The sequence below is a fragment of the Triticum urartu genome, chromosome 3, assembly GCF_003073215.2.
Source record: "Triticum urartu cultivar G1812 chromosome 3, Tu2.1, whole genome shotgun sequence".
Classification (NCBI taxonomy): domain Eukaryota; kingdom Viridiplantae; phylum Streptophyta; class Magnoliopsida; order Poales; family Poaceae; genus Triticum; species Triticum urartu.
Window position 1 is genome coordinate 594869105 of NC_053024.1, and position 72089 is coordinate 594941193.

The window sequence follows — 72089 nt, forward strand, 5'->3', positions numbered from 1 at the left end:
TACTCTCCCTTAGGAATGATATAATGAATTTTAAGCAACTTGATCATTAACATGTTGCACAATCTTGGGAGAGGATGAAATTGATGATAAGAAATTGCCCTAGTCATGGTTTAAGTTTATGGATGATCATACAAATTTTTTATGCCAGATTGAATTTTGCATCTAGAAATCTTTTAGATTCTGCCATGGGAGGTACTTTTATGGAAATAACTTTAGCAGAAGCTACTAAACTCCTAGGTAATATTATGTCTAATTACTCTCAATGGCATACCGAAAGATCTTCTACTAATAAAAAAGTGCATGCGACTGAAGAAATTAATACTTTGAGTGGAAGATGGATGAACTTATGAAATTGTTTTCTATCAAGAGTGCTCCTATTGATCCTAATGATATGCCTTTGTCTACTTTGATTGAGAATAATAATGAATCTATGGATGTGAATTTTTTTGGTAGGAACAATTTTGGTAATAACGTGTATAGAGGTAATTTCAACCCTAGGCCGTTTCCTAGTAATTCCTCTAATAATTATGGTAATTCCTACAATAATTCTTATGGAATTATAATAAAATACCCTCTGATCTTGAGAACAATATTAAAGATTTCATTATTTCTCAAAAGAATTTTAGTGCTATGGTTGAAGAAAAAATGCTCAAGATTGATGATTTGGCTAGGAACATTGATAGAATTTCTCTTGAGATTGATTCTTTAAAATTAGATCTATTCCACCCAAGCATGTTATTATTGAATCTCTAAAATCTATTAAAATTTCTATTGACGAGTGTAAAGAAAGAACCGCTAGGATGCGTGCTAAGTGAGATTGATTTGTAAAAGCGTGTCCTTCTGCTTTTTGTGAAAATAATGATGAAGATCTTAAAGTGATTGGTGTGACTCCTATTGAATCTTTGTTTTCTAATATAAATCTTGATAAATATGGGACTGGAGATGAGTCAACTTTAGCTAGAAGGCGTCCCAATGATTTGGAGTTTAAAGATCTTAATGCAAAAATTGATAAAAGTGGGATTGGAGAGGTCAAAACTTTAAGTAGCGATGAACCCACTCTTTTGGATTTCAAGGACTTTAATTATGATAATTGTTCTTTGATAGATTGTATTTCCTTGCTACAATCCATGTTAAATTCTCCTCAAGCTTATAATCAAAATAAAGCTTTTACTAAACATATCGTTGATGCTATGATGCAATCCTTTGAAGAAAAACTTGAGTTGGAAGTTTCTATCCCTAGAAAGCTTTATGATGAGTGGGAACCTACTATTAAGATTAAAATAAAGATTATGAGTGCCATGCTTTGTGTGATTTGGATGCTAGCGTTTCCACGATTTCAAAAACTTTATGTGATGTGCTAGGTTTCCGTGAATTTGATGATTGTTCTTTAAATTTGTATCTTGCAGATTCCACTATTAAGAAACTTATGGGAAGGATTAATGATGTTCTTATTGTTGCAAATAGGAATTGTGTACCTGTAGATTTCATTGTGATTGATATAGATTGCAATCCTACATGTCCTATTATTCTTGGTAGACCTTTCCTTAGAACGATTGGTGCAATTATTGATATGAAAGAAGGAAACATTAGATTTCAATTTACGTTAAGGAAGGGTATGGAACACTTTCCAATAAAGAAAATTAAGTTTCCATATGAATCTATTATGAGGACCACTTATGGATTTAATACAAAAGATGACAATACCTAGATCTATGTTTTATGCCTAGCTAGGGGCGTTAAACAATAGCGATTGTTGGGAGGCAACCCAATTTTTTTTTGTTGGTTCTGTTTTCAATAATTACACTATTACCTCTGTATTAATTGTGTTTTGGTGCTTTAGTTAGTGTTTGAGCCAAGAAAGACCTTTGGGTGGTCTATGGTGATAGTTGATTCGATCTTGCTGAAAAACATAAACTTTTAAGCCCAGTAGACAATTTTGTAAAATCACAGAAGTGTGATTTTGATCTGAATTTTTTAAAAAAGATTGATATACAAATTGCCCAGATTGTCCTAATGTTTCAGAATTTTTGGAGTTACTGAAGTATACAAAGTTTTCAGATTGCTACAGACTATTCTATTTTTGACAGATTTTGTTTTCTATGTTTTGTTTGCTTATTTTGATGAATCTATGGGTAGTATTGGGGGGTATGAACCATGGAGAAGTTGGAATATAGTACATAAGATATTACACCAATATCAATAAAGAATGAGTTCACAGCAGTACCAAAAGTGGTGATTTATTTTATTATACTAACGGAACTCATGAGTTTTCTGTTGAGTTTTGTGTTGTGAAGTTTTCAAGTTTTGGGTAAAGATTTGATGGACTATGGAATAAGGAGTGGAAAGAGCCTAAGCTAGGGGATGCCCAGGGCATCCCAAGGTAATATTCAAGGACAACCAAGCATATAAGCTTGGGGCATCCCCTCTTTCATATTCGTTCCATCGGTAAATTTACTTGAGGCTATATTTTTATTCACCACATGATATGTGTTTTGCTTGGAGCGTCTTGTATGATATGAGTTTTTGCTTCTTAGTTTTGCACAATCATCCTTGTTGTACACACCTTTTGAGAGGGACATGCATGAATCGTGATTTATTAGAATACTCTATGTGCTTCACTTATATCTTTTGAGCTAGGCAATTTTGCTCTAGTGCTTCACTTATATCTTTTTAGAGCACGGTGGTGGCTTTATTTTATAGAAATTATTGAACTCTCATGCTTCACTTATATTATTTTGAGAGTCTCTAAACAGCATGGTAATTTACTTAGGTTATGAATTTAGTCCTAATATGATGGGCATCCAAGAGGGATATAATAAAAACTTTGATATAAAGAGCATTGAATACTACGAGAAGTTTGATTCCTTGCATATTGTTTTGAGATATAAAGATGGTGATATTAGAGTCATGCTAGTGAGTAATTGTGGATTGGTAGAAATACTTGTGTTAAAGTTTGTGATTCACGTAGCATGCACGTATGATGAACCATTATGTGATGAAGTCGGAGCATGATTTATTTTTGATTATCCTCCTTATGAGTGGCGGTCAGGGACGAGCGATGGTCTTTTCCTACCAATCTATCCCCCTAGGAGCATGCATGTAGCACTTTGTTTCGATGACTAATATTTTTTTGCAATAAGTATGTGAGTTCTTTATGACTAATGTTGAGTCCATGGATTATACGCACTCTCACACTTCCACCATTGCTAGCCTCTCTAGTACCGCGCAATTTTCCCTGGTGCATTAAACCCACCATATACCCTTCCTCAAACAGCCACCATACCTACCTATTATGGCATTTCCATAGCCATTCTGAGATATATTGCCATGCAACTTCCACGGTTCCGCTTACTATGACACGCTTCATATAGAGCCATATCTTTGTTCTAGCATCGAGTTGTAATTTTTGAGTTGTAAGTAAATAAAGTGTGATGATCATCATTATTAGAGCATTGTCCCATGTGAGGAAAGGATGATGGAAGCTATGATTCCCTCACAAGTTGGGATGAGTCTCCAGACTATACAAAAAATAAAAGAGGCCAAAGAAGCCCAATTTTTTTAAAAAAAAAGAGAGGCCAAACAGCCCAAACAAAAAAGGAAAAGAAAAAATGAGAGAAAAGAGAGAAAGGACAATGTTACTATCCTTTTTCCACACTTGTGCTTCAAAGTAGCACCATGTTCTTCATGATAGAGAGTCTCCTATTTTGTCACTTTCGTATACTAGTGGGAATTTTTCATTATAGAAGTTGGCTTGTATATTCCAATGATGGGCTTCCTCAAATTGCCCTAGGTCTTCGTGAGCAAGCGAGTTGGATGCACACCCACTTAGTTTATTTTTGAGCTTTCATAAACTTATAGCTCTAGTGCATCCGTTGCATGGCAATCCCTACTCACTCACATTGATCTCTATTGATGGGCATCTCCATAGCCCGTTAATTTATACGCCTAGTTGATGTGATACTTTCTCCTTTTTTTCTTCTCCACAACCACCATATTCTATTCCACCTATAGTGCTATATCCATGGCTCACGCTCATGTATTGCATGAAAGTTGAAAAAGTTTGAGAATACTAAAGTGTGAAACAATTGCTTGGCTTGTCATCGGGGTTGTGCATGATTTAATACTTTGTGTGATGAAGATGGAGCATAGCCAGACTATATGATTTTGTAGGGATAACTTTGTTTTGCCATGTTATTTTGAGAAGACACAATTGCTTTGTTAGTATGCTTGAAGTATTATTGTTTTTATGTCAATATTAAACTTTTGTTTTGAATCTTATGGATCTGAATATTCATGCCACAATAAAGAAGATTACATGGATAAATATGTTAGGTAGAATTCCACATCAAAAATTCCGTTTTTATCATTTACCTACTCGAGGATGATTAGGAATTAAGCTTGGGGATGCCTGATATGTCTCCAATGTATCTATAATTCTTTATTGTTCCATGCTATTATATTATCTGTTTTGGATGTTTTATATGCATTAATATGCTATTTTATATTATGTTTGGGACTAACTTATTAACCGAGAGCCCAGTGCCAGTTTCGGTTTTTTCCTTGTTTTTGAGTTTTACAGAAAAGGAATATCAAACGGAGTCCAAATGGAATAAAACTTTCGCGATGATTTTTCTTGGACCAGAAGACATCCATGGAGCTTGGAGAGAGGGCTAGAAGAGTCTCGAGGACACCACAAGCCCTCAGGGCGCCCCTGGCTTGTGGGCCCCACGGGACTCTTCAAACCCTAATTTTTTCTCTCTATAAATTCCCAAATATTCCCAAACGACCAGAAGCGTCCACCAAAATAATTTTCCGCCGCCACAAGCTTCTGTTCCTGTGAGATCCCATCTTGGGGCCTTTTTTCGGCATCCTGCTCGAGGGGGATTCGATCACGGAGGGCATCTACATCAACTCTATTGCCTTTTTGATGAAGCGTGAGTAGTTTACCATAGACCTACGGGTCCATAGCTAGTAGCTACATGGCTTATTCTCTCCCTACGATCTTCAATACCATGTTCACCTCGATGTTCTTGGGGTTCTATCCGATGTAATGTTCTTTTGCGGTGTGTTTGTCGAGATTCGATGAATTGTGGATTTATGATCAGATTATCTATGAATATTATGTGAGTTTTTCTGAATTCGTATATGCGTGATCAAATATCTTTGTATTTCTCTTTGAATTATAGGTTTGGTTTCAAGAGAGAAGCCTCTAGTGAAACCTATGGCCCCTGGGTCTATTTTCCATCATATATTTTCATATCTATAAACCAAAAAACCCAAAAATACCTTGCTGTGATTTATTTGTTTTTACTTTGTTTTACATTTTATGTCTATCTCTATCAGATCTCATCCTTGCAATTGGTCGTGAAGGGATTGAAAACCCCTTTATCACGTTGGGTGCAAGTGTTTGATTGTTTGTGCAGGTGCATAGATTGGAGACTTGCGTGTACCTCCTACTGGATTGATACCTTGGTTCTCAAACTAAGGGAAAATGATTATCTCTATTTGCTGCATCACCCTTTCCTCTTCAAGGGAAAAAACAACGCAAGCTCAAGAAGTAGCAGTAGCATAATTTATTTGGGTATTGTCTAGAGTTTTGCTAACATAATGGATAACATTTAATTTCTTATCAATTCCTTGTCCTAGGATAGCACCAAGAACATAATCGCTAGCATCACACATAATTTCAAATGGCAAGTTCAAATCAGGTGGTTGAACAATAGGTGTAGTAGTTAAGGCTTTCTTAAGTGTTTCAAAGGCTTCTACACAATCATCATCAAACACAAATGGAACATCCTTTTGTAAAAGATTTGTAAGAGGCCTAGAAATTTTAGAGAAGTCTTTAATGAACCTCCTATAGAAACCAGCATGACCAAGGAGACTATGAATACCTTTGATATCTTTAGGACATGGCATTTTCTCAATTGCATCAACTTTAGTTTTATCCACCTCAATATCGCGTTCAGAAATTTTACGACCCAAGACAATGCCTTCATTAACCATAAAGTGGCACTTCTCCCAATCCAAGACAAGATTAGTTTGTTCACATCTCTGCAAAACTCGATCAAGGTTGCTTGAGCAGTCATCAAAAGAAGTTCCTTAAACGGAAAAATCATCCATGAAAACCTCAACAATCTTTTCACAAAAATCAAAGAATTAATATAGCATTCACACATCTTTGAAAGGTAGCAGTTGCATTGCATAAACCAAAAGTCATACATTTATAAGCATATGTTTCGAAAGGGCAAGTAAAAGTGGTTTTCTATTGATCAGGTTGTGAAGTAGGTATTTGAAAGAACCCGGAATATTCATCAAGAAAACAGAAGTGTGTGTGCTTAGATAATCTTCCTAGCATTTGATCAATAAAAGGTAGAGGGTAATGATCTTTTCTAGTAGCTTTATTTAATTTCATAAAGTCAATTACCATTCTATAGCCTGTAACAATTCTTTTTGGGATAAGCTCATTTTTATCATTAGGAACAACAGTAGTACCTCCCTTCTTAGGGACACAATGAACGGGACTTACTCATCTACTATCAGCTATGTGATAGATTGTGCCTGCTTCGAGAAGCTTGAGTATTTCAGTTCTTACCACTTCTTTCATCTTAGGATCCAATCGTCGTTAGTGATCAACAACAGGTTTAGCATTAGGTTCATATTAATCTTGTGCTGACAGAGAGTGGGACTAATTCCCTTAAGATCATCAAGAGTATATCCAATAGCAGCATGATGCTTCTTCAGAATTTTTAATAATCTCTCTTCTTCATGTTCTAAAAGGTTGGCACTAATAATAACAGGATATGTCTTTTTCTCATCAAGATAAGCATACTTCAAAGTGTCTGGCAATTGCTTTAATTCAAACACATGATCACCTTTAGGTGGAGGAGGACGTCCCAGAGTTTCAATAGGAAAATTGTGTTTAAGGAGAGGTTGTTGTTCGAAGAAATTTTTATCTATTTCATTTCTTTCATGCAATTGCATATCATTTTCATGGTCTAGCAAATATTGTTCTAGTGGATCAGTAGGAGGTACAACAATAGAAGCAAGATCAATTAATTCATCCTTGCTAAATGATTCTTTATCATGAGGTTGTTTGCGAAACTTAGAGAAATTAAAATCATGAGACTCATCACCAAAGCTAACACTGGCAATTTCTTTCTCATAATCTATTTTAGCATTAATAGTGTTCAAGAAAGGTCTAACAAAAATTATGAGACAAAAGTCATCTCGTGGGGAACCAAGAACTAGAAAATAAGTAGGGTATTTAGTTTTCCCACACAAGACTTCAACATCTCTAACTATCCAAGTGGTGTGATGGTTTTCTATTAGCAAGTTTAATAATAACATCTATATCTTCTATTTCAGTGGGTGATATGTCATTCATAATTTCTTAATATAAGGTAAAAGCAATAGCACTCACACTAGCACCCACATCACACAAACCATGATAACAATGATCTCCTATTTTAACTGAGACAACAGGCATGCCAACAACAGGTCTATGTTTATCTTTTTCATCGGGTTTGGCAATTCTAGTTGCTTCATCACATAAGTAAACAACATGCCCATCCACATTTTCAACCAAGAGATCTTTAACCATGGCAACACTAGACTCTACTTTAATTTGCTCAGAGGCTTTAGGTACTTTAATGTTACTTTTACGGACCACAGTTGACACCTTAGCATGTTCGTTTATCCTAACAGGGAAAGGTGGTTTTTCAATATAAGCAGTAGGAACAACTCGATCAACATTATAAAATGGTAGTTTCATCTTTAGCTCTGACCGGTTCTTTAGTTTCTTCTTCGATAGGGGGATGATATTTAAACCACTTCTCTTTAGGGAGATCACCATGAGTAGTAAATGATTAACAAAAGGAGGCTACTGTCTTAGAGTCAAGTCCATATTTAGTGCTAAACTTTTGAAAAGCATCGATGTTCATAAAAGATTTAACACAATCAAACTCAAGCTTAATACCTGACTCTTTACCTTCGTTGAGTTCACAATCTTCAGAGTTGCGTTTAATTCTTTCTAAGAGATCCGACTTGAATTCAATAGTTTTCTTCATAAAAGAACCAGTACAAGAAGTATCGAGCATGGATTGATCATTACGAGAAAGCCGAGCATAAATTTTTTGAATAATAATTTCTCTTGAGATCTCATGATTGGGGTATGAATATAACATTGACTTAAGCCGCCCCCAAGCTAGAGCGGTAATTTCTCTTTCACGAGGCCAAAAATTATATATATATATATATAAAATTCTGATCACGATGAACTAAATGCATAGGATAAAACTTTTGGTGAAATTCTAATTTCAATTGATTCCAGTTCCATGATCCAATATCATCGCATAGCCTATACCATGTCAATGCTTTTCCCTCCAAAGATAAAGGAACCTTCTTCTTAACCTCATCTCCGAGCAAACCTGCAAGCTTAAATAATCCGCAAACTTCATCCACATAGGTTAGGTGCATATCAGGATGTTTTGTTCCATCTCCTGCATAAGGATTAGCTAGCAATTGCTCTGTACCCAAAGGAATTTCATAACTAACATTTTTAGTAGGTGAAGTAGGTTGAGGGGAAACTCTTTGTGTTTCCGGCCGAGGTGAAGATACCCCGAACAAACCCCTCAAAGGATTATCTTCCATAGTAACAAGTGACAATAAATTTCAGCACGTAATAATAATTTTTCCTTACTAATTTCCACTTACCAAGAGCGCTTCACTCCCCGGCAACGGTGCCAGAAAAGAGTCTTGATAACCCACAAGTATAGGGGATCAATCGTAGCCCTTTCGATAAGTAAGAGTGTCAAACCCAATGAGGAGGAGAAGGAAATGACAAGTGGTTTTCAGCAAGGTAATTTCTGCAAGCACTAAAATTGTTGGTAACAGGTAGTTTGATAGCAATATAATTTGTAATGGACAAGTAATGGTAATAGTGAATAAAGTGCAGCAAGGTAGCCCAATCCTTTTTGTAGCAAAGGACAGGCCAAAACGGTCTCTTATAATAAGCAAAGCGTTCTTGAGGGCACACGAGAATTGCATCTAGTCACTTTCATCATGTTGGTTTGGTTTGCGTTCTCTACTTCGATAATTTGATATGTGGGTGGACCGGTGCTTGGTTGATGTTCTTACTTTAACAAACCTCTCACTTGTGATTAACCCCCTCGCAAGCATCTGCAACTATGAGAAAAGTATTAAGATAAAATCTAACCATAGCGTTAAACATATGGATCCAAATCGGTCCCTTACGAAGTAGCGCATAAACTAGGGTTTAAGCTTCTGTCACTCTAGCAACCCATCATCTAATAACTACTCCACAATGCATTCCCTTAGGTCCAAATATGGTGAAGTGCCATGTAGTTGATGTTCACATGACACCACTAAGGGAATCACAACATACATATTATCAAAATATCGAACACATATCAAATTCACATGATTACTTGCAACATGATTTCTCCCGTGGCCTTAAGAACAAAAGTAACTACTCACAAATGATATTCATGCTCAAGATCAAAGGGGTATTAAATAGCATAATGGATCTGAACATATAATCTTCCACCAAATAAACCATATAGCTAGTAATCAACTACAAGATGTAATCAACCCACAGGTACCAATCTGAGGTTCCGGTACAAAGATTGAACACAAGAGATGAAGTAGGGTTTGAGATGAGATGTTGTTGTTTAAGATGTTGATGGAGATTGGCCTCCCAAAGATGAGAGGGTTGTTGGTGATGACGATGGCTTCAATTTACCCCTCTGGGAGGGAAATTCCCCCGACGGAATCGCTCCACCGGAGGGCAAAAGTACTCCTGCCCAAGTTCCGCCTCGAGACGGCGGCGTTCCATCTCGAAAGTCCTTATCTTATTTTTTTTCTAGGTCAAAATGACCTATATACCAGAAGATGGCCACCGGTGGTGGGCTGGGCTGGCCACAACCCACCAGGGCGCGCCTGGGGGCCTGGCGCGCCCTAGTGTCTTGTGGTCACCAGGTGGCCCCCTCTGGTAGTTCTTTTCTCCAATAATTATTAAATATTCCAAAATAATTCTCCATGAAATTTCAGCTCATTTGGAGATGTGCAAAATAGGTATCTCTGACGTAGCTTTTTCAGGTCCGAAATTCCAGCTGCTGGTATTCTCCCTCTTCGTGTAAACCTTGCATATTATGAGAGAAAAGGCATTAGAATTACTCCATAAAGCATTATTATGCATAAAAACATTATAAATAACAATATGAAAACATGATGCAAAATGGACATATCACACCCCTTCTAACCCCAACCCCAGCAGATAGTAACCCAGTTCCAGTTGACACAGCATCGTTTGCAGCATAGAGCACCCAAACACGAGCAGTTAGTAAGACAACTGCAATGCCCAAAGCACGAGGACCACCTCTCCGAACCCCAACTCAATGCTTAAAGCAGAAGTAGAATTGTTCTCAGGTCAGGTACCGTACCTATGGTTCATACTCCTTTGCTCTTGCATAACTGTATTTACTCATACCAACTAATTTCAAATTTGAAGGATGCAATTCAAACTCCAATGGCGCAACATGTATGTTTTAAACCTATTTCTTTAACTAGATTGTTGTTCCAACTTCTTGCTCTATGTTGGTTTCAGTTTCAATTGTATAAAAAGTTGTGTTCTCATGTCATGCACATTACAATTGTTGTTAGTGATTTGTTGTTTCCCACACTTATATTATGTCTATGCTACTTTGTCTTAAACGGATATGATTTGAACTGTGTCTCTATGTTGATTTGGCAACATAAACTAGAATGATATAGACAATACAATGATCATAGTTCATAGATATATGTTTGTTTCATGTTGTTATCATGTCCACCTTACTATTGAACCGGTTTACCAAAATGAGTTTCATATACTACATGCTAAACATGTGATGTGTCTGCTTGTTTCTCTTGTAGAATACCGACAGAATATTGGATAAGAGCACCCCATTATGCAATGGTAGAGAAAGTAATGCATATAAGGTTCAAGATAATGATACAACCCTGTTGGTCTCCAAAAAAGGTGAAAAAACCTATCTTGTAGATAGTGAGACAATCCCAAAGTCATGCCTTGATGTAGTGTTTGAGTTACTGGCCACTACCACTGGCACAAACTCTTCGAACTCGCTGCCTGAATCATTTCAGCTTCTTGAGTCTCAGCTACAAGCTGAAAGGCATCATTCAGCTGTGCTACGACGAGAAGCTGAAGGACTGAGGAAGTCCCTGCAGAATTCAGATGCATACTTTCTGGTGCAACAGCAACCGTTGGAGGATTTTAGCGCCAAACAAGAGAAAGCTAATAAGCTTGCTAAGCTTCTTGCCAGCATGGTGGGTACCCAGGATATTGTGTCTTGAACTCTTCTAAAGTGGTTTCAGTTCTGGACTTGTTTTTGATGCTGCGTTTATTTGTATTGATGGCCAATTTAGACGCCCACTGTATGTAATATGCTGCTTTGTTTACTATATTTGCACTGATGGTGAACTTTGATGCCCAATGGATGTAATATGTATAATAGCCGTAATAGCCTAGCGTAAGTTGCTTGCTTATTTATTTCCTTATTGTATTGTTTATTTGTTTGCTTGTAGTCACTGCAGTTCTTTTTCCGTGGTTTTCTAGTGGCCACAATAACATATTTTTTTAAACATGGCACAATAACCATGGGAAACATATGGGCCGTTGTAATCATGGTCCTGCTACCTGTAGTGACCATGGACCTCCACGAGCCTTCTATGGGCCGTAGAATCAATGGGCCATCTACGGGCCGTATGATCGATTGGCCAAACATGGGTCATACTATTCGTGGACCAATAATGGACCGCAATATTGGCCATAAACAGGATAGAGTGGGAATCGTCTGTTTATGGGCCGACCATAACGGGCCGTCAATAGGCCAATATGTATAACCAGCTTTTAATTATATTGACAGGCATAACGAGGCGTTATGGGTCGTATTTGATGATGCTACGAAAACAGCCCAACGGATTAATGGGCCACATACGGGCCGACTGTAAGCACGGGTTGAATTTGGCCCACAAACGGAACAGGACAGTAATGGACCGTAAGTAATCGAATGCTGGAAATGAGGCCAAGAAAAAATGGGCCCTTAGAAGGCCGAAAGATAACACGGTCTCGAAATGGCCCAATGGAATCATGGGCCATTAATGGGTATAAGCGATATATTGTTCATTACGGGTCAGATTCACCACAGGCCGTTAATGGGCCAAGAGTTACAAACGGCCTCATATGGGCCGAAAGACGTCATGGGTCATACATGGGCCGGAAGTTACATCGGGCTCGAATCATATTGGACGGCCCAGATGACGCTACGTACTGGGCCTAATTTGTATAGACCGTAACGGGCCGTGAGTTAACGGGTTGTAAATGGGCTATATGCAAACAAGCCATTAATAGGCTTTCCGTGGCCAGCCCACTACCTTTTGACCAAGTCAAATGGGCCGGCTTTTTTAACCTAAATGGGCCACTGTTGGGCCTGACCACGTGTCGACGTATCATAGGCGGGTCCTGTCCATTGGACGGTTGATATCTGTCCCAACAGGGAGCTGACACACGGTTCCCCCCGGCCAATGGGAATTTTACACGTGGAAAATCGTCATTGATCTTGGCTGTTAACGGGTTGTCGGATCCAAAACTAGACCCGATAGCATAACGGCGACCATTATGGTGAATGCCACATGTCGGTTATCCTTGATGAAAGTACTTTCATGATGCGTCATTTATCATCATGGAAGTGGACACTTCCATAATGTTAATTTGAGTATTGTCATGGAACACTTCTACAACAGCACAGGTATGACTATCTTGATTCTGTCATAAAATCGTCATGGATGTACATGTATGACAGAAAACGTAACCTACTGTGACAAACACGTATCATCATAGAAGCGTTTTTTGTAGTGTACATCTTCGCTCGGGACGTGCGCCGCGACCGTTGGCGGTACCGCCTCCATCGGGCGGAATTACAGGCCGCCTACAGGGAGACGGACGAGGTGTTCGACAAGAGCGACGACAAGGACGACATCACTAGCTTCGCCATGGCCGCACCCCGCCGCCACAACCATGAAGCCGACACGTCCGCGGCCGGCGGCGGCGAGGAAGAGTAGTCTGTGGTAGGTCGCCACCGCTCAGGTCCCTAGAAGGCAACCGCTCCTTCCTTCCCGCCGAAGCCAAGCTTGGTGGGCTGATCATCGTCAGCCGATTAGCCACTTAGGTTTGCGGTGGCGGAGGCAGAGCTGGAGAGCCCCGACGCGAATGCACGAGCCGGAGTTTCAGTTCTCGGGGCTCATGGCCGGACATGGAAAACGGGCACGACGATCATTTAGATTAGGTTTAGAGTAGGGCTTAGTTAAAAATTATCCAAAATGTAATGAATTTCGTTCGGTTTATATGAAAAATGTTTCAATTGTAATGAATGTGCTCCGGTTTATATAAAAATATTTCGTGTTTGCATGAATTTCATCTGGCTAGTTGGAACCCGGCTTGAATTATATACGGACAGTGTTGGATGACCGCCTCCTGCATCCTGTCTGTCCGTGGACTGACATCCGGTCCACGGACGGATCCGGGGGAGAATTTGCGGATCAGCTTTGATGATGCCCTTACACAGTTGAGCTTTGAGGATAATTTTGTTCGTATTTCTCCGTGCATATTTCTCTAGCCATTCGCAGCGGCAGCGCCATCAGAGTCATCATTTTTCTTTTCTTGCGGGGGATCAGAGTCATCCTTAATAAGCAGCCTCCCATCTTATGTGGTTGCAATCCACTCCGTATGCCGTACTATCATTGTACTGTTCGAGATCATTTTCGTCTATCTCATGATGGCATTCAAATGTCGGTATCTTGATCTTCCAGAGAGCGATTTGCCTCTACACTTGTTGGGTTGGTCATTCATCTACTGTTTTCAGCTCTGCTAAATTTTCCATGCGCATGAGAAGTCGCCAAAGAAAAATCACGATGATCGCAAAAAAAAAAAATCAGGATGTACTGCTTACTATTTTTCTTCAAAAATATATGGTACCTATTATTATTATTTTTTAAAAGAGGCAAGAGTTGGAATTTGTAGGTGCATCTTGAGTTTTTTTTAGAATAAGATAAGAATCGTGTGTGTAGGTGCTTCATGGTGATCATGCATGCATTGGTGGGTACCGTGCGTGTCCATCATCTGCTTCCTGCCCGGTCTTTTCATTTTGCAGCTCGGGGATAAGCCGCTCCGGCACCGCACGGTACGAGACGCACCAGCTTGTGCAAAAATACACCACGCTGCTTCACCTTTCCCATACGCATCCATGTGCGGTGCCGCTCGTCTCCTCTCCCTCCGTCCGTCCGCGCTCCGATCATCGATTTTCCCGCGGGCGAGGGACACGCAGCAAATGACGCACGCGCTGACACCAATTCCCGCGCGTCGCGACGCCCGGCACCGTCGCCGTCGCCCTCTCTCGCAGGCCCGCCCGATTCGTCGCCCACTCATGGCTTCCCGTCAGGCCCAGTTTTGGTTGGTAGACACCGATCGATCTCTCGACCTCGGCGCCAAACTTCCCCCGGCGCCCGCGTACGCGACGTACTAGGTAGGTGGCCGGGTGCACTGCACCTCCGCCCTCCTGGATCGACCGGGAATTTCGAGGCGCCCATCGATGGCGAGCCTGTGATCCAGGTTGATCGGTGGACGACGCTTGATCCATCGATCGTGGATCGACCCCTTCCTGTGGACAGGGAGCGGGCCGGAAATATCTCCACAGTAGGTGACAAGTCCTTTTGCTTTAGCGTGTCTCGCGTATTTTAGCTTGCTCTCCGGCACGCCTTCGATCCATTTTTTGTGGCTCCTGCCCAGCAGAGCATCGGTGGGTGCGCTTTGGCCATTTGCGCCATGGATTCTATGATTGCATGTACGTGCCCCTTGTTCATGCAACTTCACTTTGGGTTTGGGCTTCGAGATATCAACGCTCACTCGACGATGGTTCATATGCAGTGGTACCGGGCCACTACTGTCCTTGTGAAGAGAATCTGGTGCTCAAATCGTTCGCCGGTGTGCCGCTGGTACACTGGGCCAGCATGCATGGCGAGTGAGTGGTCAATTATTTGTACGTCTGCAATTTGGGCGTCCAATGGGCGGCCACCACGTGGCGTGGAGATGACTGATGTGTGATCAGAACGAGGAGGTAGCGTGATATGGGGCACGTTCCCATATTCCCGGAGCTGCCAGAGTTATTTCCCCGCCATATCTCTCCAAAGTTGCCGGAGTACTGCAGCGCCGATCACCTCACATCTGCCACAGTGCTATGCACCGCAAACCAAATTCATCGAGGTATTTGGGTATTCCCTAGAGAAAGTCATCGAGGTAGCGGACTGTTTGTGTGCCCCAATTATTTGGTGATTCGTCTGGATTTATCTGAATTTCAACCTGTGTTTCATAGGTTTGAGTCTGAGGTGACATATGTCAGAGTATGGGCGCAATAATTTGGTTTTATAGGCCTTTTACCGACTCTCTTCCTAACTAATACCCCCCCCCCCCTAATTTTAGCGGGGGTGGGCCCCTCACCCTTATTTTTACATAATCAAACATACTCCCTCCGTTCCAAAATAGATGACTCAACTTTGTACTAACTTTGTATGAAGTTTGTACAAAGTCGGGTCATCTATTTTGGAACGGAGGAAGTGGTCCATATGTTTAGCATTGCTCACATTTGAGTCTGGGGTGACATATGTTTGGAATATCCATGGAGCCACAACACCTTGAGATATACGCAATGTAGAATCGTTTGCGCAAGTATTCATGCATAATCCATCTTTTTAGCCATGGCGTTGTGTATTTTTCTATCCTCGCCTGCATATTTGTCGCCCCATGTTAAGAACCTTGGATCGTTAGACAATTCAAGGCCAGAACGGCACAACAATAGAGAAAGAGATGAATAAGATGGTTTTGCCATATATCCAACCTTGTTTATAAAGTGTGCTCTCAAGTCCATTGGAGCTCCGAGTAGCAAGAAGGATCGCACTGAGGGAGGCTACTATGGCGTAGTGAAGGACCATTGATTTGGCTATGCTGGGAGAAGGATCATTGGTGCCATCGGCGGGACATCTCAACGAAGGCAAGGGGCAAGCAATGCCACAACAACTAGGGATGGTTGATGACATATCACTGGGCTTTCTAGCAGAGGGTTGGTTTAATGCAAACATCATCCAGCCCATGAATTCTAAAATAATGGACATAACTACACGATCATTGCTTTGGTTCAGCACAGCTCTTGAAGCATATACCCTTGCAAACCTCCCAAGGCGACTATTTTTCAACCCGTCGATGTGTTTGGGGTAGAAAACCAGTGCTCCTTTGAGCTAAAAATTGTTCTATTTGTACAAACTCATCGTAGGGCCTCTTTGCATCACAATATTTTGAAAAACGTAGAAATCGGAAAAAGAACACATGATTCAAATATCAGGTACTCCCTCCGTAAAAAAAATATAAGAGAATTTGGATCACTAAAGTAGTATATAAACACTCTTGTATTTCTTTACAGAGGGAGTACTATATATACAAACTCCTACAATAAATTTTGTGGTGATCCATCTAGACGGTTCAAATGGAATAAGCAATGGAATTTTAGAGGAACACACACACACACACACACACACACAGAGAGAGAGAGTTTGTCAAGGAAAAAGAGGAACAAGGTTTGAGCTCATGTTTTTTAAGCATAAGTTTTGAGCTCATGTTAATTAGATTTCCTAGTGAATTAATGGCAAAGGGAGAAAATTCATTCCGTAGGAATTTCACAACAAATAGATATGACCCAAAAAGACAAGTTCATGAAAAAATTCCTAAGAATTGGATTCCTCCAAGATTTGAATGTAATGTAAATAGAATCCTCAAAAATAGGGATCCTTGAAAAATGATTTATAGCAGGCAAAAGAACCAAATTCACGAATTTTTCAAACATTTGTAAGACCAGTTAGGCAAAATCCCAATGAGATATTGCCGTTTACTAGTCAGACCCAACTTCAACAATCTCCTGGTAGAAATCTTTTGGCGTCAGTGAAATGGCCGAAATCTTGTCGAATTCTGGTGCACTTTGTGAGCTCCGACCCCATTGCTGAGAATTTACCAACAGGCAAGGCGACACCGTGCTTTCTTTGCCCTGTATTTCGAAGGACTGCGAATCGGACGGTCCACTCTCAAAGCCCCATTTCGCGTGGAACGGTCGATCGACCAAACCACGCTAGAACAAAACGGGAGCCGGAGGGACAGACAGGGTAAGGCGAGCGGCGCGATGGGCCCGAAAAAATCCCCGCCATCACCTCTGGACGAATGGGGATGCCGCGCCCACGTGACCGCGCAGCGCCCACATGCTGACATGTCCCTCTCCTCCCCCTCGCCTATTTCTACCTCCGCGCCGGTGTTACTTGTCACGCTCTCCTCAGTTCACTCCCCGCGATCCCGGACGCCATTATCAAGCACCACAGCTCTCAGCAGGAGGCTTCGGCTTCTATCTCAGAGGAAGCTCTACCGTCTGTTCTCTGGTCGCTCTGATCGCGCGAACAAGTTAATTAGGTGTGCTTGCCGATCTGGTCGTGGTGTGCTTGCCGATCGCCATGGCCGACGACTCATCGTCCCCGGCGTCTTACATCCGACTGGTACGTCCGCGCAGCATAATGGTGATCTGATTGAGAAGCTAGCGCATGCGCCATTTTGGTGTGCTAATTCAGCCATGTGTTGCAAGCAGGTGCAGCATCTGATCGAGAAGTGCATCTGCTACGACATGAACAAGGAGGAGTGCGTGGAGGCGCTGGAGAAGCACGCCAACATCATGCCCGCCGTCACATCCACCGGTAATACGTCCGTCCACTCTCACATTGCTTTGATTGGTAGCTTCGAGTTTGTCATCGATCGCTCCACTGTCTTTCTTGCATTGCATGCCTGCATGCATGCAGAGGAAGGGAGATGTTCTTCTACCTTTCTCTTCTAGATGATCTTATAGCAAGCTAGAAACTGTATTCAGAGATTGTATCTTCAGATACTGGCTAGCTAGCTACCCTTGATCCATCAGCATGTCAATCTGTTTAGCCAGTAACATACTTATGGATTCAGATGATGTCCTTAATTAATGATTTTCTGTACGTGGGCAACAGTGTGGAAGGAGCTGGAGAAGGAGAACAGGGAGTTCTTCGAGACGTACAAGAAGGACAGAGGCGGTGAGTCGCCGTCGCAGAAGGGCAGTCCTTCAGACCAGGCGTCGACCTCAAGGAGCTCAGACGACAACGACGACTAGAGGCCGGCCGGATCCATGCATATATGCATGGCACTACACAAAACTAAAATATATCAGGGTGTGTGTGTGTAAATAAATCGCAGCTAGCCACGCCACGCCACGCACGTACCCCTGGCTCAGCTCCAGCTGGATGATCCACCGAGCAGACACTCCTTCAGTTGGTTGGTCCAAAATCGAAAAGATTCAGAATCACCAATCCACAGGAGCGTCTGGAATCTTGTATGCATACTAGTAAGCCATGCTGTACAGGTGGAGGAGGAGAATGGACGTCCGTCCGGAGGAGACGACGGACGTACGCGGGCGTTGCGGTCTGTAATTTGTACCCATCTGTACATACTCCTTACATGTGAGCGGCGACTAGCTTGTTGCTGTCAGAGGAAAGATGGCCCTGTCTTGTTCCGATTCCGATCTTTGCGGTGGCTTTTTCTACGTATACTCACTCTCTCCACACGGGCTGGACTAGCTGCGCGCGCCCGAGCTGTCTGTCGGCGATCAAATCGAACGAAACACGCGAGAGCGAGCGTCCCCAAATTCCCATCCGTCGGCCCGGCGGAGTTGGACGTCTGCGGCGCTCCGGCGCCCGCGGCGAGCTTCCTGGAACCGTCGCCCGCCCGATCGATCAGCCCGCGACTGGCGCGTACGTACGAGCTGGTGAGCTACTTGCCTACTTGGGCAGGATTGTTTCGGCCCTGAGAAGGCGACGGGTGTCGTGCCCGATGCACGCACTTGGCCAGTCGCTACGCGCCCGAAACGTAGTCATGCCTTGTACTATACTGAGCTTCACGTCGCACTCCGGCTGGACGACGGACAGGAACAGCAAGACGTACTGGTACGTAGTAGGACGGATATTTTACGTACACGGAGCCGCGGGCACGTACGCGTACGCGTGGTGATCGAGCTCTCGTACGTGCCGCGTGGAGACAGGGCGAGCGGGGCGGCAGAGGATCGAGCTCCGCGTTGCGTTGCGTGCTCGTATCGTGGGCCGCCGCTCGCCACGTACGTGCCCGGCCGGGCTGTGGCCGCTGTGCGCCCCGTGTTCGTAGTGCTTCACGTGCTAGTTGGCGTAGGAGGCGGCCAGATTGTTGGAGGCCATGAGCCACCGGTGGTGCCGGCTTAGCTAGCCAAGTGTGTGTGGTCGATTCACCTTATCCGTTCGCGTTCGCGTTCGCGAATTGTTGGTGTTGGATCCGCATGCTGCAGGCAGCAAAGGACATGGTACTGCACTAGATTGGTTCACTGTACCAGTAGCACTGAATTGATGCAGACTTGCAGAGTTTCGGCCGAGACAGCCTAACTAACAGGCCGGCCTGATTGAACTGAGGCCTGCCTACTAGCCCGCTACGAGAGGAAAGATGACTACTGTGAGCCAGGTCAGGTCCATTTAAAAAAAGGGAATTGTCTAAAAAAAACTTAAAACAAGGGAAAAGACGAAAGGAACTTTTGCAATTACATCTTTGTTGTAATTTTTTCTTCAACATCAGCTGTTTTGCAAAAGTTCCTACCACAATAATACCTTTTTTTCAAAAAAGTGAAAACGCAAAAAAAAAAACTGTAATAAGTCCTTTGTTGCAAAAAAAAATTGCAACACAGCGTTTGCTGCAAATATTTTTGCAATAAGATTTGTGTTGTAAAAAAGGGAACTTGCAACATGAGTTGTGTTGCAAAAGTGAGGATAACGCCCAGCCATGAGATTACGCCGGATCTGACGGCTCGCAATACAGCGGACCTTTTGAAAAGATCCGTCAACCGACGTGTAGCATGTCAGGCTATCGTGTGTTGGACAGATTAAAAGCTCGAGCATAAACTGGGCAGATTAATTCAAAAAAAAATTGAGCAGATCCTTTGTTTTCAAGAAAGGCCATCATGGCTAGCTTTATATTGATCAAGAATCAAAAGTTCTTCGTCGACGAGCTTACTAACGAGAAAGCCAGGTGGAACCCTTATTACAACTAGCAAATATGCCCGTGCGTTGCAACGGGAGACAAAAAAGTATGGCTCACCAAATAAGTATGACTCAATATCCCGATGTATGAGCATACTCTATTTTAACATAGTGGCTCACCATGTTGCCATTCATTTATTTTTCTCACCCTAGCCGATGATGGTCGCGATGTCCACGTGATCACAATGCATTCCGCGGTAAATCCCAAGGCTATGAATTTGCCAGTGCATGCCACACTTATCATTATCTTGCCCAAGGGAAGGTTTAAAACTTAAAAAACAAATCTCATTGACCACGAACTACTCTCAACGCCAAGATATATAAAGACTTTCAAAAAACTAATCAAATCCTAGACATAAAATACTTTTGAATCAGTGAACATTTTTTCGAATCGACAATTTTGTTTTGAAGTTTTTGATTTTCTCAAAAAAAATCATGAACATTAGTTTTGTTTACAATTTTTTTAGATGTATGAACCGGTTTCGAATTCATTACATTTTTGGACTCAACAAACATTTTTTGAATCGACGAACTTTCTTAAAAAAATTGGGCAACAAATTTTAAAAAACAATTTTTTATTTTTATTTTTGTGAATGGACATTTTTTTCAGATTCCCGAATATGTTTTGAATACACGATCAATTTTTCAAAATCATGAACATGCTTTTATTTCCCATCCATTTTTTCCAAATTGTGATTTTTTATAATTTTGTGAACAGTTTTGCAAAAACACCAACATTTTTTGAATCTGCAAATGTTTTATGATTTTCTAAACATTTTTTAATTCACATATATTTTTATGATTTCTCAAACATTTTTTCTGAAAACTCGCAAGTTCTAGAATATTAAAATCCCGAATTAATTTAAATAAGAAAACAAAATGAGAAAAGAAAAGACAAAAAAGCAAAATAAAAAAACAGGGGAGTAAAGCCCTGCACATGGGCCGGCCCATGAACGCATACATGGATAGGGCATGCGTGAGAAAAGAAAGATAAAAATTACAGAATCGACGAACTTTCTTAAAAAAATTGGGCAACAAATTTTAAAAAACAATTTTTTATTTTTATTTTTGTGAATGGACATTTTTTTCAGATTCCCGAATATGTTTTGAATACACGATCAATTTTTCAAAATCATGAACATGCTTTTATTTCCCATCCATTTTTTCCAAATTGTGATTTTTTATAATTTTGTGAACAGTTTTGCAAAAACACCAACATTTTTTGAATCTGCAAATGTTTTATGATTTTCTAAACATTTTTTAATTCACATATATTTTTATGATTTCTCAAACATTTTTTCTGAAAACTCGCAAGTTCTAGAATATTAAAATCTCGAATTAATTTAAATAAGAAATAAGAAAGAAAACAAAATGAGAAAAGAAAAGACAAAAAAGCAAAATAAAAAAACAGGGGAGTAAAGCCCTGCACATGGGCCGGCCCATGAACGCATACATGGATAGGGCATGCGTGAGAAAAGAAAGATAAAAATTACAGAAGCTGGGATTCGAACCCTGGTCGCATCACTACCGGAAAGATCAGCCAACCACTCTGTTGCTCATCATTCTACTCATCATTCTGTGACTTATTATCGTCGCACAGCTATATGACCACGAAGGAGGTGGTGATTTTTGTCCGAAAACTTGAATCATTTTCCCACTTATGGGTGGCATTGGTGGGTAATTTTTATCAATTTTGGAGGGTAATTTTAATGACGGATGACCAGAAGCGATAGCTGCTTTATTAGTAGACAAAGATAACAATAATTAGCCAAAAGGAAACAACGTTTAAAAGTGACCTTTCGTATGAACAAGCAATATCCACAGACACTCCGCAAATACCCGTTGGCCCATCCCACCATCGTGACTGCTAAACTGGGCAGATCCTTTCCCCACGCTTAGGTCGGGGAATATAGATCAATCTCATAGCCCCTCATGCGTCTGGTCCTCTATATGGGCTGACACATTCCAGGTTCCCTCCACACCAGTTTTGGGAAGGGTGTTTTTGTGTTTTCCTTTGTTTTTTCTTCCGGTTTCTCCAAGCACTTTTTTCAAATTATTGAATATTTTTTGAAAGGAGAATTTTTGTTTGAAAACCTGAAATATTTGCAAGCAATAAAAAGAAAAAAAAATGAAGGAAAAAAAACAGGGCGCAATGCGCCTGCACATGGGCCGGCCCAATTCTACACAGGAGGAGGGAGTGGGTGCGCGTTAGTGCCTTCTCCCCCGCGCAGGCCACTAAATAGGAGGTAGTTGTGCTCAAAAGGCATCCACAGAGGAACCCCATGAGCATTCCAATGCTGCCAGCCAAACTTTTGTGCCGGGCACATGAACTTTTTTGTTGTTTTTTGCTTGGTTTTCTGTTTTTTCTTGATCTTTATGATTGTTTTAATTTCTTTTTCCATAATATATGCGACTAGAGCGTACAATATAGGCCTACGGTGAAACGGAAGTATATTTGTGCTTCGGCATGAAGCACAGATGTGCCAAGCGGAGAAGCACAAGTGCTCTACATGAGAATCATGGTTGTGCTCCACTATGAAGCACATGTGTACTATATGTGAAGTACAAATACACTATGCGCGAAAGCATGGTTGTGCTCAGTCACGAAGCACAAAGTGCACTATGCGGGGAGCACACAATGCTATAGGGATGGAGCGTACAACTACCAAGGTGTAAATGGGTGACATGATGATGTATATAGGTTTAGGTCCCTCTGCGGCGGAGGTAACAACCCTACTTCCGTATGGTGTTGTTCTCTTGCGTATAGCGATGTGACAAAAAAGTTAAAAAAACCTCAGCCCTCAGCTTCTAGGACGGGCTTATATAGTGTGTCTTGACCTGGTGTCACAACGGCTAGTCATTAGTGTTCCATGTGGTGTTGTTTTCTTGCGTATAGCGATGTGACAAAAAGATTAAAAAAACTCAGCCTCGGCTTCTAGGACATGCTTATATAGTGTGCCGTGTCCCGAGGTCATAACGACTAGTCATTAGTGTTCTATATAACGACATATTAATACCGATAGTTTCCTATATATTACAAGCAGTAACGGACGCCTTTAACAACTAGTGAAGGGTGCTAGTAGCTCCTGGACTTTACTGCGTAGTGGAGCTCCTAGGGTAAGGTCTCATTGAATGTCTCAAGCCGACTAATGCCTTGCCACTTGTTGGTGATCTTGACTGGGTCCTTAGCATTCATGTGTCTTGGTTACCTAGAACTTTTCTCATCGTGTGCCTACCTGATAGTGAACTACCTTGTCATTAGACCCCAAGTCCATTAGGATCTCGATATAAATATGCCGAGTGAACCCTAAGTGGAAAGATTCCGACTAGACCTCCTTGAAATATGAGTTCCAACTGGTCTTTGGACACGTGTCACAACAAATTTGCTTGTGAAGAGATCCTTGCGGACTAAGTTGGACACGTGTCACAACAAATTTGCTTGTGAAGAGATCCTTACGGACTCTAAAAGAACAAAGAGATGTGCATATAGGGTCAATATAAACAAGTTATGAAACAAGTTCGGTCATACTCTCATCTCTCAGGAGAGATTGACCCGACTAAGGGTGTATCATATAATCCGAGTGATGACATTGACGTTTGGTCTGACTCTCTCGTAGAGATGCATTGATTCAGATGTGAGACTAAGCACACCGAATAATTATAGGCGCGAGATCAATCTTGTCTTTGAGGAATCGCGGAAAAAAAAGGAGAGGGCTTACAAACTTCTCTGAACCTGGTAGCTAGCGGAGCCCTTATTCATGGGTTAGGTACTATTGTACTAGCATTGACCACCGGTTACTGGAAATTCAGCGTAGTTGGACCAATTTTAAATGGAAAAGGGGTTGCTAAATTGAGCCAAAAGGTCCCGATTCTAATCAGGTCCGAACTTGCGAATTGCAACATTCAGTTCCTTTTCGAAGGCCCAACCGATGCTACGGGGGATACAAAATCGCCCCTTGTTTCGGGTGCCGCCAAGTGATCTGGCAATCTCGAGGAGATGGATCATCAGCACCCATATTACAAAACTGATATGTGCCGAGTTGAAAGAAGTCTATATAACCTCCTGAGGTTTCAGGAACGATCACATAACCCCCTGAGCTTTAAAACCGGGTATTTAACCTCCTGGAGTTTGCAAAACCAGATACAACACCCCCTAATAGCTTTAAATGGTGGTTTTGAGAATGGTTTCGAACACATGGCCCATATCACACGAGTCCGTGCTGGTCCTGCCTCAAAACAACTCAATGCAGTGCAGTTACGAACATGCATTTCATCAAACACATAACCTGCAGTGCAACATTCACTACTCTCGGCCATCACTCTACTCTCTTCCATTTCCTCGCCTGCTACTGCAGACTGTTTCGCTGACTCTCCCCTTGTGCTCACAAGTTCAGCATGCGTCGTGTCGATCACTTGCTTGTTGGTGTGCATAGGCCGAACAACTACGATGTGTTTGAGTTAGACGTGCATGTCTGTATTTTGAGGGGAGAGAGTCCGGGGTAAAATTTGAGGCGCGTCAGTAGCAACCAGCAAGAATCTACGACTACGAGCATAGTGCTGGAGCTGCGCCGCCATGAGCCGCTTTTCTCCAACACATACTTGGACCTGGCACTCCTACCACTTTGACGCATTGGCGTTCTTCTTGGGATACATGCAGACGTGTTGCATCTGCTATGTGATCAAGACGCGGAGTTATTGAAATGGCAGCAGCTTAGTTCCACGTATTTTTTGAAAAAGTTCGGTGTTCTTATTGCCTGCGATGCTCTGCAAGCTTAGTAGTTAGTTGTAGAAAAAGCAAGCTTGGCAGGATACATGGACAGTCCACGGGTGAGGCGTGTGACACTGGCTGTGATGGCACAGCGCAGACGACGAGTCAAGAAACGGCATGAGGCAGTGAAGACCGGTAATTACAAACAGACAGAGATCAAGTCGAGCTAGCTTCGTATGACCTTTTGCAAGTTTTGATCATACTCATGTGTGAACCAGCAATAAAAATGTGGCCATGATCAGGGTATAGAGGACATTTAAATATATATGCTACGTACGTGGTTTCTCACAAACAGGCTTTAACACAACAGATAACCTCCATCCCGTACGTCTCCCTCGCGAGCCGCCTCCCGCGTGGGCGACCGGGAGGCCCCAGATCCCATCGCCGCCGAACCTCCCCACTCCTCCTCCCTCGCCGCCGCCCAAGGGCGCGGCCAGGCGAAGCCTAGCCGTCGCCGGCGGCGGCGGGGACTCGGGCCCTCTCGCTCGGGTGGGGCTGGCGCGGGCCGGCGCCGCCGTGCCGCAGCGTGGCGGCGGGCCGGTCGCCACGGCGGGGGGTGGTGGCGCCTTGGCGACGTCGATTCCCTGTGGCGGGAGGCCTTGCGATCTGGTGCGTTGCGGCCGCCAGGGACGACGGCGGCGTGACCGGGTCGGTTCACGGCGGCGCGGCCGGATTGATCGCTGGTCGGCCGTCGGCACGGTGGTGGGTGCGACTCGTCGGCAGCTGGGCAGATCCGCGGGATTCTATCCTTGTCTGGCCCTTGACAGTGCGGGCAACTACGGGGGAAACCCTAGATCTCCTTGGGATCGAGCGATGGCGGCGCTTTTGCGTCGTAGTCCCTCTTTAGGGCATTGTTTTGGAGTTTGCTCCGGTTGAAGGGACCAGCGACGTCGGCGGCGCACGTCTAGTGGAGCAATTGCCGATGAAAATCGCGCCGACTACGGTCATGGCGGACGATGGCGGCATCTTAGATGTCGTTCCCTTGTAGAGGCATCGTCGTTGCAGTCTGCGTCATCAGGCTCGGGATGCTCCGGGGGAAACCCTAGATCTGGGTCTTCCGGATCGGACGATGATGGCGTTTTATCGCTCCCTCCTAGGGGCATCGTTTTGGAGTAAGTGCTGGCTAGGGGGATGGTGGAGCGGTGCTTCATCTCACACATCGATGTCGGCGGATATCGGCGGCATGGCGCTGTGGAGGCTCGGCGTCCGATGCACGGAGATGGACTCGCGCAGGAGGAGGTTGCTGTCTAGCGTCATGGTGACGTCGATGGCAGAGTGACCAGACAAGGTAGAAGCCTTAATATGATCTGAAGACGGAACTGTGAAAGATGACGGCGACGACACACGAGTGCGTCTGACCGGATTGTGCCCCAGACCCGGTATGTGGCTCGGCTGGGGCTTCTGAATATGTTTCGGCTTCCGGCCTTTGATGTTAGGCTTAGGTGAGTGGTTTGGGTAGTGGCCCAGCTAGCATCTCTTCATCATTTTGGATAGAAGTAGCGGCATGTGTTGCCAAGATGGTGGATTCAGGCACATTGTTGTAATACTTTGTAAGGTCCCCGAGAATAATCAATAAAGTGGCCGTATGCATCTCCCAGATGCAGAGGCCGGGGGTCATCCTTTTTTTTTAAAAAAAATATATGCTACGTGTTTAGATTAATTAACATACTTAATTAATGGACAATCCCTACCTGTATTAATCGTCGACGGATGCTATTTCGGCAACTGTCGTGCCGGTTCACATATAGACGCCTCTTCAATGAGGCGTCCTCCCTGTATCTATATATGTAGAATCATTAATGAAAGAGAGGAGAGTTCCATTCATTTTGTTTTGGTTCTCAACACATTATCAGCACGCTCCCGAGAGCGATTTGGTCGAGAGAAAAAGCGACGGCGCGACCGCTCTCCAGCCATGGCCTCTCCTGCAGAGGTCATGATAGCGGCCACCGGCCGGTGTCACCTCCCTCCAGCCGTCGTTGTGGGTCCCCTTCCCCCGCGCGGCGCTCGCGCCCGGAGTAGCCAGGCTACGCCCGCCCGCGTCGAGGCCTCGCCCTCGCACGCTGCGCCAGGCCATGGCCACGCTTGCCTGCGCCGAGGCTTCGCCCTCGCCCGCCCGGCGCCCATCCGCCGCGCCTGGCCATGCACCAGGGGCCCATCCACCCGGCCGCCGACTGCCCCTGGTCGCACGCCCGTCCACCCGGCCTCTGCGCCGGCCGCGCCAGGCCGTGGCCGCCGCTGGCCGCGCCCGCCCGGGTCGGGGCTGCCCGTGGCCGCGCGCCCGTCCACCCGACCTCTGCGCCGCGCCGCGCCGCGCCCCAGGCCACGGCCTCCGTGTCGCCTGACTAGCACCCTGTGCCCGGCCTCCGCGTCGCGCCCCAGGCTACGGTCTCCGCCCGGCCATGTGCTGTGCCGCACCGCGTGCCCGTCCACCGCCCGCGGCGCACCAGCGTCTTCTAGCGCTCCGGCAGCACGAACACGTGCGGCAGTGCCCTCCCATCGGCAGCGAACGGTGGTGCGTAGCACGGCGGCGTGAGCCAAAACGAATCCTTTGATCGCGATTATACACTTTAGCCCATGCGGCTTTACCTATTTTCATAATAGGCTTGTGTGTATAAATCTTGGAGTAATTCCTGTACGTCTCAGGATAACTGAACATGGTTCAACTACTCGTGCTATTCATTAGCACTTGTCATCTTTATTAGACCACGTATGCATAGATATGCATTTCAACCCATTTTCTGTTGAGTTTTACAATTCCAGAAATATGTGTATATTTATATTTGACATGTTCAATGTGTTTACCACATTCTCTAGAACATGTTTTTCACGATTGAGATTAAATTTTCTCGCACAACAATATTGATTTACGATTGAGAAATATAATTTTTCTCGCAAAACAATCTCATTGCAATTGAGATTAATTTTTCTTCCGCAAAATATTAATTCACTTTGCTGAATTATCTTGCAACTTGATACAAGATCATCTCATTTAATTTGAGATCTATATAATTCAAGTTTTTCACTTGAACATCAAGTTTGCAACATCATTACTATTCATTACAATAGTAGTGTATTTCTGTTGAGTATGATGTATTCCGGAACGTATGTATCTCCATGTTCGCTACATGTCGAGATTAATACGTCTATTTGCAATTGAGATTTTCAATTTCTTGCAAATATTGAATGCAAAATTCTAAGTGTTGTTTTTCAGATTGATGCTTGGGATCACAAGGTAGTCATATGGATCTACTGCATATGCAGATTATCGATGACTACTGATAAAGCCTATATTTTGTCGTTCTCGACATTATGATTGCTTTACAAAGTGCTCTCCTACACATTTTACTAAGTCATGACATAAGGCATTATGAGTGAGTATCTACTGATTTCATCAGATTATACTCCCTAGTGTTGCGAGATCTACTCCATTTTGGAGATATGTCATACTTAGCAATTTGAGATTCACACTAATGGTTTCAAGCTAAGTTCTTGAAATATCCATTAATTTTGCAAAATTCATTACAACACTAACCATGATGGTCTTTAATTTACTACTCGTAAATTAATTATCTCTGGCTTGCCCCTATAAGTAATTGATGGCTAAGTAATTTGAGGCGCTTGTCCTTAATGGCCACAACTTACTTAAGCGGGTCATGGACATCAAGATCAGTCTTGCCTCCCATGGGATAGCGCGTGTAACCCAAGCCACATCATCGGGACGCAAAGAACCTCAAGGGTAAAGGTTTGAAACTCACTTCAAACCTTAAACCTGACACCATCATGGAAGTCAATTGTTTGCATAATGTTCTTCTAGAACCGAGCAATGAAATGACTACCCTGCTGTCACGGGACCCTATGGGCACGGAGAACATGAAGGTTGAATATGCATCAACTGACATGTTTGGAGACTACATTTAGTCCCTCAATCTCCTTAGTGATCAATTTATTTATGTCCATTTCTGATGTTCTAATATGAACATGATTATTGTTGTCATCATATATTGTATATCACAATATATTGTATCAGCACTTTGGTACAAATACATTTGTATGTATTATATATATTTGACAGTGATTTTCTTGAGAATCTTCATGTCTATATATAGATTTCTACGGGGGTCAATCTGATAAAAGATGACTTGTGCCTTGTGGACATATGCACCAAGAACTCTATACTCAGGGAAGTAAATGTTTAGACTCCCGTTGAGAGAAAGGGCATATTCTAAAATTGCTAGACGCGATGAGGTATTTTTTGGCTCAACTCGAGTCATATTTACTATTCATGTGGGTACTCGAGTAACGTCGGGATGCTTTATTGCTTCCCGATTTAACTCGTACCCTACTAAACTATAGAGGTATCCGTCAAAATAGTTTCCATAGCGAAACTTATGATGACAACAAAGAGGACTAACTTCTCTTTACCATATGCAACGGATATGGCAAGCACATTCTCTATGTATCATCAGGATTGTACTACACATACTGCAAAACCCGTAGCACATGTTGCGCCCAAGATAGTTTTCCAAAATGTCTTGTACATGGAAAACTTGGCATACTCGCCTTGGTCATCGAGACATTGGGTTGAAACCGAAACTATGAGCAATTCCATAGTTTATGATTATTTTGATGCTAAATTCTAACGATATTTGGATTTTGTGTACACTACATGTGACACAGGGAAGCTAATTTTAAGGCTCGCGCACCTTAAAGTCCAGGCCGAACCACTTAGACTCCTTGAATGCATCAAGTTGAGGTAAGTCACCCTTTCCATCCATTGACTAGACTATTCAGGTGTTCCATGGTTCCAAAAGACGCATCTATACGATGGTCTCAAGTGTGGTTTATCCACACAAAACCATTGGCTCATTATCCTGACATCGATTTCAAGCAAATCGAATGGATAACATTGCAGAATTCTCCTTCAGTGCCTTTTATATGGCCCTTGGATTGAAGTTTAGCAATTTGTCCCATGTTTAGACTCAAAATGGTTTGGTAGAATCCTTTATCCAAAGAGTATGCTCATTGCATTATCTTTACTTTGGAATTGCAATTTACCAACTTTATGTTGGAGTCATGCAGTTTACATGCTCATGACCAAACTGCATACTATTATTCCCCTCTATCTTTGATACGTGGAAATCTACCAAGTATATCCCATCTGCGGTATTTCGGTTGCATACCGATATCACCACCCCAACATACATCATTGGCCCCTCAACATATAGTTGGGATCTATGTGAGGAATAACTGTATTTCCGTCAATACCTCAAGCCCCTCGCATGGGGAGTTATTCAAGGGCAGTATGCTAATTCAATGAGGAACATTTCCAGGCATTAGGGGGAGATTTCAAGTACGATAAAGAATGCCAGAAAATTAGTGGAATGTTCAACACATTTCTTCCTCAATTCCACGCACTCAAAGATCTGAACCATGCGTTCAGAAGATTTGCAACACATTGCAAATAAACTGTCAGATTCATTTACTGAATATAAAGGTGTCTCACAATCCTACAATCCTGCAAAAGTACGCCTGAAAGAATGGAGGTACCAACAAAAACCACTCCACTCCCCGTTCGATGCAACAGGGGGAGATGTATGGCAAAAGTACATCAGGATTCAGCTTCTCACAAGTAAGGATATCAAGGCGTGTGAATCAGTAAATGCAAGTCAACTTCACGTTGACATACACCTAATGGGTAGTATACACCCAGTGGATGGGAAACCTCCACCAACCCAGGTCATAGTGCACACAATGACCGGGACATCGGAATACCCGACTCAGTCGCATTGGAAAATCACAAGCAGTCACCATGGGTAACGATATTTCCATCAACTATATATTGATATATAGATTCTGAAGAATCATATAACCGAAAGTCTACAAATTGTCGACATACATTTCTCAACTAGATTGCAAAAACCTTTCGAATGATTCAGATCCAAAGACCATGGCCATGGCAAAGTGTGAACAACACTCGGACTGAGCTCAAGCAAAGGGTATAATCTAGGTAGAAATGATCTTGCTCGATAATGGGAAGGTATTCATAAGAAATACCTACACAAGTTTTCTTCTGGAAACAGAATTGAGAACAACGAGGTGGTGAAAACAAAGAGCAAGTATTGTAGCATAAGGGTTCACGCAGATACCCAACTATTCTCCAGAGGTGGAATCTCTTTCCGATAACTTATATCATTGGCACTAAAAAATCATCTATCTCTGCAGTTGATAGATGTAGTGATTACATATCCATGTGCATCACTAGATTCAGACATATATGATTGATTCCCGATGGAATCTCAATTCTGAATCGAAATACAAAATGCAACATACATTGTGTAAAATCAGTAAGTCACCATACGACTTATCGTTGTCGGTACATTTGGTACAACCGACTTAATGAGTTCCTTTCCACAAGGATTACTCCTACGATGATGATTATCCATGTTTGTGTGTCTGCAATGACGACACATGTAATCATCTAAATGACGGAATTTAAAATGAAGGATCTGGGTAAACCAAAAGACTGCTCGTTACTACAACTTAAGCACCTTCATTCATACATTATGGTACACCATGTTGTCTATATCCAAAACATATTGGAGAAACTTATTATGGACAAATTTTATCCATCCATAACTCTCATGGTAGTTCATTCTCTAAATGTAGAGAAAGATCTATTTAGACCAAGAGATGATGGAAATGAGATATTAGGACTCAATGTTCGATAATGCCATTGGATCCGCCAAACACAATTGGTTGGTACTTAAGAATATCTTTCGATATCTCCAAGGCATGAAACATCTTGTCCTGGTTTTTCAGTTTCGGAGAAATCTGAACACCAATATCATTGGATACATCGATCATCCCACTATGTCAGATCGTAGACAAGTTTAGTGTTCCTACTAGGTGTGGTAGCCCTCTCATGAAGAGTCTTTGAAACAGACCTCATGGCTACATTCACCAATCATTATCTCAACGATAATGTTTCTTGTGTTGCCCAGATACAAACATGTTACATAATAAGCAATATCACTATATTGCATATCTTGCAAGTCAAATCATGCAACTGATTTGTTCACCAAGTCTCTACCAACTTTTACATTCCAGAAACATGTTCATGGAATTGGTATCTGACGGCTTTGGAATTTGCAAGAATCAGGGGGAGTATCTTCCTGAATTGTTCCTGTTCAAAGTATTATATTATACTCTTTTTCCCTTCATGAGTTTACTTTACAAGTTCTCATAAAGGTTTTTAATGAGGTAATATCAACATAAGACCATATGTCATACTTTCTGTTTTCCCCACCAGGGTTTTTAGGGAAGTATATACGACATATTTATTGTCCTCTAAACTCTATGGGTTTTCTCGTATTGAGTTAAAAGAGACAATAATCATTATATGTTGCATCATTTTCTCCTTATTTTTCCCACTGGGTTTGAAGGAGTTTTAGCAACATATTCTACACCACTCCTCATATTCTTCCCACAGGATTTTTGGAGGAGAATCTTTCAAGATGATGATGCTACCTGGACAAGCATGGATTAGGGGGAGTGTTAAGATTAATTAACATACTTAATTAATGGACAATCCCTGCCTGTATTAACCGTCGACGGATGCTATTTCGGCAACCGTCGTGCCGGTTCACATACAGACGCCTCTCCAATGAGGCGTCCTCCCTGTACCTATATATGTAGAATCATCAATGAAAGAGAGGAGAGTTCCATTCATTTTGTTTTGGTTCTCAACACTACGTATGTAGTACAGCAACTTACAAAAGACACAATCTACGTCGACATCGCCAGATCCGGCACTCCAGTATGCACATTTCAGTTCCGTGCTGCACCCGCAGGTTTTTCTGCGACGCCTTGACGAACACCCGGATTTCTGAAACTATTGCCATTAATCTGTACAGAGCTGCATCCACCGGCTGAACCTGAAGCTACTTGTCGTGGGACAGAGCGTGCTCAGGCCGATGGGTGAACTCGTAATCAAGGTGCACGAAGGCGCGCTCGATCTCAGGCAGGCGCTCCAGCTTCTCCTGCAGGGCCTCGCCGATGTCGTGCGCCTCCTGCAGCGGCATACCGGCCGGCAGCACGATGTCCACCTCCACGAAGTAGTGCGAGCCGAACGTGTAGGCACGCACCGTGTCGATGTGCCTCACGGCCTTGTGGTGGTTCCAGCAAAGGTAGGTCAGCTTCTGAAGGTACTCTGGCGAAGCCGACTGCCCAACGAGCGAGTGTACGTTTTCCAGCACCGTCATGGACCATGTCCTGATGGTGTAGATTGCTAGCTGTAAATGAGGAACCAACTCATGATTATTATTTTTCTCTGAAAATCAACTGTCAATTTCAAAACAGCATACTGTCTGCTTTATCATTCATGTTATTTGGTTGTTATGTAAAAGAAGAAAAAGAAGAGAGGGAAGGGGAACCACTTACAATAATTGCACCAACTGGGTCGATCCATCCTTCGAAATAATTTGCGAGCAGTGCAGCCACAAGGCCAATTATATTAGTGATAACATCGAAAATGTGATCCTGCGCATAAGCCTTGACGATTTCGTTGGTGAACGTGCGGCAATATAAAGCCAGGGCAAGTTTCACCAGCGTCACTGAGAGCATGATGTCCACAACCCACTTTTCCTGCTCCTTCGTCAAGCTGAATTCACCACCCTAAAAAATGATGGTTTCAATATGAGCAAACAAAAATTGCAATGGAAGTATTAAAGTTTGTATCTAAGTCTTAGTTCCAGAGTCAGGGATACATAGATGTGCTTCGAAAAGGAACTGCACAACAACAAAGGTTGCAGACTATTGATGAAAAAAAGTACTCCCTCCGTTCACTACAAGATGTTTTGAAATATTTCAATATGGACTACATATGGACTGAAATGAGTGAACAAACATACTAAAACATGTCTATATACATCCGATTCACAAAAAAGTCAGAACATCTTATATTTGTGAACGGAGGGGGTATTTTAGGAAGCTCTCATTCCACTGTCATGGCCTACATTTAGCTAATTATTTCCCAGACAGATTTTTTTTTGTGAGAATGTGATAAGTCTGAGTACAATGTAACAAGAAAGGTTCAGTAGGAAAAGTATAGTGCTTATAGCAAAATCTTTATTTTCTTTGAAGGAGCACGGTAGGCAAAAGCACACTGGTCATGGCAACTGGGAAACTTAGCTAGCCAAAATCATGTGGCTTCTGGTGCACAATAAAGGATATAGATCAAGACTTTGACCAAGAATTCTATTAATACAGAACCACGATTAGCTGGAAGTACTGTTGAAAACAAATCTAGTGATACCAATTTCAAGTCATAGAATGCACATATCAATAAAGTAATTCCTGGGCACACCTTGTCTTAACAAAAACCTAACAAGCCTACATATTGGAGTGGTGAGGGGTACTTCAGCAATTATTTAGTCAACACATAGTGTTGTCGTAGAAGTGATATAACGAACCTAAAGTGGCAAGATATGACATGAATCAAAGTATCAAAAGTAAGGAACACTAGTACAGTGAGCAGAATGATTTTATATGTCAATAAACCAAAACAACCAACATTTGACATGATCTACAGAACACAACTTGGTCCACTAATTTATATTTAAATATGTTTATAAAATTCAACAAAAGTTATAAGATACTATGAAACAATGAAAGTACTTTTGAGATAAATTCATCTACACCACTTTTAGGCGTCTCTAAATACTTTTGAATATACTCCCTCTGTCCCAAAATAAGTGTCTCAACTTTGTACTAACCTTGAGACACTTATTTTGGGACGGAGGGAGTATGTACAAGTAGCCATTTTTAAAAGTTTGATTACTCATGTCCAAAATGACAGCTTTTAGTGAACTGCAGGGACTATGTGTTAGTGATACTGAAAGATCAAGGCTCCCACACAGCTAGTGTTGAAAAACAGCACAGGAAAGTTCAGAAGTGCAACAGTGAGTAGTAGGGGTGATATTAGTGCAACTCATGATTTCAGAAAAGGAAAAGAAATGCCCTTGGAGAAATTTCTGCTCGGAAGGTCAGTGGAGATAAAAAAAAGGTATTTCAAAGCCAATAAAAATCAATGGACTTACATCAGACAACAGTGATCGAGTTGATTCTAAGATGATCTGAAGGCCAAGCGTTGCCATGACTGAGGCAAAGACAAGTATTCCCTGGAGAAAGGTTATAATGAAGCTGTGAACATACTGAAAAGTAAGCAAAAAGGTATTGCTTAATAGTACAAGACGTGCCCGAACAGTTACAAAACTAAACCGGAAGCGTCGAAAGAATACTCTATAGTTTTTAGGCTTAAAATTTCATAGACCACACCTAAGTGGCAGCTAACAAAAGCAAAAAAATAAATAAAAATACAGGATAACACTGGAACACCCAGAGTGCCTTAGAAGTTAGAGCATGATATTAAGTCTTCTTCTTAAATCACAAATATCAATCATATGTTCTAATTTCACCACTTCATTCAAGATTTTGCATTAATTTATTTATTTTCCTGATCCAATATCCGTTTGAATTCCTTTTCTTAGTGCTATACAAAAGCACTATGGAGAGTAAAACTAGTAACTGAAGTATGCAGCACTTATACTGAATAGAACTAATTAATACACACCAATGAGAGTGGTCGAATGGATTATGAAAACAGTTCCCTAGAAAAGGAATTATAAAAAGTACGTGTTGAAACAAAACTCACCAGCGGCTGCATGCGCTTTTTACCAATTGGATATCTGTAGGGATTTGGTGTTTGCATAGAAAATGCAGTAAACCATAAGATGAACCCCGATAACAAGTCAAGAAGAGAATCCAAAGTGGAAGCTATAATAGCAGGGGAGCCACTACGTACTGAAGCATACACTTTTGCAGCAAAAAGAACCATGTTTGCAATGTTTGACAGCCGGATGGCTAATGTTTCACTCCTAGCAACCTGTTCACGCTCTTCCTGCAGGTAGATAAGTTTCATTTAGCTTTTAAGTTAGCAGTCTTCCCTGATGTCACAGCCTGAAGCTTATTTTATAGAACAAACCTTGGACATTCCAGGAAGAAAACCACGATCTGTCAGCGCATCCATTTCATTGAAACCCTCCAGCATTTCCACTTGCTGTTGGTAGTATTCAGCGACAACATCCTCAGGAGCTTGACCTACAAAGAGAATTAAAGATCTTATTTGGAAGCACAGGTCATCTCCAACGTGGATCACCAAATTTCAGCCCGCAAATGTCCCTGGACACATCCGGACGCGACCGCGGACATCCGGCCGGGCGGAGGCCATCCTACCGTGATCACCAAATGTCCGCACAAAATTTAGCAAGTTCAATATATTGCCTCCAAACCGGACGAAATCTAACAAGTTTGAAACAAACCTAAACTAAATTATGCATAGTAGCGGACGGTGGCCTCGTAGGCCAACGCCGCCTGCGCCGCTTTGGTCTTTACCGCCCAAGCCTTCGTCGACGAAAGGCCTGCCAAGCGTCATGGCATCCCTACCCGGCCGATGCGGCATGCTCACGGCGCATACGCTCAGCCGCATCCTCCACCACCTTGCACCGCATATCCGCAGCGGCTTGGAGGAAGAGGGCACACTCAAACTCTGACAGCCCCACTTGCACGAGATGGGTGTTGAGTTGGCACCGGAGGCTGGCTCCGACTCAACGGTCATCTTGGAATGGTCGAGCGCCCAAGCCTCCCAAAGCATGGGTCCGCAAGCACCCACGCTGGCGGCACTTTGGTCTAGGCGAACGCCGTATTTTGTTGTGCGTTGCATCCAGACCTGGCCAGATGACCCGGCACGGCCTGACCTGACCTAAACGACACGGCCCACCTAGGCACGCCTAATAAACGGGCTGTGTCGGGCCCACACTCGCCGCGCTCCCTAGCCCAGGCACAGCACAGGAAGAAAACGGGTCAGCCCACTGACACATTTAGCCCATCAGCCCGCCTCATTCTTGCACGGCCCGATTATAAATGTGTCAGGCCAGGCCCACCACGGGCCAGGCATGTGGCCTATCGGGCCAGCATGCTAGGACCGGCCCATTTAGGCATGGGGGTGGCTTGGACGACGGCTCCTTCTTGACGGCTGGGAGAACCGGGCGCCACTGGCTGTCCGGCTAGCGATACGGCAGGGACAGCGGTTGTTCCTTCATGCGGCGTCCTCTGGACGTTGTGGTTGCACGGAGAGGACAATAGTGTCAAACCCCGGTCGATCAACGACCAGCACAACGCCTCCTCCATTTGCGGGTCGAACTCGTCGTCCGTCGACACCAGCGCGACGAGTAAGTGCGGCTTCTGCTTCTCGTCGTCGGAGAAGATCGGCTTCACCTTCACGGTGGATGGATACATGGACGACAACAGGCCTGGCGACCGTGTGCGATGACGCAAACTAGACCCGAAGCTCCTCTAGATCCGATGTCCTAGCGTGGCGGCGGCTGGTCGGAGCGATAGCGGCTGAGCAACCACCAAGCCCGGGTCTTCTCGGCGTCCATCTTCTTGCCTATAGCAGCGGCCAGAGGTGTGGTGGTGTGCGGCGACCGGTGGAGGTGTGGGAGGAGTAGTGTGCAGATAGGGTTTGCACTAAGGAGGCCGGTCAGCTAAAGCCGGAGTAGGCTTCTCAGTCCCCGAGCCGCCATGAATGCGGGTAGGCGGCAGGCCGGTCAGCCGGTTCGGATAGGGTTTTGGGTGGGTCCGGGCTTTCGGAGTCCGACATGGCAGACGTCCGGACTCCTCCAGTGCTATGCTGATTTGGGGCCAGCTTGTGGGATTTTGGACATTCGAACCAGTCCAGACAAAAAGAAAATTGAAATGGAAAAGCTTTATTCCATTACACATTCGAGGCAGCTAAATCGCTGGCAACCGCATCAGCTACAAAGTTTGGTACATCTGACAGCCACATACAGACATCTGATCCAACCAAACTCGCGTCAAACGACGCCAATTTATGAGCAACTACATTACAAGACCTGGGACACCACTTGATGGGAACTGACTGAAAGTAATACACCAATTTAAATTTTGCTTCACGAAACAGGCCACCGTAGACTGAATTGTCATAATCATCGCCAGTGACAGCTTGTTTCAGCACCAGTGCGTCTGTTTCAAAAATAACATTCCAGCATCCCAGCACGCTCGCCCTCTCTACAGCATGTAACAGGGCTACAGTTTCTGCTTGAATTGCCTCAGTTAGTCTGCACAATCTCCCTGCCCCTGCTGCTTCTACTCCTCCTTCAGAGTTTCCGATTATGAAACCCCATCCTCCCGTCCTTGTCTCCTTTGTGAAAGCTCCATCTATATTGATTTTTAGACAATTTGGTGACCCGCGTTTTCGAGGCCTAAAAATGTATGGCCCGGTCCGGGCATTTACGGGCGTTTTGGTGATCCGCGTTGGAGATGCCCTCATGTGTTTTTTTCTTTTGAAAAGGGCCCTCGTGTGTGTTAAAAAGGGGAAAGTTTCAAAGAGTTCACGTGCTATCCTAGATAGATCCTACAGTCCTTTTATCCCTGTCATCCAATCCCCCACTACCATAATTCTGCTGACCTCACACAGCACCCTTTTTAGGAGATATGCATGAGCAGTGCAAGACTGAAAGAACTGAACCGAAAAAGCACAGATTGAGGTTCCCCATATGGGCAATATGCAATACCAGAGAGGCTCAACAAGAATAACATCCAACGAAAAACTACACATTTCTGCGAAGCTAGCATGCGAAGTCGAATCTGGCGAAGCACCACCGTCAGTATCCAGAACCCAATCTCCATATCCGAAATGGACTACTTATCTCCTCTTACGAGGAACCGAACACAAGACAAAAAAGGGTAAAGTTTTATAATCATCACGAGCTGCGTAAAAAAGCGGCCGCCCCATCGAAGAAACCAAGCTGCCAAATCGCGAGAAGCCCCATGGATACGCATGGACATAAAGAAGCAGAACATGCGCGAGTGGGCCAGAGAAAGGGTACCTATGACGCCGAGGCAGTGGTGGTGGAGCCCTCGGGCGGGCCTCTCCTGCTGCGCCTCCGGCGGGCGGAGGCCGTCGAAGTTGAGGCGCCACGACTTCTCCGCCGCGGGCGCGCCGGCGTCGCCCGCCTCGACGGCGGCGAGCAGCCGCAGCTCCTCGCCCTCCGCTCCGGCTCCACCGGCCGCCATTTCCGAACCCTAGCCGCCGCCCGCCGCCGCACTCCCTTGGCTTCCCGTTTCTTGCTGCGCGGCGCTGCGCGAGGGGGCAGGGGAGCGGACGCGGGGGGAGGTTGGGAGTTGCGAGGCAAAGGCGCCGTCGAGCAAACCAATTAAGCGGCTACTAATGCTGTAGTGGCGCGTCGCGATGCGATTAAAGGCGCGAGGAGGGGGGGCTGCGGGAGGCTTCGTGTCTTCTGGATGCACCGAGTCCATGCACCGGGAGAGGCCTGGCTGGTGGACCCGGTGGAAAGCGGTGGTTCATGGGTCTAGTGCGTCTGGTTGGTGTACGAAGTGCTTCCTGCGGGCCGACTATCCGGGGAAAGGTGGCACCGTGGCAGGGAGGTGCATTGATTTGAGAGGATACGAATCTAATGGCTCCGCGTGCGACATGTACAGTAGGATACGGGCACAGTTTATGTGATGATAATCTACTTACTAGGAGTAGTATCTGCCAGCAGTACACGATATGGTCCATGTGTTGAGCCGCATGCTTCTCCCCTGGGAGGCAGAAGAAACAGACAAGGTGAGCACGTAACATATCCTGACCACGAGACTCTCGTCTCGATCCCGTGAGAGTTCGTCCGCAGCATGGAATTTTGCAGCAGGAAGGAAGTCAAGAAGGGCATGGAGGAAGCAAACAATCTGAATATCCGTAAGCATGCTCCGGGAATCATTGTCTATCAAGCTGGGACTAACTGGTCGAAAAGTGGTCAAATATTTGAGTGGCAGAGTCAAGGAGGAGAGCATTTGATACTAGCACGAGGGCGGGCGGGTGCAATTAGTTGGGGCTGGCAAGCAAACTCGCTGACGGAAAAACGTGCGGTGTGGTTGGAATCACCTCCCCTCCGCCTCCGGCGTGCGTCCTGGTCGCCGCCGTTGCTTTCCGAGGGCCGAGCGAGTGGACCTCCACCGCCTCGCATTTTTCCACATCCGTTTCCGTCGAGTCTCGACCACAGGGCGGCCTACTTCGCCGACGCCACTGGTTCTGATTGGAACAAGTGGCCGGAGAGCGCCGGAGAGTCACGCCTTGCCACGCCGGACTGGCGGCGATCGATCTTTCCCATCGAGCGACACGACGGTCGATAACTGTGGCGCGACGGCCGCTCTTATCTTCACGGGAAAGACGCAGCGGCGACGGCGATAACTGTGGCGTCCGTTGTCGACGGGAACGGTCCCGCTCGTTTCCGTTGCCACGGGGACAGGGCAGTGACCGCTGCGTCCCGGAGTGATGGATGGATGGATGGATCGGTGATGGAAGGTGGCTGTGCCGGACCACTCGACGACGATGCGAAACAACGTGGATCGCGAGGAATCGAGGATATTCCACGGGTGGATGGGGTCGTTGAAGTGAGGACACATACATAACCCAAGCCTGGAAGCCAGCGAGAGAAAAGTCACAGGAGCTTTGTTGCAATACAACGTCGGGTACTCCCAAAAAGTCACTTTGAAACCCGGGTGCATTGGAGCCCTATTTTTTGAACTGTGCCAAAATGCTATTTTGAAGTTTCAAAAAATTCTGAAAACAAATCAACATGTTTATATGAATGTATGTTACACATGTGTAAATTTTGATGCTGAAATAAGTAACCATGTGAGTTACACAAAAATGTCAAAATCATGATTTTGGAAAGATGAATAGTGCATGTATTATTCACTATTTGAAAATCACTATTTTTGTTATTTTTGTATAGGTTGCATATTTACTTATTTCATCACCAAACTTTACACATGTGTAATATACATTCATATGATCACGCAGAATTTTTTTCGAAATTTTTTGAAACCTTAAATGTGATTTTCAAAGTATTTAAAATAAAGTCCTCCAATACACCCGGGTTCCAAAAATCCACTCTCGGGTACTCCCTCCATTTCTTTGTAGTTTGTATATTAAATTTGGTCAGAGTCAAATTTTATAAATTTTGACTAACTTTATAAGATAAAAGATCAACAATCACAGTATGAAATATGGTTAGATGCATCATGGAATGGATTTTCATACCATATAGCTCTAGTATAATAGATGTTGGCATTTTTTTATATAAATTTAGTCAAACTTCGTGAAGTTTGCCTTCTCCGACTACGTGCACTCCCCTGGCCAAGTCTTTGGCCGGGTGGATGGGACGGGGGCGGGATCGGGGGGAACCCTTGGCCGTCGGCGGAGGCCACGACAATGGCGGCGCCTTGTGGGCATCGGTTCCCTTCTTGGAGCCCTTGTCGAGGTCCTATCCCGTTTCTCATTGTGCTCTTCATTTGGGCGAAAGCTCTAGTTTCCCTTGCGGGCGACGGCGTCGTACCTTCGTCGCGTTCCTTCTTGAAGGCGTCGCCTGGGGTTCCCGGAAGCATGGTGGGCGCTTTGTGGTGCGTGTGAGGTGTTTGGCGGCGGCAATGTGGGCGGCGTTTTATCTATTATATCGCTGATCTTCATCTTGTGGTAGCACTCCATTTGCTTGGCGATGTTCTAGCGTAGGTGGTGGTCGTCACTTGGCGTCATGGTGACGTTGATGACGGAGGAGCCTGCCAAGGTTGGCACCTCAATCTGCTTGGAGATGGACCAGTGGAAGATGGTGGAGACGACACATGTGAGTGTGTCAGACCGGTTTATGCCCTAGACCCGGTATGTGGCTAAGCTGGGGATTCCGGCTTTTGATGTTAGGATTAGGTGAGTGGTCTGGGTAGTGGCCCAGCTAGTATCCTTTCATCATATGGATAGGAGTAGCGGCATATGTTGCCTAGATGGTAGATTCAGGCTTATTGTTGTAACACTTTATAAGGTCCTTGAGAATAATCAATAAAGTGGCTGTATGCATCTCCCAGATGCAGAGGTCAGGGGTCATCCTCTTTTTCTAAAAAAAAACTTTGTGAAGTTTGACCTTGACTAAATCTTATATACAGACTGAAAAAAATTGGAGAGAAATAGAAAATGAGTCGCGGAGAATATCTTTGGTTGTTGACACGGAAGATGATCGGGTTGGTGGAGTCAAAATTCGGATCAGCGTTGCGTATGCATCGGTAGAAAACCGTGCTTCGCCTGAGAATTATATACGAGCTCTGACCCAACGAACTGCCTGCGTGTTCAACGAGAACCGCAGAAGGAGGATGCCGTCGGCAGATGAAAGGAGACGTATACTGGGCCATCCGTGTTCATCCGGTCATGCACATCAGCACATGTAATCAACTCTTTCTTTTCCCGCCGAGTCGGGAGCTTCAGACACAAGGCTATCATATCAGTGTGTTTTTCTCCTAAAAAAGCTTCTCCTACATTCTACGGTCGGCTGTTCATGACGGTGAAGTTGTCCGAGATGCGCCGGATGCGTGTGCACGTTCTTCATCTAGAGGTGAACAGTGAACTCTCCTGCACAACCAAACTGATCGCTGCTGCGCCTGAGGTGCATCGTCATCCCCGGGGAATCGTGTGACGCGTCGTCGGCATGACACGTCGTTGTCGGAATCGTATCATACCTGAGCGAGGTGACTGCGGCGTTGGACTGTTTGAGTCATCATCTCAGTTGTGCACGCACGGGAGAAGGCGAATTTAAAAACGTTTCTTGGAGGACTTGGCGCCTTGAACAAGTGATTGGAAAATGTATTGTGTGATTCTGTCCATCTACCAAGAACGTGCCTTGTATCGGACGCATTCTCGTTGGGTCCGCACAAAAAAAAATTGTGCTGTCACCGTCCAGCAAATGCATAGACGTATGCGAAACTGACAATATATTGAGCCCTCCTAGCTGTTGGTGTAGCTGCGACACTTTTTTGGGATCAAAGGGAGTAACGAAATACATAAGCAGAGATGGATATTCGCCATTGAGACTGGGTCAACGTGCTACCGAATGCCAATAAGCGTGGTAATCTTTTTTGACGTGAATAGTATGAGCTCTACCTTTGCATTATGTAGATGGGAAAAGGAGACAAGCTACAAATTTACGACCAGAAATACCGAGGAAAAAACCCTAGAGAAAAACAAACACCGTGCAAGCGCTCAACCCAACACGGCACCATGGATGGCCTCATTCAGCATCTTGACATCGCCCCGAATTAGACCCGCGAAAGCCAACACCATTTTCGTTCTGTCCAAAGATTCCAAGCAATGTAGGCTGAGAGGTTGATCACCTCGGTATGGTTGGCCGACTGCCCGCGAAAAGAGCAAATCATCATCTCCCAATCCCAAATTGAGGATGCCAAAGACACTGCACTGCACATCCTCGCGTTAGTTACCTGAAACTAGTGAAAAACCACCCTCGCAAGGCAACAACGAAGCGTCAGATGGTCAGCGCTCTCCTGCTCCACATCGCGCAGCCGACATAGGGCATTGTAAGTTCATCCCCTCGCGTGTAGCCGATCCGCTGTCCAGTTCCTACTTCCTCCGTTCGGAATTACTTGTCGTAGAAATGGATGTATCTAGACATTTTTTAGTTCTAGATACATCCATTTCTGCGACAAGTAATTCGAAACGAAGGAAGTATTTTGCAAGAGCGGGTATAATTTTCTTTTTTTGAAAAGGAGGTTAAAATCCCCGGCCTTTGCATTAATCGGTACATGCAGTCATCTTTATTAATTATTCAACAAAGGTCTGATAAGAACATATATCAAGCCACCCGAAGCCACCACTCACATCTACAAACTCGATAATGTTGAGTGCTCTCACTTCCCATATCTAAAACCGATGTCATCACCGATCCATCCACATAACGTATCGGAACCTACAATCAATGCAACAAACCTAAAGCGTACACCACATGCATACGTTTTAGAAGCCGCCATCATCATCGAACCGCTCACCCATCTTCAGGAAAGAGATCTGCATCATCCTTGCCAGTCTGGACATCCGTCGACGCCACCACGGCGTCCAACTGTACCACCTCCCTACGCGCAAACTACTGAGCACATCGCGGTTGTCGGTGTCAAAACCGGTAGATCTCGGATAGGTGGTCCCGAACTGTGCGTCTAAGGGTCGAAGGTAACAGGAGACTCGGACACGATGTTTACCCAGGTTTGGGCCCTCTCGATGGAGGTAACCCTACTTCCTGCTTGATTGACTTTGATGAGTATAGGGGTTACAAGAGTTGATCTATCTCGAGATCGTAATGGCTAAACCCTAGATGTCTAGCCTGTATGATTATGATTACCTCTATGGACTAAACCCTCTGATTTATATAGACACCGGAGGGGCCTAGAGTTGTACAGAGTCGGTTTACAGAGAAAGGAATCTTCATATCCAAGTGCCAAGCTTGCCTTCCACACCAAGGAGAGTCCCATCCGGACATGGAGGAAAGCCTTCCATCTTGTATCTTCACGGCCCATGAGTCCGGCCTATGTCACATAGCCCGGACGCCCGAGGACCCCCTAATCCAGGACTCTCTCAGTAGCCCCCGAATCAGTCTTCAATGACGACGTGTCCGACGCGCAAATTGTCTTCGTCATTACAAGGAAATTGAGAATGTATTTTGGGTAAAATATGGTGGAAGTGTGGAATCCTTTCCATGGAGCCTCGACAATCAATTGGATCGACCTATGAACCCTCCTAACTCTTGGTGTAGCTGAGACACTTTTTTGGGATCAGAGGGAGTAACGAAATACATAAGGAGAGGTGGATATTTGTCATTGACGGGGTTAACGTGATATCGATGCGAGTAAGCGTGGTAATCTTTTTTGACGTGAATAGCATGAGTACTACCTTTGCATTATATAGGTGAGAAAAGGACACAAACTACAAATTTACAACTAGAAATACCGAGAAAAAACCCTAGAGAAAAACAAACACTGTGGAAGCACTCACACCCAACAGCGGCACCATGGATAGCCTCATTCAACATCTTGACATCGCCCCGAATTAGACCCGTGAAAGCCAACACCGTTATCTCATTAAACTCAAAACCCATCCGCTTCGTTTTTTCCAAAGATTCCAAGCAATGTAGGTTGAGAGGTTGATCACCTCGGTATGGTTGGCCGACTAACCGCGAAGAAAGCAAATCATCATCCACCAATCCCAAATTAGGGATGCCAAAGACATTGCACACTGCACATCCTCGCGTTGGTTCCCTGGAAACTAGTGCAAAACCTCCCTCGCAAAGCAACAATGAAGCGTTAGATGGTCAATGCTCTCCTGCTCCTCATCGCATAGCCAACATAGGGCATTGTAATTAAGTTCATCCCCTCGCGTGTAGCCAATCCGCTGCTAGTTCCTATTTTGTAAGAGCAACCATAAGTAGAATTTCACATTCCCATCCATCTTACTCTACGACGCGCGTGTGAGACCCGGCTACTCGATCCTCGGGGAAATCGGATCTCATAAGCCAAGTAGAAGTCGTTAGCAGTAAGGGACCAAGTAATCTCGTCTCGAATTAAGGATGACTTTCCTTTGGGGAGTCGATTGTAGGTGTCGTAGTTGACAATCGACAAATGGGCATATACAAAAGCCATGCGCATTTGAGAGAGTCAGATGGCAATGTTTTTAACCGGGTTCAGCCACACTCCCGGGGAGAGAGGCATAGTCTAGTTGAGGGGTGTGCCTTGAGTATCACTCAATACACATCATGTGTTGACCGGCTCATCGACATGAGCGAAGCTTTCTTTGGGTCGTTTATGTTCTAAACCTACAACCCGGAAGGAAGTTTGCTTGGCCTATTGCTCCTTCTTTCTGACCTACCCATCGTCGCCATATCCCACCCTACCGAGTGACAATGTACAACCTTACATATCCTACCTTCTCTCCAAATTCCTGGAAACCAAATCCGACGAGGAAGGAGACATGAGGGAGGGAGTCGGGACAATGAGCTCACGGGGCCATCGACTGCTAGCTTCGAAACTGCCAGGTCCGAGTGCGGGGATTGTGGGGGCATCAACGGTGGTTGGGATCATTGCCAAGGACTGGCATCTACAGCCCCAAGCGTTGTAAGGCATGCGCAAAGAGGTTACCACATCATGGGGTGTGCTTGGATAAGAGGGGGCACATTTATAAGTGAAAAAAATGATTGCTTACTAAATGGCTATTCAAGTTACAAAACAAGAAAGGTGCCTGATAAGAACTCCTGCATAATAAATATTTATCTTCCAAAACCTTGTATCAACTCTCAGGTAGAAAATTGATTTATCATTTTGGAAGGGCTTGATGAAAGTCAAATCTTCTTTCTTTATGAGAAGTTCTTGCGAGGTTGGTGATGGTCAATCCATGAGCTTCGGGAATGACACCCAGCTGGGAGACAATATGCTTGCGGTTCAGTATCCGTCCCTTTACAATGTGGTGTAGAGAAAGATGCTACTATTCAATATATTTTTGTCTCTACACCACTGAACATCAATTTAGCGTTGGAAACGTGCCTTAGTGGCAATAATAGAGTTATTATTTTATTATCATGTTTATAATTAAGGTTATATTTCTGTACTATAATTGCAATGATCGTGAATATGATATTATGAGGAAAACTCAATTGCATTTGTGAAAACATAAACACCATTAATATTTCTAGTCAAGCCTCTGGGATTAGTCTATGTATTGTTGATGATCATGTTTTCTTGATCATGGGCATAGTCAATGTGACAAAGATGCAGGGCCGTCTCAAAAATTCGGGGGCCTGGGAAATCAAAATAGAGCCCTATTTTTTAAACCATATAACTGAAGAACTAATGTAATTAAAGCATACTCTCACTTAATTATTTAACTTCAAAAATATCTTATTTGTTACAACATTTAGGAAATATATCAAATACTAATAGTAAAATAGTAAAGATGGTACTAAAGCAATACACTTATAAACTGACCTCATTTTCTACCCAAAAGCAACATTCTTCTAGTATTTCTTGAAATGAAATCTTCGATCAAATCTTCATAATTAATATTCTCCAAGACATCATTTTCAAGTGCTATTGTTGCTGAAAGGATCGAGAAGAGGTGTCTAGAGGGGGATGAATAGACTCTAAGTAAGAAAAGTTGCAGTTTTTAACTTCTTTAAGTTGAAGTGGAGTTGGCACAAGTTTAAACATTCACAATACATATCAAGCAAGCATGACAAGAGTATATGAGCAGCGGAAAGTAAGGCATGCAAGTTGCAAGAATGTAAAGGGATGGGATTGGAGTGTGCAAATGCAATTGGAGACATGGAGATTTTTGGCGTGGTTCCGATAGGTGGTGCTATCGTACATCCACGTTGATGGAGACTTCAACCCACGAAGGGTAACGGTTGCACGAGTCCACGGAGGGATCCACCCACGAAGGATCCACGAAGAAGCAACCTTGTCTATCCCACCATGGCCGTCGTCCACCAAGGACTTGCCTCACTCGGGTAGATCTTCACGAAGTAGGCGATCTCCTTGCCCTTACAAACTCCTTGGTTCAGCTCCACAATCTTGACGGAGGCTCCCAAGTGACACCTAACCAATCTAGGAGACACCACTCTCCAAGAGGTAATAGACGGTGTGTTGATGATGAACTCCTTGCTCTTGTGCTTCAAATGATAGTCTGCCCAACACTCAACTCTCTCTCGCGGGATTTGGATTTGGTAGAAAGAAGATTTGAGTGGAAAGCAACTTGGGGAAGGCTAGAGATCAAGATTTATGTGGTTGGAATGGAATATCTTGACCTCAACACAAGTGTAGGTGGTTCTATCTCAGAAAATGTATGTTGGAAGTGTAGGCATGTTCTGATGGCTCTCTCCACGAATGAAGAGTGGGTGGAGGGGTATAAATAGCCTCCACACAAAATCTAACTGTTACACACAAATCACCAAACTCGGTGGGACCGAATCATGAAACTCGGTCAGACCGATTTAGTTCATAATGTGACCGTTAGGCATTTCGATGGGACCGACATGATCAACTCGGTGGGACCGATGTGCTAGGGTTAGGGTAAAGCCTCAACTCGGTTTGACTGATTACACAAACTTGGTGGGACCTGATGTCTACTACACAACCTTCTTCTTGTAGACGTTGTTGGGCCTCCAAGTGCAGAGGTTTGTAGGACAGTAGCAAATTTCCCTCAAGTGGATGACCTAAGGTTTATCAATCCATAGGAGGCGTAGGATGAAGATGGTCTCTCTCAAGCAACCATGCAACCAAATAACAAAGAGTCTCTTGTGTCCCCAACACACCCAATACAATGGTAAATTGTATAGGTGCACTAGTTCGGCGAAGAGATGGTGATACAAGTGGTATATGGATGGTAGATAAAGGTTTTTGTAATCTGAAAATATAAAAACAGCAAGGTAACTAATGATAAAAGTGAGCGTAAACGGTATTGCAATGCATTGAAACAAGGACTAGGGTTCATACTTTCACTAGTGCAAATTCTCTCAACAATAATAACATAATTGGATCACATAACTATCCCTCAACATGCAACAAAGAGTCACTCCAAGGTCACTAATAGCGGAGAACAAACAAAGAGATTGGGTACGAAACCACCTCAAAGTTATTCTTTCCAATCAATCCGTTGGGCTATTCCTATAAGTGTCACAAACAGCCCTAGAGTTCGTACTAGAATAACACCTTAAGACACAAATCAACCAAAACCCTAATGTCACCTAGATACTCCAATGTCACCTCAAGTATCCGTGGGTATGATTATACGATATGCATCACACAATCTCAGATTCATCTATTCAACCAACACATAGAACCTCAAAGAGTGCCCCAAAGTTTCTACCGGAGAATCACGACGAAAATGTGTGCCAACCCCTATGCATAGGTTGGGCGAAACCCGCAAGTTGATCACCAAAACATACATAAAATGAATCACGTGATATCCCATTGTCACCACAGATATGCACGGCAAGACATACATAAAGTGTTCTCAAATCTTTAAAGACTCAATCCGATAAGATAACTTCAAAGGGGAAACTTGAAAGTGCGTTATATCGACTAGAGGGGGGTGAATAGGCGATTTTTATGAAATTCTTCACTAAGGAATTTGCCGGTGAGGAAATTCCTTAGCGAAGAACTACTAGCAGCGGAATAAGTACTCAAAAGTAAACACAACAGAATACAAGCATAGTCATCATGATGAAATGAAGACAGGCACAGAGTACAGGAAGCGTAATCACAGGATAACACAGGATGAAGACAAACAGACTGAAGACATTGAACTGAGGAAATTGAAAAAGTCTTCAGTCAAAGTCTTCAAACACAGATATGAACAAACATACAACACAGTTATGAGGAAATGAAAGAGTTGAGGAAATAGAACCAGTATGCTTGGTGAAGACAATGATTTGGTAGACCAGTTCCAACTGTTGTCTCAGTTGTACGTCTGGTTGGAGCGGCTGAGTATTTAAACTCGAGGACACATAGTCCCGGACACCCAGTCAAGGACACTTAGTCCAAGACACCCAGTCCTCACCGTATTCTCCTTGAACTAAGGTCACACAGACCTCGTCCAATCACTCGTGGTAAGTCTTCAGGCGACTTCCAAACCTTCACAAACTTGGTCACTCGGTGATCCACAATTCCTCTTGGATGCTCTAGACCATGACACCTAACCGTCTGGAAGAAGCACAGTCTTCAAAGGTAACAAGCGTCGGATCCACTCAGGATCAATCTCTTCAGTGATGCTCAATCACTTGGGGTTTGTAGGTGTTTGGGTTTTGGGTTTTTGGTTTTTCCTCACTTGATGATTTTCGCTCAAAGTCCTCGGAGGATGGGTTGCTCTAAAATGACAAGTGTCAGTTTCTCTCGGAGCAGCCAACCAGCTAGTGGTTGCAGGGGCGGCTATTTATAGCCTAGGGAGCAGTCCGACATGATAAGACATAAATGCCCTTCAATGATATGACCGTTAGGTGGATAGATATTTTGGGACAGCTGGCGCATAGCACAACAATGGTCGGAATTTTGAGTAGTAAAATCCTCAGGGCTATCATGTTCCTCACTGTGTAGGCAATCTGCACTGGCGAATTCCTAACTCCTCAGTCAGGACAAATTCCTCAGAGACCAGAAGAACTTCGTCTCTGTCACTGAAGAAATTGACTGAACTGTATGAGATTTCCAATGGCTTCACTCAAAGGTATTAGTAGGTGTAGGATTTTGAGTTGAGCATCACATGGAAATTTTTCCTTAGTATTTCCTCGACCCCCTTTAACAGTACGGTGTTTCCTATGACTCAAGAAAGAGAAAAATAAAACTATGAACACGAAAGTCTTCAAGCTTCATATTTCTCGCATGAATATCAAGTCTTCACGGACACACCAATTTCTTCACTTTCAAAGTCTTCATGAAAGTCTTCAGAAATACCAAAATCTTCAGTCGAATATATTCATTTTTAGGGGTCGACTTTTCCTATAAATATCAAACTCCTCATAGACTTATAGACCTGTACACACTCACACACGCATTAGTCCCTTAACCTATAAGTCTTCAATACACCAAAATCACTAAGGGGCACTAGATGCACTTACAATCTCCCCCTTTTTGGTGATTGATGACAATATAGGTTAAGTTTTCAACGGGGATAAACATATGAAGTGTAAATACTGATATTGAGGAATTTGATTGCAAGATATAGAAGAACTCCCCCTGAAGATGTGCATAGTGAGGAATTTGCTTTTGAAGCAATGCACACTTGAAGAGTTGAATCATGGAGATCTCCCCCTATATCTTGTAATTCATACACGCATTTAACATATAATATGAAGAATTTGAAATGCATGATGAAATATGGTGCCTGATGAAATTCAGCATGCGTGCAATAATATTAACGAGGAATAAGCATGCAGAATAGTGCATCAAGAGTATCAGAGCAAAGTGCATCAAAAGTATCAGAGCACCATCGGGTTTAAGATTACAACTCGATCCAATAAAGTTTCAGAAGAACGAGAGTTGTAACTTAGCAGATAAAAAATGCCCATATAGTAGACCCGCTTGAAGACTAACTCATATTTCTCCCCTTTGTCATCAAATGACCAAAAGGATCGAAAATGAGGACTAACGCCCCTGAAGATAATCATGTTGATGAAGGAGCGCCAGCGTTGTTGGGGTCATTGGTTGATGTAGGGCCTGCCGCAGTGTCGACCAAATCTTCATGTTCATCAGTGTCGCGCGATGAAGAATATGAGCTGGCCACCAGAGAAGGAACCTTGACCTTCTTGAATTTCTTCGGTGGAGGTGCAGACCAGTCAAAATCTTCATTAAGACCCATGTTCTTCAGATCTTCTTCACCATACAGATGTGACAGGATTGCCCTGGTGCGACCGAAGACTTGATGGAGGTAGTAGTGGTTTTTCTTCACTGCATTGTGTGTGGCAGTCATGTTGTGAAGAAGTGAACCAAACTGATGCTTAACCCATTTATGATTTCGATCCACCTTCTGGTGAAGACTAAGCAGAAGTTCACGGTCAGTCATCACGCGCGAAGCAGTGGCTTGAGGAGTGGACTTAGGTGCATTGGCAGAGTCATGTGTGGCAGAGTCATCATTGGTGGAATAAGATGCAGCTTTGCGAAACTGACCATCCAATGGACGAATGCCTTCATCTATTACAGCTGGTGCCTTGCCCTTTCCATCAACTGAGGAATATGTCTGCTTGAGGACTTCAATTGGGGGCAAGTAGCTGAGATGATTCTGGAAATCAGCTTTGTAGTTGAGTGAAGACCTTGTCCTCAGGAATCTCATGATCCAAGGTGCATAAGGCTTCAGCTCAAACAGAGACAGTGCAACATTGGCCATAGTCCTCATGAAGAAATCGTGATAATTGACAGGAATGCCATGAACGATGTTGAATATCAGATTCTTCATGATGCCAACAATTTCCTCATCAGATGTGTCGTGGCCTTTGATAGGACTGATTGTCCTCGTAAGAATACGATAGACAGTTCTGGGCACGTACAACAATTCCTTCACGAGGAATTTGGTTCTTGGTGCTTGACCTGGCTTCAAAGGTTTCATCAGCACCTGCATGTAATGATGTGTGAGCTCAGGTTCACTGTAGATGCAGCGAGCTTCTTCAAGGGGAGGACTGAGTGGTAGAGCACGAAGCAATTCAGAGGCTGGTGCAGTGTAGTGAGTGTTTTCAAACATCCAGTCCAGCACCCATGAATTCACATCTTCAGCATCTCCGGTGATGTGCAGCGTTGCATAGAATTGAAGAATCAGTTCTTCATTCCAATCACAGATGTCAGAGCAAAAGTTGAGCAGCCCAGCATCGTGAAGAACACTGAGGACTGGTGCGAAGCACGACAGAGATTCCATATCCACGTGAGGAATATGCTCATGGTAGAAAATCTTCTCCTTGTTGAACAGCACTGAGGAATAGAAATTGGCTTGACTAGCAGTCTAGAAACGCCTCTTCCTAATGCGAGCAGAGTCATATGGGTTGTAATCTTCGAAGAATACGTGCTCGCCGAAGAAATCATCAGTCTTGAACTTTTGCTTGCGTGAGAATGGATCCTTTGGCTTCGGCAGAGGAGTGTCAGTGAGTTGCATCATGACCTCAGGAATCTCAATCGCAGGTTCTTCAGGCTGAGGAATTTCTGGTTCCTCCTCAGTGGAAGTCTGCGTCGTTGGTTGTTCAGCAGCAGCAGTTTCTTCAGCGCTAGTGGCTGGAATTTCCTCATGGACAGATGCAGTGGGATGAGTTTCTTTAGAGCCCATGTGAACAATTTGTGTGGGGGATTGAGGAATTTGCTGTAGAGGGGTGAACATTGGAGAGTTTGGATGCTGACTTTCCCAGAATTCATCACTGATTACGGGTGTGGAGCAGCCAATGTCCACATCATCATCTTCCATTTCTTCAACGCCAGCCTCTTCAGCTGTGAACTGAGGCACAGGCGAGGAGATGATAGGTGTTGAAGGGATCACATCCACTTCAATTTCTTCATCCAATGGTTCAGACGAAGCAGCAGAATGAGTTTCTTCATCAGATCCACTGGGGATCACATATTCTTCATCAAAAGGAACAAGGTCCTTTGATGGCCTGGTTGAGATGGGAACAACATCAATCGGATGTGCAAATGAACTTGTCATAGGCTTCATTTTCTTCGGAGCTGAAGAATCTAAAGCAGCTGATGTTTTCCTTTTCTTCACTGCAGCACGCTCTGCAGCCTTGGTCTTCTTCACATCTGATGCAGATGGAAGGATTGGAGGTGAAGTTGGTGCAGGAGCAGCTGAGGAATCTGGTTGATTTTCTTTAGGCACAACTGATGTAGTTGCCCTGAGTTCTTCAGTTTCTTCAGGCACACCACTAGTGGGTGCACTGGCAATTTATTCAGCGGCTGAAATGCAGTCATCAGCCCTGGAACTCACATTATCTTCAGCAGCCTGATTGTCATCAGCGGTGCTGGCATTTTCTTCAGTAGGCTGAGCAGATGCTTCAGCCTGAGGAATTTCCTGTTACGTTGGGGCTGCAACATTGGAAGTGAAGTTATCCGCAAGTTTCACAAAACGAACCTTGGCTCCAAGCCAGTCAACGCGATATGCTTCAAAGTCATCAATGAGTTTCTTAATCTCAGTCTGAGTAGTGACAAGTTCTTCAGTTGTCATAGAGACAACGTTTTTCTTCAGATAGCGCTCTTTCTTGTACTGCGCTTTCTTGATCTGCCTGGCCTTCTCAAATTTCCACTTTTCTTCTTGAATGAAGTGGGTCAGCATGTGACTTTGGCCAGGAGTCAGCTTGAAGTCAGGCAAGGGAGTGTTGGGGTCCTTGTGCCAATCATCAATGTAGTCGAGGATCAGCTTGGGATCCAAAAGCAGTGGCACCTCTGATCCTTTGGCTCTAGCGGACCTGACTTGCCTGTCTCTGATGATTTCTGCAAGTTCATCATCATCAGCTTCGTCTTCATCAGACGGCACTTGGAAAGCGATTTGCTTCTTTTGAGGACTTGGGCGTGGACCTCACCCAGCAGTGGCCTTTGTCTTGAGCAGTGAGGGGCCAGCTGAGGAACTTGGTGCAGCTGAGGAACTAGCTGAGACACCTGAGGCAATGGAGATGCCGGCAGTCCTTTGGCACGAAGCGAGATGCACAGGTGCTGAGGATTTGGTCGTAACAGCTGAAGGCTTTGGCGGAGGAGCTGAGGACTTTGGAGGAACAGGAGCAACATGAGGAATTGGCCGTGAGGGCTTTGATGATTCTGGCCGTGAGGGCATTGCTGAGGAACTTGGCCTTGAGGGCATTGTTGGTGAAGCACTTGGCTTGCGCGCAGGCTTCTTTGACATAGCCTTCTTTGGCTTGACAGCAAGGACCTCAACAGAGGCAGCAGCAGCAGCAGAGTCTTCATTGAATTTCCTCACTGCTTCTTTGGCTTGCTTAGCCAACTTGCCTTGGCGCTTGGCCCATTCATTAGGATAGTCCTCACCGCGCTTGAGGCTGGTGGGATCAACAATTTGGCCAGGTGCCAGTGGTGCTCTTGGGCATGGAGGATTGAGTGCGAATTTCTTCATATACTTAGGAGTGACATATCTGTACTCCCTCCATTCTCTTGCCCATCTCCTCTCTATCTTCTGAATGCGCACTTTGCGCTCATTCTTGGTTTCCTCAGTAGGTGTGCAGTACCTAGCATATATGTTATCAGGGATTTCAAACGTTGTATTTACCTCAGGCCTCTTTCCTCCCTTCTGTGGCCTTTTACCATCAGCCATTTTCTTCAGTTGAGGAATTTGAACAATCGAATTCTCTGAAGAAAGTATGCAACTTTTTTTCGAGGAATGCTGCAAATGAGTTAAGTTAATGAGAACCTAGTGATTCAGCAGCTGACATGTGTACCTGTGAACAGAGTATAGTTGCGAGGAATTTGGAGAGGTCATATGCGTTCTCAGAAGGTTTTTCAAAATGAACAGGTTTGAGGAATTTGACCAGATGAGTCTTGAAGATTTTCACTAAGCGTTCTTTGTCTTAGGTTCTAGAGTTGTATAGATCGAAGATCCACACAATTGAGGAATCTTGAAGAAAAACGATGCTTAGAGAAACGAATCAAGAACGGATGACTTGTGAGGTGTTCAGTGTGTGAAGATATGAAGAAGAACACTTTTGAAGATTTTGTAGATAATCATTCAAATCAACGAGGGCAGTAAAAGTAACTTTTAATTACCCTGGATGAAGAACACGACGAACTGGAGTGAGGAGATGTGAAGTTCGTCTGTGCAGATCTTCCACGCCCTAACTTGGCGGAGGAAGACGGCTACGGCGGCGGCGGAGTGAAGATGTCCGCAGTCGGCGCGAGTACGTCGGCGACGAGGTCGAGGCAGTGAAGCTCTTCCTCACCAGCGGCGATGAAGTAGCGGCGGCGCTAGGGTTTGAGAAGCTCGAGCTGGAGAGAGAGGTCGAGCGGAGTAAAAGAAGTGAGGAAGGGAAGGAGGGGTATTTATAGCCATGGTGAAAAACTGCTCGCCCGAAGAAATTGGACGAACGTGCCCCTGACCCTTCTCATTCGCATGACATGTGTCACCCACGTAGTGAGAGGTGGAGATTGTGTTAGATCGTGGGTGAGCGGATAAGTGTATCGTGGGATGCGGAACGGTTTGAGCGGCAAGACCGAAAATTTCGATAAGATAGGTTTTAAAGTTCCGTTCACAATTTCTTCAGCTGACAAGGACACAGTGAAGATTTTGAACGAGTTTCAAATAGAACGCACATGAAGAATTTGTGAACAGATTGGGTTGAGTATAGCATAGAGGGGAAGGGTCCGATCACATTCACTTAGCAGAAAACCAACTTGAAGAAATAGCAATAAGTGAATGTTGTAGAGGACATAAACTCATATATATATATAGCCAATGAAGAAAAACGACGGAACCAGTGAAGACTATGCAAAGTTGAAGAATATGAATAATTTGAGGAATTTCAACTTTTGGTGGTGGCGTGACCCACTGTATAAGAATGATGATTTCACACACCGCGTACAATTATCGTAGGGTTCTGAGAATCAAATTCTTTGTTAATTTCTTCACACTAAGAGTGTTATTCTTCATTGATTGAAGAAAAACGTTTCTTCATGTGTTGCACATCTAAGTCATCAATTTTGCATAAGTGTTAGGATGAGTGTCCTTTTTAAAGAACATTCGAAGACTCTAAGATATTTAGCTCACACCGCAACTTGCTAAATCTCTTCTCATCCAAGGGCTTTGTGAAGATATCGGCTAGCTGTTCTTCAGTCTTCACATGCTCAATAGAAATGTCGCCCTTCAACACATGATCACGAAGAAAATGATGACGAATCTGAATGTGCTTTGTCTTCGAGTGCTGAACTGGGTTGTGAGCAATCTTGATGGCACTCTCATTGTCATAGAAGAGAGGTACATTCTTCATGCTGACGCCGTAGTCCTTGAGAGTTTGCTTCATCCATAGCAATTGGGCACAGCAAGAACTAGCGGCACTGTACTCAGCTTCAGCAGTAGATAGTGATACGTAGTTTTGTTTCTTCGAGGACCAACAGACCAAAGATCGTCCGAGGAAATGACATGTACCAGATGTTGACTTGCGATCCACACGATCACCAGCATAGTTAGAGTCAGAATATCCAACAAGATCAAAAGCCGAGCCCTTGGGGTACCATAATCCAAGTGTTGGTGTGTGAGCTAGATATCGAAGAATATGCTTCACAGCCTTATGGTGTGATTCCTTTGGTGCAGCTTGAAATCGGGCACACATGCAAACACTAAGCATTATATCTGGCCTAGATGCACATAAGTATAATAAGGAACCTATCATGGAGCGGTATACCTTATGATCGAAGTCAATACCATTTTCATCAGTGCACAGATGGCCATTTGTGGGCATAGGAATTTTGACGCCTTTGCAATCTTGCATGCCGAATTTTCTCAGTACATCCTTGAGGTATTTCTCCTGAGATATGAATATGCCATTGTGTTGTTGACGAATTTGAAGACCTAAGAAGAATTTGAACTCTCCCATCCTAGACATTTGATATTCTTCACTCATCATATAGGCAAATTCATCACTATAACGTTGGTCAGTACAACCAAAGATAATATCATCAACATATACTTGGCACACAAACAATTCGCCATCATAAGATTTAGTGAAAAGAGTAGGGTCGAGTGAACCGGGTTTGAAGCCTTTCTTCATGAAGAGTTCCTTCAAAGTATCATACCAAGCCCGTGGGGCCTGCTTGAGGCCATAGAGGGCCTTGTTGAGTCTGAAGACTTTGTCAGGATTCTTTGGATCTTCAAAACCTCGGGGTTGAGCAACATATACTTCTTCCTCAAGCTTACCATTGAGGAATGCACTTTTCACATCCATTTGATATAGAGTGATATCATGATGGTTAGCATAAGCAAGTAATATGCGAATAGCCTCAAGTCTAGAAACAGGTGCAAAAGTTTCATCGAAATCAATTCCTTTAACCTGTGTGTAGCCTTGAGCTACAAGCCGTGCCTTATTCCTCACCACAAGGCCATTTTCATATTGCTTGTTGCGGTAGATCCACTTTGTGTCGGTGATATTGTGCTTGCGAGGATCTGGACGTTTGACCAGTTCCCAGACATTGTTGAGCTCGAACTGATGTAATTCTTCTTGCATGGCCTGAATCCACTCAGGCTCTAGAAATGCTTCATCTACCTTAGTGGGCTCTGTAATAGAGACAAAAGCATACTACCCACAAAAGTTAGACAAATGTGAAGCTTTTGAGCGTGTGAGAGGACCTGGCGCTTTGATGTCATTGATGATCTTTTCAACTTGCACTTCCTTTGCAATGCGAGGATGAGTTGGTTGTCGTTGAAGAGTTTGATCAGCGTTTTCTTCAGCACCATTTTCTTCAGCATTTTCTTCAGGTGCATTAGCTCGACGTTCTTCATGTTCTGGAATGAATTCTTCAGCAAATTCTTCAGTAGGAATGACATCCTCAGTAGCCTTGAACTTGATAGTTTCCTCAGGTGCTGGTTCATCTATCACAGTAGGTAGGTGCTCTCTTTGCGAGCCATTAGTTTCATCGAACCGCACATCTACAGTTTCAACAACTTTGTGAAGAACGTTGTTGAAGACTCTGCAGGTGTGGGGGTCCTTTCCGTAACCAAGCATAAAACCTTCATGTGCTTTCGGTGCAAATTTTGAGTTGTGATGAGGATCTCTAATCCAACATTTAGCACCGAAGACTTTGAAATAACTTACATTGGGTTTCTTATCAGTGAGGAGTTCATAGGCAGTCTTTTTGAAGAATTTGTGAAGATATACTTTGTTGATGATGTGGCACGCAGTATCAATTGCCTCAGTCCAAAAACGACGAGGCGTTTTGTATTCATCAAGCATAGTGCGAGCCATCTCAGCAAGAGTCCTGTTCTTGCGCTCCATGACGCCGTTCTGCTGAGGAGTGTAAGGAGCAGATAACTCATGAGTGATACCAAGTTCATCAAGATAGTCATCGAGACCAGAATTCTTGAACTCAGTGCCATTGTCACTTCTGATGTGCTTGATCTTCACACCAAAGTTGGTTGAAGCCCTCGAGGAAAATCGTTTGAAGACTTCCTGCACTTCATGTTTGTAAGTAACAAGGTGTACCCATGTGTAACGAGAATAATCATCAACAATAACGAAGCCATATTGAGATGCTTCATTTGAGATAGCAGAATAATGATTAGGACCAAAGAGATCCATGTGAAGCAATTCAAATGGGCGAGTGGTGGTCATGATAGTCTTCGCTGGATGCTTGGCCTTGGTCATCTTCCCAGCTTCGCAGGCTCCGCATAGGTGATCCTTGAGGAATTTGACATTCTCGATGCCAATGACATGCTTCTTCTTCGCAAGCGCGTGCAAATTCCTCATGCCTGCATGACCAAGTCGTCGATGCCAGAGCCAGCCTTCTAAAGCTTTTGCAAGTAAGCACATGGCTGGTTGTGGTCCTGTAGAGAAATCAACAATATACATGTCTCCTTTCCTAAAGCCTTCGAATACTTTGGAATTATCAGCTTCCATAACCACAACACAACGGTACTTGCCAAAGACAACAACCATATCAAGATCACAAAGCATTGAGACATACATAAGGTTGTATCCTAAGGACTCAACAAGCATGACTTTGTCCATGTGTCGATCCTTTGTAATCGCAACCTTACCTAGACCCAATACCTGACTTTTGCCTTTTTTAGCAAAGACGATATGCTTCAGATGCGATGGAGATAATGGAGCATCCATCAATAGATTCTTGTCACCAGTCATGTGGTTTGTACATCCACTATCGAGGACCCACTCAGTGGCTTTGGGTTGATCATCCTGCAGATGAATTAGTGCAGCTTACAAACTCATATACTTCATCAGTGAAGAATATGACATCAACTCATCAGATCAATTTCATCAAGTAAAAGAACTGATAAAGCAATATGAGGACGTGAGAAATGAAAGTTCATTTCTTCATGATTAGCCTGTGTCCTATCAGGCATGCTCAGGTCTCCAGCAAATTCTTCAGACGATTACGTGCGTCTGGAGACCTGACCCTGCAGAAGTGATTAGTTCTTTTTCTTCACCACCCACAGCTGAAGGGGTGGCAAAGAGTTCATCATTCTGCAAGCTCCATACAAGAAGGATGGCATAGAAGCCAATCCATTTCGTTTCACATAAGATGGGTTAGAGTAAGCATATGAGTAAGCAGAGAAATTCTTCGAGGACTTATGGACATAATGATTTGAAGAATAATGCACATATCCATAATCCTTAGATTTTCCCTGTGAAACAGACGGGTTAGCATGATGATGTTCATATGAGGACTTTGATCCATATGAGGAATTTGGTCCGTATGAGGAATTTGATCTGGGGTTCCTATTCTTCACAGGTGGCGTCATGATGACATTCACCTGAAGATTTTCAAGGCATCTTTTGGGTACCCAGATTTTCTTCATAGGGGAGCCGTTCGTGCAGTTAGTGCCAACATATCTAGCAAATACTTCACCATTCTGATTTTTGAATAGCTTATAGTTGGAGTCAATTGACTCATCATCAGAATGAGGAGATTCACATGCAAATCCAGATAAGTTAGATGGATCAACTGGAGGTCCCTTTGCAGCGACCCATGTAGTTTTGGGGTATTGCTCAGGCTTCCAATATGTACCATCAGCATTGAGTTTCCTCTCAAAGGCGATACCCTCTTTCCTAGGGTTCCTGTTGAGGATCTGCTTTTTAAGCACATCACAAAGAGCCTGCTGCCCTTTGAGTCTTTTGTACATGCCTGTCGTGTACAATTCCTTCAGCCCTGCATCGTCAGTGATACTAGCAATGTCCTCAGATAAGGAATTAGTGATAGCAGAGGCATGTGAAGAATTTGAAACATTAGCAGCATTTGAACATTCAGGTGAAGAATTAGTAGATTCACGTTCAATGCACTTCAAGCATGGAGGAACAAATTCTTCCTAAGATACGCTGATTTGTTGAGCAAGTAATGAATCGCGCTCCTTCTGAAGATCTTCATAACTCACTCTTAGCTTCTCAAGGTCTTGCTTTCTTTGAAGAAATTCATAAGAAAGCTTCTCATGATCCGATAAGAGAGTGTTATGATGACTTTGAAGTTTGTCAAGCTTGGACTGAAGTCTTTGAAGATTTTCAGTCAAAGTTTCAGTGCGATCCATTTCTTCACCCAACATATCATCATTTTTATTTAGCATGTTTTGAACCTTTTCTAAAGCCCTTTGTTGTTTTATAGCAATCTTAGCAAGTTTAGAATAGCTGGGCTTAAGGTTTTCATCAGATTTATTCTCACTTGATTCAGAGGAGGTATATTTGAGTGCCTTGGCACCCTTTGCCATGAAGCAATAGGTGGGAGCGTAGTCATCATCGCCTTCATCAGCCTTGTTGTGAGGTCATTTTCTTCAGTGTTGAAGATAGACTTGCTGACGAATGCAGTAGCGAGAGCTAGGCTCGCCACTCCGGATTCAGACTCCTCAGATGACTCCTCTTCCTCATTTTCTTCAGATTCAGCCTCAGAGTCCATTTCCTTTCCAATGAATGCCCTGGCCTTCTTGGAGCTGCTCTTCTTGTGATATGAAGGCTTTGAGGATTTTGATGATGAGGATTTTGTGGATTTCTTCTTTTTCTTTGCATCATCAGAACTATAATCCTTGTATTTCTTCTTCTTTGATTCCTTTTCCCATCGAGGACAGTCTTGAATGAAATGTCCAGGTTTCTTGCACTTGTGACAGAGCCTCTTCTTGTAGTCACTGGATGAGGAATCATTGCTCCTTGAGGATCTTCCAAGGCGACCACGTCTTGAGAACTTTTGGAACTTGTTCACGAGCAGAGCCAGGTCATGGCTCAGTTCTTCAGGATCACCAAGGCTGCTACCAGAGTCTTCATCTTCGGACTCAGATACTGCCTTGGCCTTCAGTGCACGTGTTCTGCCATAGCTTGAACCATAGAGATCTCTCTTTTCAGCAAGTTGGAACTCATGAGTATTTAGCCTCTCGAGAATATCAGCGGGATCAAGTGACTTGTAATCAGCACGTTCTTGTATCATCAATGCCAGAGTGTCAAATGAGGAATCAAGCGATCTCAGCAATTTCTTCACCACCTCATGGTCGGTGATGTCAGTGGCACCAAGTGCTTGAAGCTCATTTGAGATGTCAGTGAGGCGATCGAAGGTTTGTTGAACATTTTCATTGTCGAGTCTTTTGAAGCGGTTGAAGAGATTGCGAAGAACATCAACTCGAGAGTCACGCTAAGTTGAGACTCCTTCATTCACTTTGGACAACCTGTCCCAGATAAGCTTCGCTGTTTCCAAAGCACTCACTCTACCATACTGTCCTTTGCTCAGATGGCCACATATGATATTCTTCGCTTGAGAGTCGAGTTGCTTGAATCTCTTCACATCGACAGCATTCAGAGAAGGTGTGACTGAGGGAACACCATTTTCCACAACATACCAGAGATCGTTATCAATTGCTTCAACATGCATTCGCATCTTATTCTTCCAGTAGGGGTAGTCCGTCCCATCGAAGGCAGGACACCCAGCAGAGACCTTGATCATACCTACGGTCGACATAACTAAAACTCCAGGCGGTTAAACCAAAATCACACAGAACAAGGGAGTACCTTGCTCTGATACCAATTGAAAGTGCGTTATATCGACTAGAGGGGGGTGAATAGGCGATTTTTATGAAATTCTTCACTGAGGAATTTGCCGGTGAGGAAATTCCTTAGCGAAGAACTACTAGCAGCGGAATAAATACTCGAAAGTAAACACAACAGAATACAAGCATAGTCATCATGATGAATGAAGACAGGCACAGAGTACAAGAAGCATAATCACAGCATAACACAAGATGAAGACAAACAGACTGAAGACATTGAACCGAGGAAATTGAGAAAGTCTTCAAACACAGATATGAACAAACATACAGCACAGTTATGAGGAAATGAAAGAGTTGAGAAAATAGAACCAGTAAGCTCGGTGAAGAAAATTATTTGGTAGACCAGTTCCAACTGTTGTCTTAGTTGTATGTCTGGTTGGAGCGGCTGAGTATTTAAACTCGAGGACACACAGTCCCGGACACCCAGTCAAGGACACTTAGTCCAAGACACCCAGTCCTCACCGTATTCTCCTTGAACTAAGGTCACACAGACCTCGTCCAATCACTCGTGGTAAGTCTTCAGGCGACTTCCAAACCTTCACAAACTTGGTCACTCGGTGATCCACAATTCCTCTTGGATGCTCTAGACCATGACGCCTAACCGTCTGGAAGAAGCACAGTCTTCAAAGGTAACAAGCGTCGGATCCACTCAGGATCAATCTCTTCAGTGATGCTCAATCACTTGGGGTTTGTAGGTGTTTGGGTTTTGGGTTTTTGGTTTTTCCTCACTTGATGATTTTCGCTCAAAGTCCTCGGAGGATGGGTTGCTCTCAAATGACAAGTGTCAGTTTCTCTCGGAGCAGCCAACCAGCTAGTGGTTGTAGGGGGCGGCTATTTATAGCCTAGGGAGCAGCCTGACATGATAAGACATAAATGCCCTTCAATGATATGACCGTTAGGTGGATAGATATTTTGGGACAGCTGGCGCATAGCACGGCAACGGTCGGAATTTTGAGTAGTAAAATCCTCAGGGCTATCATGTTCCTCACTGTGTAGGCAATCCGCACTGGCGAATTCCTAACTCCTCAGTCAGGACAAATTCCTCAGAGACCAGAAGAACTTCGTCTCTGTCACTGAAGAAATTGACTGAACTGTATGAGATTTCCAATGGCTTCACTCGAAGGGATTGGTAGGTGTAGGATTTTGAGTTGAGCATCACATGGAAATTTTTCCTTAGTATTTCCTCGACCCCCTTTAACAGTATGGTGTTTCCTATGACTCAAGAAAGAGAAAAATAAAACTATGAACACGAAAGTCTTGAAGCTTCATGTTTCTCGCATGAATATCAAGTCTTCACGGACACACCAATTTCTTCACTTTCAAAGTCTTCATGAAAGTCTTCAAAAATACCAAAATCTTCAATCGAAGATATTCATTTTTAGGGGTCGACTTTTCCTGTAAATATCAAACTCCTCGTAGACTTATAGACCTGTGTACACTCACACACGCATTAGTCCCTTAACCTATAAGTCTTCAATACACCAAAATCACTAAGGGGAACTAGATGCACTTACAAAACTCAATCCATTACAAGAGAGTAGAGGGGGGGAGAAACATCATAGGATCCAAATATAATAGCAAAGCTCGCGATACATCAAGATCGTGCCAGATCAAGAACATGAGAGAGAGAGAGAGATCAAACACATAGCTACTGGTACTTACCCTCAGCCCCGAGGGTGGATTACTTCCTCCTTGTCATGGAGAGCGTCGGGATGATGAAGATGGCCACCGGAGAGGGATTCCCCCTCCGGCAGGGTGCCGAAACGGGTCTAGATTGGCTTTCGGTGGCTACGGAGGCTTCTGGCGGCGGAACTCCCGATCTATTGTGCTCCCCGATCGTTTTAGGGTATATGGGTATATATGGGAGGAAGAAGTACGTCGGTGGACTTCCGGGCTGCCCACGAGGTAGGGGGCGCGCCCAGGGGGTGGGCGCGCCCTCCACCCTCGTGGGCAGCCCGGGACTCTCCTCGTGCAACTCCGGTACTCCGTGGGCTTCTTCTGGTCCAAAAATAAGTTCCGTGAAGTTTCAGGTCAATTGGACTCCATTTGATTTTACTTTTCTGCGATACTCTAAAACAAGGAAAAAACAGAAACTGGCACTGGGCTCTAGGTTAATAGGTTTGTCCCAAAAATAATATAAAAGTGTATAATAAAGCCCATAAACATCCAAAACAGATAATATAATAGCATGGAACAATCAAAAACTATAGATACGTTGGAGACGTGTCAGCATCCCCAAGCTTAATTCCTGCTCGTCCTCGAGTAGGTAAATGATAAAAACAGAATTTTTGATGTGGAATGCTACCTAACATATTTATCCATGTAGTTCTCTTTATTGTGGCAAGAATATTAATATCCATAAGATTCAAGACAAAAGTTTAATATTGACATGAAAACAATAATACTTCAAGCATACTAACTAAGCAATCATGTCTTCTCAAAATAACATGGCCAAAGAAAGCTATCCCTACAAAATCATATAGTCTGGCTAGGCTCCATCTTCACCACACAAAATATTTAAATCATGCAAAACTCCGATGACAAGCCAAGCAATTGTTTCATACTTTTGATGTTCTCAAACTTTTTCAATCTTCACGCAATACATGAGCGTGAGCCATGGACATAGCACTATAGGTGGAATAGAATGGTGGTTGTGGAGAAGACAAAAGGAGAAGATAGTCTCACATCAACTAGGCGTATCAACGGGCTATGGAGATGCCCATCAATAGATATCAATGTGATTGAGTAGGGATTGCCATGCAACGGATGCACTAGAGCTATAAGTGTATGAAAGCTCAACAAAAGAAACTAGTGGGTGTGCATCCAACTTACTTGCTCACGAAGACCTAGGGCATTTTGAGGAAGCCCATCATTGGAATATACAAGCCAAGTTCTATAATGAAAGATTCCCACTAGTATATGAAAGTGACAACATAGGAGACTCTCTATCATGAAGATCATGGTGCTACTTTGAAGCACAAGTGTGGTAAATGTATAGTAGCATTGCCCCTTCTCTCTTTTTCTCTCATTTTTTATTATTTTTATTTTTTTATTTGGGCCTTTCTCTTTTTTTATGGCCTATTTTTTTCTCTTTTTTTAATTTGGGCTTCTTTGGCCTCTTTTATTTATTTATTTTCGTCTGGAGTCTCATCCCGACTTATGGGGGAATCATAGTCTCCATCATCCTTTCCTCAATGGGACAATGCTCTAATAATGATGATCATCACACTTTTATTTACTTACAACTCAATAATTACAACTCGATACTTAGAACAAGATATGACTCTATATGAATGCCTCCGGCGGTGTACCGGGATGTGCAATGACTCATGAGTGACATGTATGAAAGAATTATGAACAGTGGCTTTGCCACAAATACGATGTCAACTACATGATCATGCAAAGCAATATGACAATGATTAAGCGTGTCATAATAAACGGAACGGTGGAAAGTTGCATGGCAATATATCTCGGAATGGCTATGAAAATGCCATAATAGGTAGGTATGGTGGCTGTTTTGAGGAAGGTAAATGGTGGGTTTATGGTACCGGCGAAAGTTATGCGGTACTAGAGAGGCTAGCAATGGTGGAAGGGTGAGAGTGCGTATAATCCATGGACTCAACATTAGTCATAAAGAACTCACATACTTATTGCAAAAATCTATTAGTTATCGAAACAAAGTACTACGCGCATGCTCCTAGGGGGATAGATTGGTAGGAAAAGACCATCGCTCATCCCCGACCGCCACTCATAAGGAAGACAATCAATAAATAAATCATGCTCCGACTTCATCACATAACGGTTCACCATACATGCATGCTACGGGAATCACAAACTTTTGAAGGAAATATGCCCTAGAGGCAATAATAAAGTTATTATTTATTTCCTTATATCATGATAAATGTTTATTATTCATGCTAGAATTGTATTAACCAGAAACATAATACATGTGTGAATACATAGACAAACAGTATGTCACTAGTATGCCTCTACTTGACTAGCTCGTTGAATCAAAGATGGTTAAGTTTCCTAGCCATAGACATGAGTTGTCATTTGATTAACGGGGTCACATCATTAGAGAATGATGTGATTGACTCGACCCATTCCGTTAGCATAACACTTGATCGTTTAGTTTGTTGCTATTGCTTTCTTCATGACTTATACATGTTCCTATGACTATGAGATTATGCAACTCCCGTTTACCGGAGGAACACTTTGTGTGCTACCAAACGTCACAACATAACTGGGTGATTATAAAGGTGCTCTACAGGTGTCTCCAAAGGTACTTGTTGGGTTGGCGTATTTCGATATTAGGATTTGTCACTCTGATTGTCGAAGAGGTATCTCCGGGCCCTCTCGGTAATGCACATCACATAAGCCTTGCAAGCATTGCAACTAATGAGTTAGTTGCGGGATGATGTATTACAGAACGAGTAAAGAGACTTGCCAGTAACAAGATTGAACTAGGTATTGAGATACCGACGATCGAATCTCAGGCAAGTAACATACCGATGACAAAGGGAACAACGTATGTTGTTATGCGGTTTGACTGATAAAGATCTTCGTAGAATATGTGGGAGCCAATATGAGCATCCAGGTTCCTCTATTGGTTATTCACCGGAGACATGTCTCGGTCATGTCTACATAGTTCTCGAACCCGCAGGGTCCGCACGCTTAAAGTTCGATGACGGTTATATTATGAGTTTATGTGTTTTGATGTACCGAAGGAGTTCGGAGTCCCGGATGAGATCGCGGACATGACGAGTAGTCTCAAAATGGTCGAGACATGAAGATTGATATATTGGAAGCCTATGTTTAGATATCGGAAGTGTTCCGGGTGAAATCAGGATTTTACCAGAGTACTCAGAGGTTACCGGAACCCCCCGGGAGCTTAATGGGCCTATATGGGCCTTAGTGGAAATAGAGGAAAGCAAAGGGGGTGTGGGGCGCCCCCCAAGGCCCAAACCAAATTGGTTTAGGGCAAAGGGGGGGCCGGCCCCCTCTTTCCTTCTTCCCCTCTCTCTTTCCTTCTCCCGAATCCTATTCCAACTAGGAAAGGGGGGAGTCCTACTCCCGGTGGGAGTAGGACTCCTCCTGGCGCGCCCTCTCCCTGGCCGGCCGCACCCCCCTTGCTCCTTTATATATAGGGGCAGGGGGCACCCTAGAGACACAACAATTGATCTGTTTGATCTTTTAGCCGTGTGCGGTGCCCCCCTCCACCATAGTCCACCTCGATATTACTATAGCGGTGCTTAGGCGAAGCCCTGCGTCGGTAGAACATCAACATCGTCACCATGCCGTCGTGCTGACGAAACTCTCCCTCAACACTCGGCTGGATCGGAGTTCGAGGGACGTCATCGAGTTGAACGTGTGCAGAACTCGAAGGTGCCGTGCGTTCGGTACTTGGTCGGTCGGATCGTGAAGATGTACGACTACATCAACCGCGTTGTGCTAACGCTTCCTCTTTCGGTCTACGAGGGTACGTGGACAACACTCTCCCCTCTCGTTGCTATGCATCACCATGATCTTGCGTGTGCGTATGATTTTTTTTTGAAATTACTACGTTCCCCAACAACTTCAACACAAGTATTTCTCAAATTCATAACCACTCAACTAGCATGACTCTAATATCACCATCTTCATATCTCGAAACAATCATCAAGCATCAAACTTCTCATAGTATTCAATGCACTCTATATGAAAGTTTTTATTATATGCCTCTTGGACGCCCATCATATTAGGACTAAATTCATAACCAAAGCAAATTATCATGTTGTTTAGGACTCTCAAAATAATATAAGTGAAGCACGAGAGTTCATATATTTCTATAAAATAAAACCACCACCGTGCTCTAAAAAGATATAAGTGAAGCACTAGAGCAAATAACAAACTACTCCGAAAGATATAAGTGAAGATCAATGAGCAGTCGAATAATCATGCAACTATATGAAGACTCTCTAACATTTAAGGATTTAAGATCTTGATACTTTATTCAAACAGCAAGCCAAACAAAATAAAATGACATCTAAGAATAGCAAACATCATGTGAAGAAGCAAAAACTTAGGATCAACCGATAATAACCGATAGTTGTTAAAGAAGAAAGGTGGGATGCCAACCGGGGCATCCCCAAGCTTAGACGCTTCAGACTTCTTGAAATATTATCTTGGGGTGCCTTGGGCATCCCCAATCTTGAGCTTTTGTGTCTCCTTAATTCCTCTCATATCACGGTCTCCCTAAATCTCAAAAGCTTCATCCACACAAAACTCAACAAGGACTCGTGAGATTAGTTAGTATAAACCATTGCAAAAACCTTATCATACTCTACTGTAGAAAATCACTAAAATTATTATTCAACATTTCATACTAAATGCCTCTGCATATTTTAATAGTCCTATCGTCAAATAGAATCATTAAAGAAGCAAACATATGCAAACATAACAGAAATCTGCCTAAACAGGACAGTCTGTAAAGAGTGCAGCAAGATCCATACTCCCCTAACTCCAAAAATTATGAAAGAAAATTCCCACTGTAGTAAATGTATCAGAGATTAATATGCAAAAGGTTTCAACATTTTATCACATTCTGACTTTTCTAGGGAATTATTGCAACAGCGGTAAACTTTCTGTTTTCAAACAGCAACATGTGGACTTCTAAAATAGGCATAGTAAAGGCTATCAATGCCACTTTTATTGAAATAAAAGATGCAAAAAATTGTTCTAAATAACAGAAAGAAAATCTTAACAAAATAAATTGACGCTCCAAGCAAAACACATAGCATGTGGTGAATAAAAATATAGCTCCAAGTAAAGTTACCGATGAATGAAGACGAAAGAGAGGATGCCTTCCGGGGCATCCCCAAGCTTAGGCTCTTGGCTGTCCTTGAATATTACCTTGGGGTGCCTTGGGCATACCCAAGCTTAGGCTCTTGCCACTCCTTATTCCATAGTCCATCGAATCCTTACCCAAAACTTGAAAACTTCACAACACAAAACTTAACAGAAAACTCGTAAGCTCCGTTAGTATAAGAAAATAAATCACCACTTCAAGGTACTGTAATGAACTCATTGTTTATTTTTATTGGTGTTAAAACTACTGTATTCCAACTTCTCTATGGTTTATAAACTCTTTTACTAGCCATAGATTCATCAAAATAAGTAAACAACACATGAAAAACAGAATCTGTCAAAAACAGAACAGTCTGTAGTAATCTGGATCAAACGTATACTTCTGGAACTCATAAAATTGTAAAATAAATTGCTGGACATGAGGAATTTATCTACTAATCATCTGCAAAAATAATTAACTAAATATCACTCTCTAAATAAAAATGGCAGCAATTCTCGTGAGCGCTAAAGTTTCTGTTTTTTTACAGCATGATCAACAAAACTTTCCCCAAGTCTTCCCAAAGGTTCTACTTGGCACAAACACTAATTAAAACCACATCTAAACAGAGGCTAGATGAATTATTTATTACTAAACAGGAACAAAAAGCAAGGAACTAAAATAAAATTGGGTTGCCTCCCAACAAGCGCTATCGTTTAACGCCCCTAGCTAGGCATGATGATTTCAACGATGCTCACATAAAAGATAAGAATTGAAACATAAAGAGAGCATCATGAAGAATATGACTAGCACATTTAAGTCTAACCCACTTCCTATGCATAGGGATTTTGTGAGCAAACAACTTGTGAGAACAATAATCAACTAGCATAGGAGGGCAAAACAAGCATAACTTCAAAACTTTAAGCACATAGAGAGGAAACTTGATATTATTGCAATTCCTACAAGCATATATTTCTCCCTCATAATAATTTTCAGTAGAATCATGAATGAATTCAAAAATATAACCAGCACCTAAAGCATTCTTTTCATGATCTATAAGCATAGAAATTTTATTACTCTCCACACAAGCAAAATTCTTCTCATTAATAGTAGTGGGAGCAAACTCAACAAAGTAACTATCATGGGATTGAAAATGAAATCAAGATGACAAGTTTCATTGTTATTATTATTCTTTAAAGCATACGTGTCATCACAATAATCATCATAGATAGGAGGCATGCTTTCATCATAATAAATTTGCTCATCAAAACTTGGGGGACAAAAAATATCATCTTCATCAAACATAGCTTCCCCAAGCTTGTGGCTTTGCATATCATTAGCATCACGGATATTCAAGGAATTCATACTAACAACATTGCAATCATGCTCATCATTCAAATATTTAGTGCCAAACATTTTATAGATTTCTTCTTCTAGCACTTGAGCACAAGTATCCTTTCCATCATACTCACGAAAGATATTAAAAAGGTGAAGCGTATGAGACAAACTCAATTCCATTTGTTTTTGTAGTTTTCTTTTATAAACTAAACTAGTGATAAAACAAGAAACTAAAAGACTCGATTGCAAGATCTAAAGATATACCTTCAAGCACTCACTTCCCCGGCAACGGCGACAGAAAAGAGCTTGATGTCTACTACACAACCTTCTTCTTGTAGACGTTGTTGGGCCTCCAAGTGCAGAGGTTTGTAGGACAGCAGCAAATTTCCCTCAAGTGGATGACCTAAGGTTTATCAATCCGTAGGAGGCGTAGGATGAAGATGGTCTCTCTCAAGCAACCCTGCAACCAAATAACAAAGAGTCTCTTGTGCCCCCAACACACCCAATACAATGGTAAATTGTATAGGTGCACTAGTTCGGCGAAGAGATGGTGATACAAGTGGTATATGAATGGTAGATAAAGGTTTTTGTAATATGAAAATATAAAAACAGCAAGGTAACTAATGATAAAAGTGAGCATAAACGGTATTGCAATGCGTTGAAACAAGGCCTAGGGTTCATACTTTCACTAGTGCAAGTTCTCTCAACAATAATAACATAATTGGATCACATAACTATCCCTCAACATGCAACAAAGAGTCACTCCAAAGTCACTAATAGCGGAGAACAAACAAAGAGATTATGGTAGGGTACGAAACCCGCTCAAAGTTATTCTTTCCAATCAATCCGTTGAGCTATTCCTATAAGTGTCACAAACATCCCTAGAGTTCGTACTAAAATAACACCTTAAGACACAAATCAACCAAAACCCTAATGTCACCTAGATACTCCAATGTCACCTCAAGTATCCATGGGGTATGATTATACGATATGCATCACACAATCTCATATTCATCTATTCAATCAACACATAGAACCTCAAGGAGTGCCCCAAAGTTTCTACCGGAGAATCACGACGAAAACGTGTGCCAACCCCTATGCATAGGTTCATGGGCGGAACCCGCAAGTTGATCACCAAAACATACATCAAGTGAATCACGTGATATCCTATTGTCACCACAGATACGCACGGCAAGACATACGTCAAGTGTTCTCAAATCTTTAAAGACTCAATCCGATAAGATAACTTCAAAGGGGAAACTCAATCCATTACAAGAGAGTAGAGGGGGGGGGGGAGAAACATCATAGGATCCAAATATAATAGCAAAGCTCGTGATACATCAAGATCGTTCCAAATCAAGAACACGAGAGAGAGAGAGAGAGAGATCAAACACATAGCTACTGGTACATACCCTCATCCCTGAGGGTGGATTACTCCCTCCTTGTCATGAAGAGCGCCGGGATGATGAAGATGGCCACCGGAGAGGGATTCCCCCTCCGGCAGGGTGCCGGAACGGGTCTAGATTGGCTTTCAGTGGCTACGGAGGCTTCTGGCGGTGGAACTCCCGATCTATTGTGCTCCCCGATCATTTTAGGGTATATGGGTATATATGGGAGGAAGAAGTACGTAGGTGGACTTCCGGGCTGCCCATGAGGTAGGGGGGCGCGCCCAGGGGGGTGGGCGCACCCTCCACCCTCGTGGGCAGCCCGGGACTCTCCTCGTGCAACTCCGGTACTCCGTGGGCTTCTTTTGGTCCAAA

At 43.5% G+C, this 72089-nt stretch overlaps 2 protein-coding genes across 2 annotated transcripts; one reads left to right on the forward strand and one right to left on the reverse strand.

The window, feature by feature from the left end:
- Positions 1-17421: 17421 nt before the first annotated feature.
- Positions 17422-18698, forward strand: LOC125548792. Its single transcript, XM_048712334.1, has 3 exons — positions 17422-17658; positions 17748-17853; positions 18154-18698. Exons 1-3 carry the CDS (start codon positions 17617-17619, stop codon positions 18291-18293), a joined length of 288 nt encoding a protein of 95 aa, XP_048568291.1. The 5' UTR covers positions 17422-17616; the 3' UTR covers positions 18294-18698.
- Positions 18699-32707: 14009 nt separating this feature from the next.
- Positions 32708-39317, reverse strand: LOC125545229 (metal tolerance protein 5). Its single transcript, XM_048709119.1, has 6 exons — positions 38971-39317; positions 36045-36160; positions 35715-35960; positions 35101-35181; positions 33443-33676; positions 32708-33294 (listed from the first exon to the last, which is right to left on the reverse strand). Exons 1-6 carry the CDS (start codon positions 39155-39157, stop codon positions 32944-32946), a joined length of 1215 nt encoding a protein of 404 aa, XP_048565076.1. The 5' UTR covers positions 39158-39317; the 3' UTR covers positions 32708-32943.
- Between the last annotated feature and the right edge of the window lie 32772 nt (positions 39318-72089).

What these genes read in the sequence shown, in the direction of transcription:
- LOC125548792 (XM_048712334.1), top strand. Translation starts at nt 17,617, where the DNA reads ATGGCCGACGACTCATCGTCCCCGGCGTCTTACATCCGACTG. An exon ending in CGGCGTCTTACATCCGACTG is followed by an intron (nt 17,659 to 17,747) that starts GTACGTCCGCGC and finishes TGTTGCAAGCAG; the next exon opens with GTGCAGCATCTGATCGAGAA. An exon ending in GCCCGCCGTCACATCCACCG is followed by an intron (nt 17,854 to 18,153) that starts GTAATACGTCCG and finishes CGTGGGCAACAG; the next exon opens with TGTGGAAGGAGCTGGAGAAG.
- LOC125545229 (XM_048709119.1), bottom strand. Translation starts at nt 39,157, where the DNA reads ATGGCGGCCGGTGGAGCCGGAGCGGAGGGCGAGGAGCTGCGGCTGCTC. An exon ending in TTCTTCCTGGAATGTCCAAG is followed by an intron (nt 35,961 to 36,044) that starts GTTTGTTCTATA and finishes ATCTACCTGCAG; the next exon opens with GAAGAGCGTGAACAGGTTGC. An exon ending in CTCGATCACTGTTGTCTGAT is followed by an intron (nt 33,677 to 35,100) that starts GTAAGTCCATTG and finishes ATCATTTTTTAG; the next exon opens with GGTGGTGAATTCAGCTTGAC.